This window comes from Lepisosteus platostomus, chromosome 10 (genome assembly GCF_059453375.1).
Source record: "Lepisosteus platostomus isolate fLepPlt1 chromosome 10, fLepPlt1.hap1, whole genome shotgun sequence".
Taxonomy (NCBI): domain Eukaryota; kingdom Metazoa; phylum Chordata; class Actinopteri; order Semionotiformes; family Lepisosteidae; genus Lepisosteus; species Lepisosteus platostomus.
In genome coordinates this window covers 33500535-33572623 of record NC_142620.1, presented here as the reverse complement: position 1 = coordinate 33572623, position 72089 = coordinate 33500535, and the positions used below count along the sequence as shown (strand labels likewise).

Genomic DNA, 72089 nt, shown 5'->3' with positions numbered 1-72089 from the left:
TTCTATTTCCTTCAGTTACATCAAAGGCAGGAGGCGGGGGGACGTGTATATATAAGTTCTGTAGGACCATATCCACTTTGAGCTACGATAGGTACTATAACTATTTCCTAGTAGTTATAGTTATAATTTGCAACTTAAGTGACTAGAAAATATAAAAGCATCTAAAATATAATACCAGCACAGTACAGGTGGACCTAAATGGGTTATCTAAACATGTTATTTGTATAAAATTAATTGAAACAAAGTTGAAACATATGGGGAGAGTACAGATGCAGGGTTGAGCATTTGTGCTTTATATTGTTTAGATTTAAGTTTAATTAAAGGGGTAATTCCTCATTGGTAATTAAGCAAATTTATTTAATGGCTTGAAACCAGATATTGTTAACATGCTGTAGATTCAGAAACATGTCTGGTGGATAACACCACTGTGAAATTTGCAGAACTGGTTAAACTCTGCCGACAGATGGAGAGATACAGTATGTATACACTAAGGTGGGAGCAGTTCAAATGGGGTATATTCCACAGAAGTTGGATGAATCTCAGAAACGAAATAAGACTGGGGGAGATCTCTGGTTCACAATTATTGTAAAAGAATACAGGTCATTTTAAGAGAAACTGCAGAAAGCACATGCAGGATGAAGAAAAGCAGGGACCTGTCCTGGGGTTCATCTGACAGGGAAGAACAGAACAAAAATATGTATCTCCCCGCTAAGAAGTTTGTCTAGGGAAGATAAACAGTCCTTTGAGAGATCTGTTTACCTAGAGTGTTCCCTTGTAGCCTCCCTAAGTCTGTCCTAGTCCATTGAGCAAAATGAGTTAAAACTAAAATGTACTACTAATGGGATGTCTGTTTCTCTGTCGTGGGATACAGGAGCACAACTGTCATGCTTGTCTTATTGTACTGCTCAACGTTGTGGTATGTGGGTAGATGGCAGGAGGCTACAGGAGCAGGGGGCAGTGAGTTGTAGTTGCTGAGTACAAGATCTGAGGGCTTCCCCTGATGAGGAAAGTCTGAGCTGCTTCAGGTTTTAGTGTTTCTAGTTAAAAAACTACATAAAGCTAGATATGATAAGGCCCAAGTGTGTCTAGAACTGTGTCATTTTAACATGGCCTGGATGGACTCTTTTTCAGAGTGAGCGCAAACATATCTACTTATGGGGGTACTGCAGCCCAAGGACAAGATTGCCTTGGTTCCGGAGCAGAAGCCACCTTTAATGAGTTGAAAAAAAAGCTCTTTTACAGGTGCTGAGACTGGGGTTTCCTCAGATGGATTTACCACTCTTTTGTATGTAAGTGTGGAAAGTGGGTTCTGGGCAGCTGTGCTGACGCAGGAGCATGGAGGTAGGTACCATCCATGGGATACTATTAGGGACCATGAGATGCTGTAGCCAAAGGTTGGGGGGCCTTGAAGATTTAATACTGTTTACTGATGGGTCCTCTCTGGTGCATGGGGGAGAATGGAGAACAGGCTGGGCTGTTACGACATAATTTGATGTGTTAACATCCGGAAAGACGCCCCCCCACTGCCTCAGCACAGCAAGCCAAGTTGAGAGCAATGACTGAAACTTGTAAATATGCTAAAGGAAAAATGGTAACAATTTAAACCTACTGTATACTGTATATGTATTTGGTGTATGCCACGATTTTGGATGGCTGTGGAGGAATAGAGATTTCTTCACCAAGGCAGGGACTCCAGTTAAGAATGCTGGATTGGTCCTCGAACTGTTAGAAACTTTGCAGTTGATGAATTAAGTAGCTGTGAAAAAGTGTAAATTATATGATGAAGAAATATCTCCAGTAACTCGAGGGAACGACTATGCAGATGCTGCTGCCAGGTAAGCAGCCCTGGTAATGCAGGTCTGAGACCACTGTTGGTGGAAAAAAGGACAGCTATAGAACATTAAGGCTGAGGCCTCTGAAACCGGACATGGACATGGTTAGAAAAGAATGTGGGGCTGCATGATGATGAGGTGTGGCGCTGCCAGCAGACCGAATCCCCTGCATGCCCTCACTGCCTAATGTCTTTTGTTGCCTGAAATTGGAGATCCAGGTTTGAGTCAAATGCCGGTTTTCCCAACGGGTGGGGACTGCCCTGCCGCTTCGATTTTAATCAAGGGACACACTTCACCAGAAAGGTGTCAGGCTGTGATCACCTCTCCGGGAGTGAGGTGGGATCTACACTGCCCGCATTATCCTCAGTCTTCAGGGAAAGTGGAGAAGGTTAATCGAACCCTCAAGAAGAGACTCCCAAGTATTCTGTGGGAGGGGTCTCCTTGATGGAGCTGTGTAGTTTGAGAGCTGGGACCAACCGGACCACAGGACTAAACCCTTTTGAAGTTGTCACAGGGAGGCCAATGCGTCTCACTGACACTTTTGTTGCCCACCATCATGATCTGAGACAATTAACTAATTCTCTGTTGCAGTATTGTCATTTGCTTTCACAGGCCAATGACCTCACCACCCAACAAGTGAAGGTGGCCTGGGGAAAGACCATTCCTGGAGGCCACAACCTACAGCCGGGAGAGTGGGTGTGGATCAAGAGAGACTCCATCCCAGATGCTTCAGGCCAAGTGGGAGGGGCCGTACCAAGTGCTGCTGATGACAGACTGTGAAAGTCCAGAGGAAGGACCAGTGGATTCATGCTCCCTTCTGTCGATGTGCCAAACCTCTGGTGGAAAAGGAAAAGTCTGCAACATGAAGACTATTCCAATTTTGTTTTCTGTTAGCAAATTTTGTATCTGTATCCAGAATGAACACGAACACCAGTCCTGTAAAGGTGAACATGGAGTTAACACCTTTTTGGACCTGTCTTATCTGACAGCTGAAAAGACAAACCAGAGTGCCTGTTGGGTATGCACTACATTACCAAAATATGTGCAAGGGGGGGTCCCCATGGGGGCTGTCCCATGGCGTCTTGAAGAAGTTATAGGCATGATCATATGGAGAGACCGTATAGGGGATTTTAACATGACCAAGTATGGCGGCTGTAACGATGCTACTGTAAACTGCACCACACTGTAGTATTGTAGGGAACGGGGGCTAGAACCCACCAGTTTTGCTGGGTCTTATGACCCACAATACAACCTAAGCCGGAATCCTGCATATATCACCCTAATCTATAAGCAGAGGGGGGGGGATTTTTTTTTAGAACCATGAAGGTCACCGTATAATGGGTTGGAGTAAATGCAATCTCATCTCCTATAGTGGTCTTTAAAATTTTACCCTTCAGATCCCTGGGTGGGATAAGAGCAGTCCTAAGTTTGGTGCAGCTTTTTTGTTTTCTGCTGGATTAGGAGTGCCTAATGGAACGTATTTTATTTGTGGGAAACATGCATATCCATGGTTACCGACTAATTGGGGTGGATCATGTTATTTAGGATATGTAGTTCCCCATGTCCGGGTTCAGCTTCACAGTCCTTTTGGACCCAAACATAGACCTCGAAGAAAAGTGTCAGACTGGGAATATTATCTAGGTATAGTGCTTCCCGGAGCTGGTATTAGTTTCTTAAACAGAGAACTAGTACAAATGGCTTCCACCCTGGAAGAATTGGCAAATTCTAACTCCTCCAGGCTAAAAGCAATAAATGATGAAATGGTAGCACTAAGGACAGTAGCAATGCAAAATAGGTTAGCATTGGACTACTTGTTAGCCTCTCAAGGCGGCACCTGTGGAGTAATTGGTGCAGAGTGCTGTACGTATATACCTGATAACTCTGAGCATATCTCAGACTTGGCCAAATATATATGATGAAGGCCAGAAATATCATAGCTATTATCAAGAAAGTGAACTTTGTGTGTTTGGGGCCTGGGGTGGAGCTATGGTTCAATATTTGCTTTTAGGAGTAGTGTTGTTTGTATGTATAATTGTTATAATCACATGTATTAAAAGTATAATCACTGCTATATGTCACCGCATCACCTCCAGTAGTAATGTTAGGATAGTACACAACTATGAAGTAAAGACAGCAGACTCCACCTTTGTGTAGAAAATGGAAGATGTATGTTTCTATTTTCTGAGGGGGGATTGATGGAGCCTGCAAACTGCTTTTACATGCTGAACTGTAACCATCACACCTGCTTGATCACAGAGGTTTTCTCCCCCTGTACTTACCCCCAAATGGTGAATGTTTATCCAAATGGTAAATGTTTACACTAAACTCCTGATGACAAAGGAAGGTTTCTATTTCCTTCGGTTACATCAACGGCAGGAGGGGGTGAAACGTGTATATACAGATGCAGCCATTCAAAATGCGCGGGCGATACCGCATTATTTTCCGGTGCACTTTACGCAGTCTACCGCGAGTTACCGGTAAATACCTCTAGTTACCGTTAATTCTCCTATAATACTGCAAGCAAAATAATAGTATCCGGAATTTCCGCAAGGTGGAGCTAATAAAGCTCAACCTCTCATGTTTGAGCTGTCGCCATCAAAGTCTTTAACGAAGATATTACTAATAGTATTAATAATGAATGACCTTGGACAAGCTGTAAACTCAAAGTATTGCCCTGGTCCAAATTCTTTTTTTCATTGACCGTCTTTGTAAAAGTAACACTACAGCATTTCGCAATCACGCATTTGTTTCCAATCATGCAAAGTACAGTGTAGGGCTGTTTCACCTCTCTCTTCATGTGACTCTATTCAAAAGCCATTTAGCAAAGAGGGGATGAGAAGAGTGACAAACTAGTATACTGTACTTTAGATCTTTTTTTCTGAACCGGGGAAAATCTGATCATGTTTCTCTATAACAATAATAAAAAACATTGCCACACCCGGACTGTTAAACCAACGCATTAGCACGTCAAACCCATTGAGGAGCCGGGCGCAATAATTGTTTTGTCCCTTGATTTACTGATCTGCATTAATTACAGAAATCAAGTTCCTGCTCTTTGCAGACGACCTGGAGCAGAACTGTCAGACCTGAGCGCTGACAGTCAATCTGGAGAAGACCAGAGTTATGGTTTTCCAGAAAAACAGCCAGACCTCCCTTAGTCTTCCTGAAATTGTCGGATTATGAGCGAATTAAAGCATCTTATTAAAAACACGTTTGCGTTTCTTTGGGAGCTATATTATGTATTTTTCATATGTAAGATATAATGATGTGTTCCCGCTTACACATCGCACGACTTTAAAAGCTAGAAAAACAGGTTTCGATTCACATTATCTGTGAGCCTTGTTTTGTCAAAAAAAACAGACAATACACGGGGGGGCAAGCGAGAGGGAGAGTTTTTACCCTCTGTCAAAAAAAAACAAATCACCCGGGGCAGAGACTCTGGGGGGATCATTGTGTGGTACAGAACGGAGCTCAATCAATTCAAACAAGTTCAGCGCTGATTCAGTTTCACGGACATAAAAACTCTCTTGCTTTTAACAGAGCGTTTCATAATTTCTAACTACAAAATTTATTTAACACCTTAAGGACAGCACATACAAGGGTTAATTGCATAATGGGCCGTGCAAAGAAATTTAAAATAGTCTTCTTTAGGTGTGAGGGCAGGAGTGGATCGCAGAAGGCATAATCAGCAAATTAGGAAAACACAGAACAAGACAGGTGAGACGTTTATCCAGAGAGAGAGTGATCAGAAAAAGGAACAGCTGTTACGCCCAAGTTTTACGCTCTCTCTCTGCTGAATGAATAAAAGCATTTTATTAAAAACGCGTTTGCGTTTGTCTGGGTATTTACTTTGTAATCTGTGGTTTACATCTACTGTATTGCTTTGAGATGCCACTTTTAAAGGTGATATTTTTATTATTGTTATAGAGAAACATGATCAGATTTTCCCTGGTTCAGAAAAAAGACGATTAAAATCTGTAATCTTTCCACTTGTATGTCATCGGAAAATACAAGAAGTTTCTGCTTTGTGTAAGGATGGTATCAAAAAGTAATCTAAGTGGTGAGAAAGCTGTGCTCCTCAAAGCACTTTACAGGACAAAAACAACAGCAATAGTGTTAAGCTGGGCAAACGATTTTTTTATAGAAATACAAAATGAGATTTAATGATGTGTTCCGGCTAAGACATTAACGAGTACAACCCCCCTCTCTGCGGGAGTGCTGGCTGTGACTAATTAAACCGGTTTCACAGGTTTTTTCAAAGTAGAAGGGGGAGAGATTTCCAGCGAAAGACACCTCCCCCCTCCAAAGCCAAGGAAGTTCAGTACTTATTGTTAAGAATGCTAGGCTCCTCAATGAAATCGCTTTCACATGCTAATGCATTGGTGTAACAGTCCGGGCGTGGCAAGCTTCTAATGTCAACTCGACTCGATTGGAAGACAATGAACATATTCTAGCCCTAAATGAATTAATAGCAAACATGGTTTACATAAAAGACATTTTTCCAAGGAAGTTTATAATAATACGATCTATAGTTGAAATCTGAGCCTAAATAAAAAGAAAAAGCATTTTCAGAGAGCAATTACGCTGTGTTTATGTAGAAAAAGTGATTAGGTTTATGAGCAATCTAATTACTTATTCGTTTAAAACGCTATATAAAATAAAGTTTATTATTAATTTGCTGGACAGAGCGGTGAACATTATTATGGATAAGACAAAGATAATGATCCTGATCAGTTTAGAAATCTGTGTACGCTGTAAGGTTTTTACTTCTTAAACTTTTAAAATACACTTTTCGAATAGAAAGAAATCATCTTCCTGGTACAGTATGTATAGCAAACCAGTACGTCTTTTTTCTCCAATCAGAGGGGTTAGACGCCCGGTTAAAAGCAAAGAAGATTGTCTATTATAGTGGACATAAAAAGAAGAGTTCGCTGGCATTATATCCTAGAAGACACAGATTGGCGCCAGACCAGGAGAATGCCCGCAGCGTAAAAGAAAATGCCTGATGAACTAGGGATTGGACAGTTTCCATGTGCTTGTACAATCGATGGAAATGTTCAAATAAATGTGCAAAAGAAATAAACAAAATAATCATTTATTTCTTTATCATACTGGCTAGCTAATGTCCTCTCTTTGCTAGTAAGTGGCTGTGCTTCTGCGTTGGGTAGCAACGGGTGACTGTTCTCAGGCGGAAGATGTAAACAGCTTAATTTTCGTGTTAAATATTTTTTTTTAAATTAAAAATTCATTCTATACAGCAATCGCATATTTGGGTACCGTTTCATAAAACTTTCATGCTTAAAATGTTTAGGGAGAAATGGAAGACTGATAATGGAATGGAATGGAATGAATGATAAGTGTCGCAGTTTAAATAATTTTCGTAGTTAGAAATTATGAAACGCTCTGTTAAAAGCAAGGGAGTTTTTATGTCCGTTGCAGTAAAAGAAAATGCCTGACAAAGTAGGGCTTGGACAGATTCCAGGTGCATTTTTGCAATTTACGTTGCATTGTCCATTGTGCTGCTGTAATACAGTTTAAAATAAGTCTAAACTGTATAAGCTTTATTTATGGGTTGCAATTTAGAAAAAGTCAAAAACCGCACTCAAAATGCAATTTAGAGCTTTCTGGCAAGAGGAGACACCCAAATTAATAATGTAACATGCCACTGTTTGTGCATGAACAAAGTTATACTGCTATTTCCTTAGATACGCGATTAAAAAAAAAAAATGTTTAATCCTCGGCAGAACACATTCCATAAGAATCAGCGCTTTTATATATCGCCTTTAAAGGTGGCTTCTCAAAACACTTTACAGGATAAAAACAACAATAACAGCAACAACAACAATATTGTATTTCATTGCACTTTGAAAACCAAGTAATAACTTAACAAACGTTTTATGATATGTCGCTGTTGTGAATGTCTGTGGAGTGTATCTTATTTGTCTGTCTGTCCTGGCTCTCTCGCTTGCCCTCCCCCCCTCTCTCCCTCAATTCAATTCAATTCAAGGTGCTTTATTAGCATGACAGATGGGTACAATCAGTGTTGGGTATTTACTTTGCTTTGAGATTCCACTTTTAAAGGTGATATATAAATATATACAAAGATATCAATTTATGTTGCATTTGTCTGATTGTGAATCAAAAAACACATATATTTATAATAATAATAATAATAATAATAATAAACTTTATTTTATATAGCGCCTTTAAAGGTGGCTTCTCAAAGCGCTTTACAGGATGACAATAACAATAAATAAGAAGACTACAACAATAAATAAGAAAATTTCACAAGACAGGACACAATTATAATTACAACAATACAACAATAACAATAGAGGAGACCGTGAAAGATGGTATTAAGAAGAGCAGAGGGGTGAAGAATGGAACCAGTTAAGTAAAGGCTTTTCTGAATAGGAGGGTTTTGAGTCTGGATTTGAAGGGGTTTAGAGAAGGTAACTCTCTAATATCCTTGGGCAAGGAGTTCCAGAGCTTGGGGGCATAGCAGGAGAAGGCCCTGTCGCCCATACAATGTAGACGGGCTTGGGGGACAGTAAGGAGGGCAGAATTTGAAGAGCGGAGGTTGCGAGGTGGGGAGTAGGGCAATAAAAGTTCAGACAGGTATTGAGGTGCCAAGCCATGTAAAGCCTTGTAGGTGAGCATGAGGATTTTAAAGTCTACGCGGAATTTGACCGGAAGCCAGTGCAAGGACTCCAGGATAGGAGTAATGTGAACACTTGCACTAGATCTGGTCAGGATTCTGGCTGCTGAATTTTGGACATACTGCAGCTTGTTCAGAGTAGATTTAGATACCCCAGGGAGCAGAGCATTGCAGTAGTCAATTCGAGAGAATACAAATATGTTGATCAGCTTTTCAGCCACAGTTAATGATAGCATAGTGTGTAGTCTTGCGATATTTCTAAGGTGAAAAAAAGATGTTTTGACAGCATGCTGCACATGTGGGTCGAATGTTAAGCCAGAATCGAATATAACCCCAAGGTTTTTCAATTTTGATTGGAGCTCAAGTACAGAGCCATCTACAGACAGGGTTACAGGACTGGCTTTACGAAGTTGATGGGGGGTTCCAATAAGCATGACTTCAGTCTTGTCACAGTTAAGATGAAGGAAGTTTTGAGTCATCCAAATTTTTATGTCAGAGATGCAATTAGATAGAATAGAGACAGCCACATCAGTGTCAGGTTTGGTATGGATGTATATTTGAGTATCGTCAGCGTAAAAATGAAAGCTGAGGCCATGTGATCTTAAAAGCTGACCAAGTGGGAACATGTAAATGCTGAAGAGCAAGGGGCCCAGTATTGAGCCCTGAGGGACACCAGACTTGACAAGACCAATTTCAGACCTGTACCCATTGAGAGAGACAAAGTGACAGCGATCAGTGAGGTAAGACTTAAACCATTTGAGGGCAGTGTCAGAGACTCCAAACACAGTCTCGAGACGAGAAAGCAAGATGTTATGGTCAACAGTGTCAAAGGCAGCACTGAGATCAAGAAGGATGAGTATGGAAAGAGAACCAGAATCAGAAGCTATTAGGAGATCGTTGGTGACTTTGACTAGGGCGGTTTCTGTGCTGTGAAGTTGACGGAAGCCAGATTGGAGGGGTTCGAAAAGGTTGTTTGTCATAAGGTGGTTATGTAACTGAAGTGTGACAGCACGTTCTAGAATTTTAGAGAGAAAGGGTAAGTTGGAGATGGGGCGAAAGTTGTTAAGATTGTCGAGAGCCATGTTAGGCTTCTTTGGCACTGGGGTAATAGCAGCAGTTTTGAGGACCATTGGTACAATGCCGGTGCTCAAGGATTCATGTATTATATTGAGGACAATGGGACAGAGAGAAGAGAAACAGGACTGGAATAAAGTGGTGGGAATGGGATCTAAAATAGATGTGGTGGGTTTCATGCGCGTAACTAGTTTGTTTAGGGATGCTGAGTCAAGAAGAGAGAAGCTGGAGAGACGGGAACCAGAGAAGTTGGATGAGGAGGGAGGAGGTGTGGAAATTATATCCGTAGTGGAGAGAATGTGATGCCGGATGTTGTCAATCTTAGAACTAAAGAAATCTAAGAATGTGTTGCAAAGTTGTGATGAGGCAGGTAATGTGGTGGGGCAGTTTGGCTTGAGCAGTCTGTTGATGGTGGAGAAAAGATGTCTGGGATTGTTTTGGTGATTTTCAATGATGTGAGAGAAGTAGGTGGATCTAGCAGACTCTATAGTAACCTTATAATCAGATAAGTAATCTCTCCAGGCCTGATAATGTACATTTAGGCCGGAAAGACGCCACCTACGCTCAAGTTTGCGAGAGGCTGCCTTCATGAAACGCAGATGGTCATTGTACCAGGGGGCAGGGCGAGAGAAGGAGATGGTTCGAGTTTTTAAAGGAGCAAAGGTGTCGAGGGTAGATAAAAGAGCATTGTCAAGTAACTGTATTTTGTCCTCTAGAGGGTCAGAGGAAGAGAAACAGGATAAGGAGGACAGAACAGAATTTGCAAACCTTGGGTGATCAATTGATCGCCAGTTGCGGAAATTTACAGAGCGTGAGGGGGAAGTGTTAGAAACAGGTAATTCCAGATTGAAGAGAATGGCTAAGTGGTCAGAGAGGCCTAGATCAAGGGGGGAGCAGTGGGAGACAAAGGAGTCATTTGCAATAATTAGATCTAAGGTGTGTCCTTTGTTATGTGTAGGGGTACAAACAAACTGAGCAAGGTCAAAGCATCCCAAAAGAGAAAAGAAGTCTTTAGCCAGACTGGAGGAAGTTGAATCAATGTGTATATTAAAGTCCCCTAGAATAAGGATCCTTTTAAATGTAAGGGATAAGAATGAGAGAAAATCAGCAAACTCACCTAAGAAGACTCCACTGGGTTTGGGTGGTCTGTAAACTGTGGCAATAATAGTAGATTGGGGGATAGAAACATTTAAAACAAGACACTCAAAAGAAGAGGGAGGAGGTATAGCTATAGGACTTAGACTGTAAAAAAGGTTGTAAATAACAATGATGCCCCCGCCTCTGCCTGAAAGACGCGGAAGGTCAAAGAAACCATATCCAGGAGGAACTAGTTGGTTGAACAGGAGTCCATCGTTTTGTTTGTGCCATGTTTCGGTTAAGCACAGAAGGTCCAGTTGTTTTTCTTTGATAATGTCACATAAAAGAAGAGCCTTGCTGTTAACGGAGCGGGTGTTGAGTAGCGCTGATCTGGCCAGTCTCGGGGATGCGGGGGCAAGCGGAGTGTTTGCGATTTACCTGCGTTTGCGATTTAAATCAAAACGCGATTTAAATCAATATAAATGTTTATATTGTAACGCCTAGGTGACTATTCATTGTTATTAAAATGACTTAAATTCGATCATGTTGTGATATTTAGAAATATAAATTTGTTTGGTGCGAGTGAGGTTTTATTTAATCTCTGTCCAAGGGAAATGTTTGATTTTTTCAAAGAAATGTTTGTTAAAAAAAAGTCATGGTTCCACAGTGGGATTCAGTCACAAACCATGTGATTCGGTCAGAAACCTAACCCACAGCGCCACCAGCAAGGTCACATGCAGAGGGCTGAAAAAGCACTACAGAAACATTATCAACAGACAATGTACAGCGTGTACTATTCTTGTGTTGCGGTACATGAATATAATTATATTGTTATTAATTTCTTTAGATACGCGATTCCATATTATATTCCCTTTTAATCAAATTCTAAAAGTATGCTTGTTGACTCCGGTATCTCGTTAGTCAAAGACTTCGATGCTTAAAATGTTTAGGGAGAAATGGAATACTGGATTGTATTTTTTCTTTAAAGTACCGAGACCAGCCATATACTGTATGTTTATGTTCCAAAATAAATATTGGTTATGGCCTTCACACGCGTTACAGTATGCTCCTATTCTTTTTATGCTCAGCTACTAAGATTTCCCTTCAGTGGTAAAATTCCATATAAATATTCAAGGTTCCTGACTTATACATCACACGTTGGGTGTTTGAATCCAGCTAAAACCACGACTTTTTTTAACAAACATTTCTTTGAAAAAATTAAATAGGGTTAGTGTTAGGGTTACTGTCAAACTTTAAATCAACAATTGATTTAAGGGCGATCTGTCAAAGTGCAATGAAATACAATATTCATATTGTTGTTATTGCTGTTTTTATCCTGTAAAGCGTTTTGAGAAGCCACCTTTAAAGGCGCTATATAAAAGCGCTGATTCTTATGGAATGTGCTTTTTTTCTTCTTTTTTTCAGCATGGAATAAACCTATTACTTGATTCTTATGGATGCCCGGTTCCGCCGGGGATTCAAAAAAAAAAACCATGGAATCGCGTATCTAAGGAAATAGCAGTATAACCTTATTCATGCACAAACAGTAGCATGTTATATTATTATTTTGGTTGTCTCCTCTTGCCAGAAAGCTCTGAATTGCATTTTGAGTGCGGTTTTTGACTTTTTTTTAATTACAACCCATAAATAAAGCTGATACTGTTTAGACCTTTAATTATTTTAAACTGTATTATAGCAAGCACAATGCACAATGCAACGTAAACTGCTATCTTTGTCTTCTGCATAATAATGTTCACCTCTCTGTCCAGCAAATTAACAATAGTAATAATAATGAACTTTATTGTATATAGCGCCTTTAAAGGTGGCTCCTCAAAGCGCTTTACAGGATAAAAACAATAACAACAATACTGTTAGGCTGGGTAAATGATTTTTATTTTTTTTTCACAAGAAATAAAAATGAGATATAATGATGTGTTCTGGCTTAGACATTAACGAAGAGCATAAGGTAGGTCATAAAGGTCATAAACGATATTAATTTTGGAACATCAACATATTATGTAAACTGTATGGTGCTGTTATTGGTATTTTAAAGAAACAATACTGTAAAATCCTGGATTCGGCAAAATGTTTCAGATTATCAAACTTTATTGATAAAACAAAAACTATCTGACCAAACCAGAAAGAGAAAAAAACAATCAAGAATAATGGACACAGTGAGCCTGCATTCCTTCCTTAGACGTTCACACCACACTTTTCCCTGGGTCAGAGATTAAATAAAACTTCACTCGCACCAAACAAATTACCACACACTGAACATGTTAACCTGAGCCCAAAAGCCAAACATATTGATGTGCATTCGCCTGGCGCAGCGCGGTTTTCATCATTCTCTGCGGGAGTGCTGGCTGTGACGAATTAAACCAGTTTCACAGGTATTTTCAAAGTAGAAGGGGGTGAGATTTCCAGCGAAAGACACCTCCCCACCCCCCTCCAAAACCAAGTAAGTACAGTACTTAAGGTAGTACTTCTCGCATTAAGAAAGCTAGGTGTTAGCATAAATTATTAGTAATCAATAATATTAAATTTAGCACTGTAATAAATTGTGCTAATAATAAATTCTATTCTACTCTGAGAATGTAGGGGGAGGAAGAATGCCCATGGTCTTTTCACTTACTGCAATATTATGAACACTCAATTGACTTTTTTTTTAACCTTTTTTTTGACAGCTGGTACAGCACCCCACCGCGCCCACGCGCCAACATTATATTCTCATGTATGGGTAGAATATGTTCATTGTCTTCCAATGAAAGACGGGTTCCTTTCGCCGTAGTCGGGAGATATTAGAAGCTTGCCACGCCTGGACTGTTACACCAAGGCATTAGCATGTTAAAGCGATTCCATTGAGGAGCCGGGCGTGATAATTGATAAAAGCCATTTGGCTGCAGCGAATGTGAATTCTGTCTGGTATTGCCAGATTGTGAAAAAATAAAAGTATTTAAATCAGGATGGGGGGTAAGGGAGTCGTCTCTATGACACTCTCCCTTATAAACAAAACAAAAACTAAGATACAATCTACAGACATTCACAACATAGACATATCTTAAAACATTTACATATATTGTTAAATTATTACTTTAAATATATACGTTAAGTTACTGAAACAGCCAGTTAATAAAATCATTGAAATTTTGTTCTCATTTGGAGGTGGGGATATTCTGACAACAATTGATTTAAAGACAATCTGTCAAAGTGCAATGCACTCTGCTCTCGGCTGCTGGCAAGGGTGCCAACCTGTAGAAGCAGCACCTGTATGGAGACTTTTTGGCAGCAGCAGGAGCAGTACAACGCATTACAGGAGAGGATTGGGAGGTTAGAGACACTCCTGAAGATGCAGAAGGCAGAGACAGTGTGTACAGGCAGTCAAACGCTTGAGCAGCTGTCTCCCGATGATTGCCTCCCCCCACAGAGCACACACCTCAGCACACACCTCAGGACACTCCATCCCGGCTTCTCTGCTCAACACCGCCAAGGACCTGGCTGACGCTGTCCCCGCCGTCTATCTCCCCTCAGGAAGCACCATTTACACAGCGGAATTCACAGACGCCAGTGGAACAAACAATTCTCCCAGATATCCAACTGTTGCCCATCACTCAAGAGAAGAAGGGGGGGTTGTACTTGCAGTGCATCAGTATAGATGGGACCGCTACGCCGCCCTCGTGTTTGAGGTGCTTATCATTCTCAGTGCATAACAAGGAAGATTAATAAACATAAACATAATCTCATGGTTAAATAGTCAAGTCTAGCCATGTGTGAGTCTAGTCTCACAGAGCTTCAACAACAGATGACAACTTGTTAGTTAGATTAAGAATGAATAAAAACATTTAATTAATAACGCGTTTGCATTTGTCTGGGTGCTGACAAAGTACAAAACAATTACTTTTTGACAATGAAGAACTGCGTGTGTGTCTCTCTCTCTGCTGGCGTTTGTAATCATTTTTATTTTTAAATACATTTTAGCAAAGTAATGTACCATAAAAGCATTGTGAGACATATGTGGGTTAACATGTTCAGTGTTCAGTGTGTGGTAATTTGTTTGGTGCGATTGAAGTTTTATTTAATCCATGACCCAGGGAAAAGTGTGGTGTGGACGGTTGAGGAGAGAATGCAGGCTCGCGCTGTGTCCGTTATTCTTGATTTTTTTTTCTTTTTATGATTTGGTTGGATAGTTTTTGTTTTTGTTTTATCAATAAAGTTTAATAATCGGCCAGTGAAAGCTCTGTTGTCCTTCACATGTGTGCCTGAAACCAATAACAGCAACATACAGTTTACATAATATGTTGATGTTCCAAAATTAATATAGTTTAAGACCTTTATGACCTTCCTTATGCTCTTCGTTAATGTCTAAGCCGGAACACATCATTATATCTAATTTTTATTTCTTGTGAAAAAAAAATAGTTTGCCCAGCCTAACAGTATTGTTGTTATTGTTTTTATCCTGTAAAGCGCTTTGAGGAGCCACCTTTAAAGGCGCCATATACAATAAAGTTCATTATTATTACTATTGTTAATTTGCTGGACAGAGAGGTGAACATTATTACGCAGAAGACAAAGATAGCGATTTACGTTGCATTGTGCATTGTGCTGCTGTAATACAGTTTTAAATAATTAAAAGTCTAAACAGTATCAGCTTTATTTATGGGTTTTAAATAAAGGCGATTTAAACGCGGGTTTAAATCAATATAAATGTTTATATTGTAACGCATAGGTGACTATTCATTGTTATTAAAATGACTTAAATTCGATCATGTTGAGATATTTAGAAATATAAATTTGTTTGGTGCGAGTGAAGTTTTATTTAATCTCTGAAGCAGGGAAACGTTTTATTTTTTCAAAGAAATGTTTGTTAAAAAAAAAGTCATGGCTCCGGCTGGATTCCGGCTTGTGTTGCGGTACATGGATATAATTATATTGTTATTAATTTCTTTAGATATGCGATTCCATATTATATTCCCTTTTAATCAAATTCTAAAAGTATGCTTGTTGACTCCGGTATCACGTTTGTTAAAGACTTCGATGCTTAAAATGTTTAGGGAGAAATGGAATGTTTCTTTATGTTTTCTTTAAAGTACCGAGACCAGCCATATACTGAATGTTTAAGTTCCAAAATTAATATCGTTTATGGCTTTCACACGCATTACAGTATGCTCCTATTCTTTTTATGCTCAGCTACTAAGATTTCCCTTCAGTGGTAAAATTCCATATAAATATTCAATACTTAAACGGGCACAGTTAAGACATTAAATATACATATACATACTGTATACAGTACAGTTTGCATACAGTAATATGTTTATGTTCCTAAATCAATCTCTTTTATGAGCATGTGAAAGGCATGGTGAATTGATTCTCAAAAATTACTGTGCTTTGCATGATTGGAAACAAATGTGTGATTGCGAAATGCTGTGGTGTTACTTTTACAAAGACGGTCAATGAAAAAAAGAATGTGGACCAGGGCAATACTTTGAGTTTCCAGCTTGTCCAAGGTCATTCATTATTAATACTATTAGTAATATCTTCAGTAAAGATTTTGATGGCGACAGCTCAAACATGAGAGGTTGAGCTTTATTAGCTCCACCTTGCGGAAATTCCAGATACTATTATTTTACTTGCAGTACTATAGGAGAATTTACGGTAACTCGCGGTAGACTGCATAAAGCGCACCACAAAAAAATGCGGTATCGCCGTCTTGTTTTGAATGGCTGCGTCTGTATTTATGTAATAAGAATCACATATATGTGAGTGAAATGCTGAAAACTGCACAAGGTATTCTCAGCTAAAGGAGATAACAAGCTAAGTAGGCTAATTACTTGCAACTGGAAAAAAGAGTGGTAGAACTCTTTGTAAATCAAAGATTTCAGAGTTCTGACAGACTGACTCAATCGTGACACCAGGTCTGGTGGAGCTTGTATGGTATCACACTTTCCTACCACTTGTGGAAATTCCAGAGCCAGATGTGGACATTTACGTGTAGTAGTCTCACTTTTCTTAATGACTAACACATCCCTGTGAGATTTCACAATTAAATAGATTAAAGATGGCATTCCACACAGATTTATATAAGGCAAGGATCCAACTTCCTTCCTCTCGACTAGTAAATTTTCTTTATAAGTTTGGTTTCACTGATTCAAAAACTAGTGAATTTTGTGTCAGTCTCACAGGACTGCAAACTCTAAGTCTGACCTACTCTAACTCCCACCTGTCCATATTTTCCCATGATTTGCAAGGGGTAATTTGCTACAATACACAACAGTTAAGTCCAGCTTTATTATAACTATCTCAGAATAATACAGAATTTCTAGTGAATGAATTTCCACAATTAAATCAAATAATCAAAAACCTGACCAATTGAAATAATTCATTCACATTTCATTTTTTAAATCATCAAGACACATTTTTCAGGAAAGTACCAGTACAAATTTGTTGTAAAACATTAACAGTATATAAGATCAAGCATTTTAAAATAATTCACTTTATTTTTTCACTTAATATTTAATGAAAACCTTATTATATGAAAAAGACAGCATATCAAATTACAAATGATTACTTATGTTGTGCATGCTGTTGTAACAGACAGAAAGGTTTTGGATCCCAAGATGAAGTTTAAACAGATGAGTTTTATTGCATACAAGGAACAATAAAACCAAAGTATTGTTCAAAGTACCGGTACAAAACTTCTAGTTTATATAGCCCATTTCAGCCGCTTCTGACATAGGGAAGAGATCACGGTGTTCGGACAGTCCCCCAGGCTTTGACCACTCTTAATGGTCAGTTTTAGGTTTCCTTCCTGGGGGGGGGGGGTTCTAGCTGGCACCTGGAGTCCTTATCAGTTATCCCCCTTTCCTGCCATAACTTAAAGCCTGGAATGTCTTGTGTCACAAGAAGTCCAGTCCTTGTGCAGAAAGGAATCAGTTAACACCTTCTTCACATCTTACAGATGCAGCCATTCAAAGTGCACGGCACAGACACATACCGGAGGTAATTGGCTACGGCCTCGCGCATCGTGAAGCGCGGTGACGCAAAATACTGCGGTACGTGATTGGTTGACTGACAGGGGCACTAGTGGTGCGTTGGTCTGTCGTAGAAAGATTTAAATGTCTTTACTGTGCCCGTTTTAGAATTGAATATTTATATGGAATTTTACCACTGAAGGGAAATCTTAGTAGCTGAGCATGAAAAGAATAGGAGCATACTGTAACGCATGTGAAGGCCATAAACGATTTTAATTTTGGAACATAAACATACAGTATATGGCTGGTCTCGGTACTTAAAAGAAAAAATACACACCAGTATTCCATTTCTCCCTAAACATTTTAAGCATCGCAGTCTTTAACTAATGTGAAATAACATGTGTATAAAAAGTGGTAGTTTTAAGCGAATACGCTCAATACCAGAGTCAACTAGCATACTTTTAGAATTTGATTAATAGGGAATATAATGTGGAATCGCGTATCTTAAGAAATTAATAACGATATAATTTGGTTTCCGTCAAAGCGCAATGAATTAGTGACAATGAATTAGTGTACGATCTATAGTTGAAATATGAGCCTAAATAAAAAGAAAAAGCATTTTCAGAGAGCAATTATGCTGTGTTTATGTAGAATAAGTGATTAGGTTTATGAGCAATCTAATTACTTATTCGTTTAAAACGCTATATAAAATAAAGTTTATTATTAATTTGCTGGACAGAGTGGTGAACATTATTATGCAGAAGACAAAAATAACGATTTACGTTAAAAGACATTTAATTAAACACGGGTTTGTGATTTAAATGGGAATGGGGGTGACGGGAACTCTTAATCTAAATAAAAATAAAATAAATAAAACAGGTTTCGATAGTTAATAACCACTTTTTATGCACGAAACACGGGTGATTTTTCTTCCTCCTGATCAGTTTAGAAATCTGTGTACGCTGTAAGGTTTTTACTTCTTAATTAAACTTTTAAAATACACGTTTCGAATAGAAAGAAATCCTCTTCCTGGTACAGTATGTATAGCAGACCAGCACGTCTTTTTTCTCCAATCAGAGGGGTGTCAGATAGTGTCAGCCAATCACCATTCTGAAGATATAAGATAAGTCATATACAATTTATTGCATTAGGAATTCACATACCCCAGCTTGCTTTCCATGAGACACAGACAGGGAGAGAAGCTTGGGGTCAGAGCGCAGGGTCAGCCGTTGTACCGCACCCCTAGAGCAGTTGGGGATTAGGGTCTTGCTCAGGGGCCCAACAGAGTAGGATTCCTCTGCCGGCCACAGGATTTGACCTGGCAACCTTCCAGCCAGAGACACAGATCCTTAGGCACAGTGCCACCTCTCTATAGATCCAGCCATTCAAAATGCACGGAGTACACTGGGTTTAAAAGTGATGGGTATGGCACATCATACCGCATTATACCACATGCAAATTAAATTATGATAATGGTATCCTGAAGCACCTTGTAAAATCTTGTAAAACCAGGTGGAGCTAATAAAGCTTAACATCTGTAATCTATTTAAAGCTTAAACTATTTGAGCTGTCACCAGAAAACGCATGGTTTCAAAACCTGATCACTGCAGAGGGACAATCATTTTCCAATTAAGAACTTAAGTTGTTTACTTTTTAGACTTAATAATTTTAAACTGTGTATTACAACATGTAAATTATTAAACATTACAAAGTCAGTATATTTTATAAAAGCAAGATTGCTCAGTTGGACAAAAGTACACAACCTTCTACCTTCATCATAAATATTCTAAATATGCATAAATATTTTATGCATCAAAGATTTTAACTTGGTAACTTACATGGGTTCTGGTTTTAACGTGCTTGTTTTAACATTATTAAGTTTATATTCTGTACTTCATAAAAAAGTTATAACATTTTATCCTTTTCTAAGAATAAGTAGTAAGAACACCACTTGCTGTTATTGTAAAAAGAGAAATGTAGTAGTGATTTAACATCACTTGATAGTCATATGAATATGAAATCGTGTAACTAAGCAGCTAAAGTATCACAAGTGGATGTTTTGGAAACATTTTGACATTCCTTTCGTTAAAAAAAAACCGTCTATTGTCCTTGTAGTGGTAATGAGCACTATATTGTAGCAATCTGCACTCAGGGTTTCAAAGCGCGATCAGAGTCAAATCACGTGGTACGTGATTGGTTGACCAACAGGGGCACTCGTGGTGCGTTGGTCGGTTGTGGAGAGATTTAAATGTCTTTACTGTGCACATTTTAGTCTTGAATATTTATATGGAATTTTACCACTGAAGGGAAATTTTAGTAGCTGAGCATGAAAAGAATAGGAGCATAACGCGTGTGAAGGCCTTAAACAATATTAATTTTGGAACATAAACATACAGTATTATGTAAACTGTATATGGCTGGTCTCGATAGTCTTTAACTAACATGTGAAATAACATGGGTATAAAAAGTGGTAGTTTTAAGCTGATTGTCTTAGAAGTGCCCCACTTCTAAGCGAGATTTCGGCTGTTCAAATCCAGCTAGCACCACAAATTTTCTTTTAACAAACATTTCTTTGAAAAAATAAAATAGCAATATTATGGACAATTAATTGACTTTTTATATTTCTAAATATCACAACATGTTTGAATCTAAGTCATTTTTTAATAACGAATACTTATCACCGTCTTTCCCCTGGAATCGCTCCAGAAGCAGGAACCGGTATTGTGTGGGGATCCCTTTAGATCTCCCTTCAGATTTAAAAGGTTATTAATAATATCTTCGGTGTCGCAACTTCCCAGTTTAGCTGATCTTTTAATGCCTACACATGCTTATACAGCTCCCTGGTTAAGCGATCATACTTGACTGAGAAAGCTTTAGAGAACTTAACATTTTTATTATAAAACAATTGTAAATACGATGTTTACATTGGCGTTATTAATTTTTCACTTGAGTGTATGGAGGAGTTTCAGCTGTCAATGAGAGCAGGTCCCCCTTCTTAGGCTGTACAAATGATTTTTTAATTTTTTATAAAGAAATGGAGGGTGTATGCATTACAATATAAACATTTACTGTCAAACTTTAAATCAACAATTGATTTAAAGAGGATCTGTCAAAGTGCAATGAAATACAATGTTGTTGTTGTTGTTGTTGTTGTTGTTGTTTTTATCCTGTAAAGCGCTTTGAGAAGCCATATTTAAAAGGCGCTTTATAAAGGCGCTGATTCTTAAGGAATGTGTTTTCTTTCTTCTTTTTTTCAGCATGGAATAAACCTATTACTTGATTCTTATGGAATCCCAGTTCCGCCAGGGATTTAAAAAAAAGCACCATGTCTCTTCCCATTAAACAGAAGAAACACTTTACACTTTAACTCTTCAGTTCACAGTGAAATTTCACCAGAGCCACTCACTAATAGTTTATAATAACACCTACAGATGCAGCCATTCAAAGTGCGCGGCACAGAAACGTACCGGAGGTAATTGGCTATGGTCATAATGCAAAATACCGCGGTACGTGATTGGTTGACTGACAGGGGCACTCGTGGTGCGTTGGTCGGTCGTAGAAAGATTTAAATGTCTTTACTGTGCCCGTTTTAGTATTGAATATTTATATGGAATTGTTCCACTGAAGGGAAATCTTAGTAGCTGAGCATGAAAAGAATAGGAGCATACTGTAACGCGTGTGAAGGCCATAAACGATATTAATTTTGGAACATAAACATACAGTATATGGCTGGTCTCTGTACTTAAAAGAAAAAATACACACCGGTATTCCATTTCTCCCTAAACACTTTAAGCATCGAAGTCTTTAACTAACGTGATACCAGAGTCAACAAGCATACTTTTAGAATTTGATTAAAAGGGAATATAATATGGAATTGCGTATCTAAAGAAATTAATAACGATATAATTATATCCATGTACCGCAACACAAGCCGGAATCCAGCCAGAGCCATTACTTTTTTTTTTAACAAACATTTCTTTGAAAAAATAAAACGTTTCCCTGCTTCACAGATTAAATAAAACTTCACTCGCACCAAACAAATTTATATTTCTAAATATCACAACATGATCGAATTTAAGTCATTTTAATAACAATGAATAGTCACCTATGCGTTACAATATAAACATTTATATTGATTTAAATCGCGTTTTGATTTAAATCGCAAAAGTTTAAATATATGTGTTTTTTGATTCACAATCAGACAAATGCAACATAAATTGTTATCTTTGTCTTCTAAGTATCTTAATAAACTTTCAGCATAGCTTTCTCCCTGTTTAGATTTATTTTTCTTGGGATCTTGAGATCATACGTGGAAAGATTAGATTGTAATCGTTTTTATTTTTTAAATACATTTTAGAAAAGTGTAATCTATACTAAAAAGCTGTACACCACCTGCTATAAAGATACATATTGTAATACTTTCGGGTTCAGATAGGACGGACACAAGAACTCAGACTTGCGGAGTCAAAGCAAGTTAAAGCCTTGATTTTATATATCACCTTTAAAAGTGGCATCTCAAAGCAATACAGTAGATGTAAAAACAATTAAAAGGACCACAGATTACAAAGTGAATACCCAACACTGATTGTACCCATCTGTCATGCTGATAAAGCACCTTGAACTGAATTGAATTGAATTGAATTGAGAGGGGGGGGGGGGAGGGCGAGCGAGAGAGCACATTCAGGACAGGCAAATAACATACACTCCACAGACATTCACAACAGCGAAATATCATAAAACTTTTCAACATATTGTTAAATAATTACTTGTTTTTCAGGAAGTTAAAAAAACACTTGATTTACTTATCCAGTCTCTCGAAATAAAATTATTATTCAATCAATGCAACTAATGTCGGGCAACGTGTTTTTTTTAATCCAACATTGACAGCCACATCTTAAATCTTGTCAATCAGCTCTTTTTTCTCTGTTTGAATTGTGGAGATTCAAACATCTTGGGATAACAAGTGGTCTCAAAGTCACCGAGCTCACAGAGCTTCAACGACAGATGACAATTCCCTTAGTCCTTCCTTAGTCTTCCTGAAATTGTCAGATTATGAGTGAATAAAAGCATTTTATTAGAACACGTTTGCGTTTGTTTGGGAGCTATATTATGTATTTTTCATATGTAAGATATAATGATGTTTTCCTGCTTACACATCGCACGACTTTAAAAGCTAGAAAAACAGGTTCCGATTCACATTATCTGGCGAGTCTTGTTTTGTCAAAGTACAGAACACTTTCTCTTGCTTGCCCTAAACAGACAATACACAGAGGGGAGGGCAAGCGAGAGAGAGAGAGAGAGATGGGGGAGGGGGGGTGATATGTGAATATGATAATGTGAATTCCATCAAGTCAGGCACCTGTGAATTTGCAGTATTCCCAGAAAGAGCCGCATCCCATCCACTGTTCCTCTATAAAGCTTATGCAGAAGTGAAGGAATTAAATATGGAATTTAATATGGAATTAAACTGGTTTCACAGGTATTTTCAAAGTAGAAGGGGGCGAGATTTCCAGCAAAAGACACCTCCCCCCTCCAAAACCCAGTAAGTACAGTACTTACTAGTTAAGAAAGCTAGGTGTTAGCATAAATTATTAGTAATCAATAATATTAAATTTAGCTCTGTAATAAATTGTGCTAATAATAAATTCTATTCTACTCTGAGAATGTAGGGGGGAGGAAGAATGCCTGTGGTCTTTTCACTTATTGCAATATTATGGACACTCAGTTGACTTAAAAAAATAAATATTTTTTTTTACATCTGGTACAGCACCCCACTGCGCCCACGCCCCAGCATTATATATCATGTACGGGTAGAATATGTTCATTGTCTTCCAATAAAAGACGGGTTCCTTTCGCCATAGTTGGGAGACATTAGAAACTTGCCACGCCCGGACTGTTACACCAACGCATTAGCATGTTAAAGCGATTTCATTGAGGAGCCTAACTTTCTTAACTAGTAAGTACTGTACTTACTGGGTATTGGATGGGGGGAGGTGTCTTTCGCTGGAAATCTCGCCCTCTTCTACTTTGAAAATACCTGTGAAACTGGTTTAATTTGTCACAGTCAGCACTCCCAAAGAGAGGGGGGTTGTACTTGCAGTGCATGGGTAAAGATGAGAAAGCCAGAGCCGACCGCTACGCCACCCCGTATCATTCTCAGTGCATAACAAGAAAGATTAATAAACATAAACATAATCTCATGGTTAAATAGTCAAGTCTAGCCATGTGTGAGTCTAGTCTCACAGAGCTTCAACAGGAGATGACAACTTGTGAGTTTGATTAAGAATGAATAAAAGCATTTAATTAATAACGCGTTTGCGTTTGTCTGGGTGCTGACAAAGTAAAACACAATTACTTTTTGACAATGAAGAACTGTGTGTATGTCTTTCTCTCTGCTGGCATTTGTAATCATTTTTATTTTTAAATACATTTTAGCAAAGTAATGTACCATAAAAGTAATGTGAGACATATTTGGGTTAACGTGTTCAGTGCGTGGTAATTTGTTTGGTGCGAGTGAAGTTTTATTTAATCTCTGACCCAGGGAAAAGTGTGGTGTGGACGGCTGAGAAGAGGTAGCAGGCTCGCACTGTGTCCGTTATTCTTTTTGTCTTCTGGCATGATCGGATAGTTTTTGTTTTTGTTTTATCAATAAAGTTTGATCATCGGCCAGTGAAAGCTCTGTTGTCCTTCACGTGAATGCCTGAAACATTGTACTGAACCCAGGATTTTACAGTATTTTTTCTTTAAAATACCAATTTTAAAGAAACAACATACAGCAACAAATACCAACAGCAACATACAGTTTACCTAATATGTAGATGGTCCAAAATTAATATAGTTTATGACCTTTATGACCTTTGTTATGCTCTTCATTAATGTCTAAGCCGGAACACATCATCATATCTAATTTTGTATATCTTTAAAAAAAATAATAATTTGCCCAGCCTAACAGTATTGTTGTTATTGTTTTTATCCTGTTAAGCGCTTTGAGGAGCCACTTTTAAAGGCACCATATACAATAAAGTTCATTATTATTACTATTGTTAATTTGCTGGACAGAGAGGTGAACATTATTATGCAGAAGACAAAGATAGCAATTTACGTTGCATTGTGCATTGTGCTGCTGTAATACAGTTTTAAATAATTAAAAGTCTAAACAGTATCAGCTTTATTTATGGGTTTTAAATAAAGGCGATTTAAACGTGATTTAAATCAATATAAATATTTATATTGTAACGCATAGGTGACTATTCATTGTTATTAAAATGACTTAAATTCGATCATGTTGTGATATTTAGAAATATAAATTTGTTTGGTGCGAGTGAAGTTTTATTTAATCTCTGACCCAGGGAAACGTTTTATTTTTTAAAGAAATGTTTGTTAAAAAAAAGTCATGACTCCGGCTGGATTCCGGCTTGTGTTGTGGTACATGGATATAATTATAACGTTATTAATTTCTTTAGATACGCGATTCCGTATTATATTCCCTTTTAATCAAATTCTTAAAGTATGCTTGTTGACTCCGGTATCACATTAGTTAAAGACTTCGATGCTTAAAATGTTTAGGGAGAAATGGAATACTGGTGTGTATTTTTTCTTTTAAGTACAGAGACCAGCCATATACTTTATGTTTATGTTCCAAAATTAATATTGTTTATGGCCTTCACACGCGTTACAGTATGCTCCTATTCTTTTTATGCTCAGGTACTAAGATTTCCCTTCAGTGGTAAAATTCCATATAAATATTCGATACTTAAATGGGCACAGTAAAGACATTAAATATACATATACATACTGTATACAGTACAGTTTGCATACAGTAATATGTTTATGTTCCTAAATCAATCTCTTTTGTGAGCATGTGAAAGGCATGGTGAATCGATTCTCAAAAATTACTGTACTTTGCATGATTGGAAACAAATGCGTGATTGTGAAATGCTGTGGTGTTACTTTTACAAAGACGGTCAATGAAAAAAAGAATGTGGACCAGGGCAATACTTTGAGTTTCCAGCTTGTCCAAGGTCATTCATTATTAATACTATTAGTAATATCTTCATTAAAGACTTTGATGGCGACAGCTCAAACATGAGAGGTTGAGCTTTATTAGCTCCACCTTGCGGAAATTCCAGATACTATTATTTTACTTGCGGTACTATACGAGAATTTACGGTAACTTGCGGTAGGCTGCGTCAAGCGCGCCGCAAAATAAAAAAATGCGGTGTCGCCCGCTTGCTTTGAATGGCTGCATCTGTAACTTTCTTAACACACGGCGCCCCCCCCGTGACACGGGGGGTTCTAGTAAGTGCATGATTATGCATCAGTGAAAAACCGGTGGTTTAAAATAAGAGAATGAGCTCATTGATCTGCGCCTCAGGTACTGTGATATGGTAAAACTTTACAAGCACATGCTGAAAAAAAAAACTCCCATCTTCTTTAAAACACAATGGGCCAGGAAATGTGGGAGCTTTTGATAGGGATTTTCAAAGTATGTTTGCAAGATTGTTCCATTTTGGATGACCAGTTCTTCTGGTTTTGATTTATTTAAATTCTTCTACTTCTCCCAGAAACAGTTCTGATTTCGTGACACCTCAATTTCTAAAAGTTGTTTGTTAATGTATGTGTTTCTTTTCTTTTTCAGCGTGTGTTTGTAAAGTTTTACCATATCACAGTACCTGAGGCGCAGATCTGTGTTGTGTGGTTGTCTGTTTTTCATTTGAGACTTTTCTTAGTGCATTTCTGATGTTTTTGCACAAAGCAAATTTTTCTTTTGCTTTTGTTTTTTGGTAGTTTTTTGATTAAGTTGTTTTTAGCTTGGTTTTTATGCTAGTTTGTGAAATAGGTGATTTAGTTTTTGTGTGGCCAAGTTTATGCCTAATTTGTTGGTTTGATTCGGAGTGTTAAGGAATATGTCCAACAGTGCCTGAATTTCGTCATCGCCCAGTGCAGTTTGGTATCTGTCTAGGCAGTCTGTGTCCCATCTGTATGCCTGGTTGAGGTCATACAGCAGGCTGGGATGTGTCACTGTGTCTCTGTGCTGGTGTGCTCTTTTCATGTAGAGTGTGATCTGGCTGTGGTCGGAGAGAGGACCTTTAAAGGAATTCCTAATGCAAGAAATTGTATAGGGCTAATAAAGAAACATTATAAACATTACAAACATTATAAAGGTGGCTTTAATTGTAATTTAGTACGTCCTCAGAAAACAAAAACTACTTTTAGCTGTACTTAAAATCAGCACTGTTCAGATTTGTTCACACAGGGAATCTTCACAAGAGGAAATGGCTCTGTCTTCTCATGAATGTGAGTGTTTTGCGTCAGGGAAGACGAATACGAACCTATTTCCCTTTGAAACTCATCAAAAAGACACACTCACCAGAGCTTGCACAACTAAACCTTAAACAACTAAAACCTCTTCACTGTGCGAAAATACAACCTTTATAAGTTTATGAAGGTAAATAATTGCTATAAGGAATTATTTTTTAATCTATCAATGTTAGATTAAAAAAAACACATTGCCTGACGTTAGAAAGCATCTTGCGTTACATTGCTTGAAAAATAATTTTATTTCGAGAGACTGGATAAGTAATTTAAGTGTTTTTTAACTTCCTGAAAAACAAGCCAAGTTATGAGTCATCTTTACAAGACACGTTAAGAGAAGAAATCATGTTTTTGGATGTTGATGTAATGTGATTGGAAGACAGCAAGTGAGGTAAAAATATGTCTTTTTCACATTCTCTGGCGAGCCTTGCTTTGTCAAAGAAGCAGAGATCAGCTCACTTTCAAAGGACAGCACAGATAGACTTTCAAAAGACCAAAAAGATACTAGCAAAGGTTAATTGCACTATGAACCACAAAAAGAAATGTAAAATAGTCTTCTTTAGGTGTGAGGGCAGGAGTGGATCGCAGCAGGAATACACAGCAAATAACAGGAAAACAAAGAGCAGGGCAGGTGAGAGGAGTATCCAAACAGTGGGTGATCAGAAAAAGGAAACAACTGTTACGCCTGGCTTTTCGATGCAATTTTTTTTAACTTGCTAATGCGTCGTCAGACACATTTCCTGGTGTATTCTGTGTTAAATATGATGGGAGTGTCTTTCCCAGGTATTAGCTCATCAGTATAGTGCACGTTTATATATACCATACTGCATACAGGTACAGACAACAAGCTGCACCACTGTATAGCTTTAGGAGATGGCCAAAATCACAAAGACTCTCTGACACCAAATAATGAAGATGAAAAGAAACGGGAAGTCAACACGAGACATTGTACAGCATTTGGCTTCCATGGACATCTTCGTTTGTGAAAGCACAGTGAGACGAAATTATAAAGGGGAGAGGAGGCAAAGAGAATCTAAACCTAGGACGATTCAAAGGTAAATAACTTTCTAAAAATACTTTTATGACATGTAAATACAGATACACACATTATTTTTATAACTAACTAACTGTTGATCTCTTTATTTCAAGTCCTATTGTGCGAGCCATCGACAGACTGACGGATGAAAATGATGAGCTATCAGCGATGCAAGTTCAAAGACGGCTATGGGCTGACCTCGGTGCGAGCATGAGTCCGACATTGATAAGAAGAGTGCACAGAAGGCTTGGATGGAGATATAAAAAACCAACACATGCCCCATGATAAGGGTAAAAAACAAAGAGGAAAGGCTCAAACAAGTGCTCCAATGGATTGAACAGGGGGAGGCATTTCATGATGTACTTTTCACCGACGAAACAACAGTGGCTCTGGAACAGTTTTCAACAATGTAATTTTGTAAAAAGGGGAGATATGTGGACAAGCCAAAGCCCAAACATCCACTGAAGGTTCACGTCTGGGGGGGTATATCTAGAAGAGCCCCGGGACCAGTTCTTATTTTCTAAGGAATTATGGATCGTGAATTGTCAGAGGAAGTCGTGGTCAAACAGCATGCCGCCCCATATATCAGGGAGCACTTTGGATCAAGGCACCGTCTCTTTCAATACAACGATTTGAAACACATAGCAGCAAGGGCGAGGCTTATAGAAAAAGGAGTGAACTGGGTGAAAACTCCAGCCGAATCCTCAGATTTAAATCCAATAGAGATGGTATGGCATTCGCTGAAAGACTATGTTCGGAAAACTGCTAAACCCAGCACAAAGCAAGAACTGATCTATGGGATCTACAAGTTTTGGGAAGAAGAACTGACAGAACAAAAATGCAACAATTTTATTAACAGGCTGTTTCCTGTTCTTCCTAGGATTGTTTAGCGGGGTGGGGGGCATTCGGGAATGTAAGCTATGTGAGTCAGATTAAGAATGAATAAACGCATTTTATTAAAAATGCAGTTGCGTTTGTCTGGGTGCTGACAAAGTAAAAAACAATTACTTTTTGGCAATGAAAAACTGTGTGTGTCTCTCTTTCTCTGCTGGTGTGCAAGCGCGGTGGGGTGCTGTACCAGCTGTACAGAAAATTAAAGTGCCCTTTTCCATTCAACGGGTGTCTGAGTCGCTGTGTCCTATCTTCTGTAGAGTTTATCTTATTTTTAGTATTATATTTTATATTATATTCCCTATTAATCAAATTCTAAAGTTATGCTTTTAAATGCGCAGTGACATGGTCAGAAGGAGCAAGGGGCACGTAAAACATTTCCGAAATAACCACATGTAAGACATGTAAGAAATGTTTAGGGAGAAATGGAATACTGGTGTGTATTTTTTCTTTAAAATACAGTACCAAGACCAGCCATACACGCCTTTATATAGTGCCTTTAAAGGTGGCTTCTCAAAGCGCTTTACGGGATAAAAACAACAGAGCTGCTTAACCAGTTTTTATCTATTTTTCGGCAGAGCCAGCCAGCTGTCGAGTGGTATTAAATGCAACTTTTTTGTATAGATGACTTTGCTAAAATGTATTCCAAAATAAAAACGAATACAATTGGCACACCTGTAGCTTTTTCATGAAACCTCCTAGAGTTACGAAAACATTTGCTTTGTGTGTCACATTGTGACTGTTTTCACAGCCTTCAAAATGCCATTTTTAATGCCATTTTTAAGCCATTTTTTTAACCACGCTCGAATATATCTTTGAAAGGGAAACACAGAAAGCCTTCAAAGCAAATGCACTTTGGAGACCATGACTCCAGAGAAAACTATCAGCGAGTTAATTCTCTTTTTTTAAACCTCCGGTTTTTCACTAATGCGTAATCACGCACTAACTGGAACCCCCGGGAGAGGGCGTCGTGTGTTAAGAAAGTTAGGTGTTAGCATAAACTATTAGTGAGTGGCTCTGGTGAAATTTCGCTGTGAACTGAAGAGTTAAAGTGTAAAGTGTTTCCTCTTTTTAACGGGAAGAGACGTGGTGCTTGAAACACGAGAGCGTGTGTTTTTTTTTAATCCCTGGCAGAACCGTTTTTCCATAAGAATCAAGTAATACATTTATTCCATGCTGAAAAAAAGAAGAATGAAAACACATTCCATAAGAATATATAGTGCCATTATATAGCGCCTTAAAAGGTGGCTTCTCAAAGCGCTTTACAGGATAAAAACCACAATAACAACAATTACAATATTGTATTTCATTGCACTTTGACAGATTGTCTTTAAATCAATTGTTGATTTAAGGTTTGACAGCAGATGCTTATATTGTAACGCATACAGCCTCCATTTCTTTATCAAAATTTAAAAAATCATTTGTGCAGCTTAAGAATAGGGGTCTGCTCTCATTGACAGCTGACACTCCTCCATACACGCAAGTGAAAAATTAATATAAATGTCGTATTTACAATTTGTTGATAATAAAAATGTTAAGTTCTCTTAAGCTTTCTCAGTCAAGTATGATTGCTTACCCAGGGAGCTGTGTAAGCATGCGTAGGCAGCAAAAGATCAGCTAAACTGGGAAGATGTGACACCAAAGATATTATTAATAACCTTTTAAATCTGAAGGGAGATCTAAAGGGATCCCCACACGATACCGGTTCCTGCTTCTGGAGCGATTCAGAGGGAAAGACAGTGATAAGTATTCGTTGTTATTAAAAAATGACATAGATTCAAAAACATGTTGTCATATTTAGAAATATAAAAAGTCAATTAATTGTCGATAATATTGCTATTTTATTTTTTCAAAGAAATGTTTGTTAAAAGAAAATTTGTGGCTCTAGCTGGATTTGAACAGCCAACCTCTCACTTAGAAGTGGGGCACGTAAACCATCACGCAACTTGCACAGTGGTATGATTAGTGGTGAAACAGCCTTACACGTACAGTATCAGGTTTGTGTTGCAGTACATTAATATAATTATATCGTTATTAATTTCTTTAGATACGCGATTCCATATTACATTCCTTTTTAATCAAATTCTAAAAGTATGCTTGTATACTCCGGTATCGAGCGTATTCGCAGAAAAGCTTAAAACTACCACTTTTTATACCCATGTTATTTCACATGTTAGTTAAACACTTTGATGCTTAAAATGTTTAGGGGGAAATGGAATACTGGTATGTATTTTTTCTTTAAAGTACCGAGACCAGCCATATACAGTTTACATAATACTGTATGTTTATGTTCCAAAATTAATGTTGTTTGAGGCCTTCACATGCATTATGCTCCTATTCTTTTTTATGCTCAGCTACTAAAATTTCCCTTCAGTGGTAAAATTCCATATAAATATTCAGTTCTAAAACATGCACAATAAGGCGCTATATAAAAAATAAAATATTTCCGTTTACAAAGACGGTTACAAAGAATGTGGACCAGGGCAATACTTTGAGTTTACAGCTTGTCCAAGGTCATTAATTATTAATACTATTAGTATTATCTTCGGTAAAGACTTTGATGGTGACAGCTAAAACATGAGAGGTTGAGCTTTATTAGCTCCACCTTGCGGAAATTTTGGATACTATTATTTTACGTGCGGTACCATGTTGTATTATGTGAGAATATATGGTATTAATACGGTATTATACGGTAACTTGAGTTACACCGTGACTAGCGCACCGCATAATAACGTGGTATCGCTCGCTTGTTTTGAATGGCTCTATCTGTAGCTTATTGTGAACCTCTTCTTATATTTGTAAAAACATTCCAATTTAAATGCAATACGGAATATATTATTAAGAACACTGAAACTAATTCAGAGTTAGAAAAGACACATTGAGTCTTGTTTTTTCAGATGTGAATTTAACCTTTACAGCGATCATTTTGGGTATATTTGTTACATAGCTGGATGAGTAAAAATAGAATAGATTAATAACTGGAGTAAGAAAATATATTTCACACATACTTTCAAACCATACACCTTTGGAACAGCGGGTGGTGATACCTGGCTGGGAGGGAGGGCGTTATTTTGATTTTCCGGCACAAATTGTATTCTCTACAATACTATAGTCCCTGAAGCATACCATTCAAACTTCGGAATTATAAAAAATAAACCTTTGTTGAGTTTGCACGAGAGACAAAAGGTACCTTTTGAGAAGTTGTGTACTGCTTGCAAAGTAGAAGATTTTGACAAACAGCTAATTTTGCTTGAAGAATTTAAAATCTGTCTGTATTGTAGCTTTATTTAATTGAGCAGAAAGTCACCTTGCTCTTCAAGTGGCTCTGTTAAGCAGAGTTAACACAACACACCCTCTGAATGAGTTTTAATCAACTTTGTCAGGATTATTTTCCTTCCCCCTTGGTGCGAGGTGACAATGCCGAAAACAATGTCAACATTGAGTGAGCACTGGGGCACTCAGTGAGACTAATACATTGAGATTTCTGAGATGGATAGTTTCAGTAAGTATGTTGACAAATATATGAATTTTTGCAAGATAAAATTGTATCCCGCTGTGAATCAGCTATGTGACCTTCCCCTCATGAAACTGTGGAAAAGAGGTTTAGCGGGCAGCATTACTCACAGTGTTGTGACCATTGAGTGTTTTAATACACAGTATAGCAGTATAAAGCAAGTATGTTTTTTAATGTTTGTAATCGTTTTTATTCACAGAACTGCTTGGGGTATAAAGTGAATGATCTGGAGAGTAACATATAGTGTCTTTAATATATTACATAACATTTAATAGAAATGTTCCCCAGTTAATTGCCAATGAAGCCCTAGTCTTTTCCATATCTGATTAAACTCATGGTGGATACTAATTAATGGGTGAAGTGGTGACACTGTGCCTGTGGCTGGAGGTTGCTACAGATGCAGCCATTCAAAATGGGTGAGGTATTTCGCGGCATACCGCGACACGCCCACCGGGGTATCACGCAGTTCACGTGTGTCACGTGACTAACTATCCGGCGTCGCCTTGTAAAACTGCCAGGGGGAGCTTAACCTCTCATGTACAGCATTTGAGCCTTTAATTTTGAACTGTGTATTACAGCATGTTAATCATCAGTCATTAAAATGTTGGTATATTTTATGAAAGCAAGATTGCTCAGTTGGACAAAAGTACACAACCTACCTTTATCAGAAATATTTATGCATCAAAGCCTTTACTGAAGATATTACTAATAGTATTAATAATGGATGACTTTGGACAAGCTGTATACTCAAAGTATAATTTCTTTAGCACATTTGTACAAGCACTTGGAATCTGTCCAAGCCATACTTTGTCAGGCATTTTGTTTTACTTCAACGGGCATAAAAACTTCCTTGCTTTTAACAGGGCGTTTCATAATTTCTAACTACGAAAATGATTTAAAATGCGACACCTATCATTCAACTAGAGCTTAAAATATCACAAGGATCCTCAAGAGCACAGCAAAGAGTGTATTAAAAGACACTTGTATTTATCAACGCTTTCTTTTCCGTATACCAGATTTTATGGAACCACTTCAGAGGGGTGTCAGCCAGTCAGATTCCAGGAATCGGCACTTTAAAGGAAAAATACACACCGGTATTCCATTTCTCCCTAACGATTTTAAGCATCGAAGTATTTAACTAGCATGTGAAATAGCGTGTGAAAAAGTGGTAGTTTTAAGCTTTTCTGCTAATATAATATGGAATCGCGTATCTAAAGAATTCGTGTGCTGCGACAGGGCTGTGTAGGGCTGTTTCGCCTGCCTGTTCATGCGAGCTGTCTTGTAGCCTACTGGTCTAGGTGCGTGACTATCAACTTGCAGGTTGTGTGTTCGAATCTAGCTGGTGCTGGACTTTTCATTTTTACCGTCACATAGCTGCAAGCGCACCTCACCGTGCCAGGCCACCACTGCATCATACAGCTGCCAGGGCACCTCACCGTGTCAGGCCACCACTGCGTCACACATATTTCAGCGCCATATATTTCATGGATATTATGGAATATAATGGATGGATATCTTAGTTATCTTTCTAGTTCACAGGTTTGCATGCATAATTTAATTTTGAAAGCCACTGAGACATCAGGTACTACTGTTGTATTTATGAAAAAGAAACAAAACAAAAAACATACTAACAACTGTGCCATCCTACTCCTTAGTTAATACATTTTATTATTCATAAACAGTTAACATTGTTAGCAAAATATTTTGAATTATATTTAACCCTATTTTTTCTTTAGTTTTGTATTTAACTTATTATATGATAGTCAGACTTAATGTATATTTGAACAATGAAAATATATTTTTACAAGATTTTACATTAAGCACTTAAAATTAATATGGTTAATAATAGTAAACTGTAACATGCTGTAACAAGATCGGTTAAACTGCGAAGAAAATGCTTTCAGAGAAAATGTTTCAGGTGTGAAGAACATAGATCTCCAATGCAATTTCAACCAAACCTGTTCCCACACACCCTGCCCGCACTACCATTAGAATATACACAAACATTTTAGCGTTTCATTCTGAGCAGAAGACCCTCACACCTGAAGAGTGCTGGCTGTGACGAATTAAACCGGTTTTACAGGTTTCAATCACAGACCATGTGACATGGGAGTCAGTAAACTAACACACAGCGCCACCGGATTTGATAACGCTATAAAAACGCTATAAAATAATGTGACTTGGCACAGAACAAGTTTACAGCACAGTACAAAAATAAATGCTGACCATGACTTTAGAAGCATAAATTGCCTTACACTCAATTTAAACACAAGCTGTCTTTAGCCCTCTAAGCTGGTTCATACAGAAATGTAGAGATCCAGGCTCAGAACACACAGCTTCATTAGCGAATACATATGCAGGACAACTAGAGAAGACGTTTTACAGAGGATGGATTTTTAGAAACATCCCATCAGTGACATCACTGAAGTCAACTCCTAGGTACTGTAACTGTCGTGTGGATAGTTTCACAAGAATCAGACAAAGGTTTAAGCATCGCTTGTTCTAGATAAAACTGCAAAAAAAACCAACAACCCATAATGTACTTCTTTGCGGCTCTCTTTGCCCAAATCATATATTCACAACGTGAAATCTAGAAAATAATATTACGTAACCAAAATCGGCAATATGGAAACAGAACCTGTGTAATTGTTGATAGATGATGTACTCGTAACATTTTTACAAGACGAACTACAACATTTAAAAAATGACTTGTATGTACTTGATATCTCTAATCAATCCACGGGTCCCAGCACAAAACGAAACTAAAACGCATACCGTTTTGCGCTTCTTATTAGTTGCTCAAAAGTAATTTGACCGTATGAAATGCATAATATAAACCTAGAAACATATACGTGAGCAGTACTTAAGCACTGTAGTATCGGTGTAAAGACATACCTCTCAAATACTGTAAATCAAGTTAAAAATATCTCAAGACCGATTCTGGTCATAATGAAACCATGTTTCGTGTATGTTTTCTTTTTCATCTTGAAATAACTCATTTCTAAATACCTTTTTCACTGTTAACATCTTGCAGCAACTCTGCAACAAAATATACACTCTGACAGTTCATCCTGCTACCAACATTAAATAAAACAAATCTTAAGATGTCTATATTTATGTCTTTATTTAGTGGTTTCCTTAGTGACAAAGGCTAAACTTTCTTGGAAAAATGTATTTTATGTGTTGCGGAAAAAACTGACTTGCTTTAACAAAATATGTTTACAAATCCTTTCACCTGGCATTTTCGTAGTTAGAAATTATGGAACGCTCTGTTAAAAGCAAGGGAGTTTTTATGTCTGTTGCAGTTCTTTTGCAACATGAATATAATTATATCGTTATTAATTTCTTGAGATACGCGATTCCATATTATATTCCCTTTTAATCAAATTCTAAAAGTATGCTTGTTGACTCCGGTATCACGTTAGTTAAAGACTTCGAAGCTTACAATGTTTAGGGAGAAATGGAATACTGGTGTGTATTTTTTTCTTTAAAGTACCAAGACCAGCTATATACTGTATGTTTATGTTCCAAAATTAATATTGTTTATGGCCTTCACACGCGTTACAGTATGCTCCTGTTCTTTTTATGCTCAGCTACTAAGATTTCCCTTCAGTGGTAAAATTCAATATCTACAACGGGCACAGTAAAGACGTTTACAGTAAGTCTTTCTACGACAGACCAACGGACCACGAGTGCCCCTGTCGGTCAACCAATCACGCACCGCGGTATTTTGCGTCATCGCGCGTCACGATGCACGACGACGTAGCCAATTACCTCCGGTACGTGTCTGTACCGCGCACTTTGAATGGCTGCATCTGTAGTTCAAATCCCGTGGCTGGCAGAGGAATCCTACACCATTGGGCCCCTGAGCAAGGTCCTTAACCCCAGCTGCTACAGGGATGCCATATAAATGGCTGACCCTGATCTTGGACCCCAAGCTTCTCTCTCCCCATCTATGTGCTTGTGTGTCTCATGGAGAGCAAGCTGGGGTATGTGAAAAGACAAATTCCTAAATCAAAAAATTGTATATGGCTAATAAAGTGATCTTATCTGCTCGTAATAACCTTATTTAATTTTGATTTTTGTCATGACTGCACTGTCAGAATCTCTTCAGCACTTCTTTGGACTCTTTGGGGATTCAGCAGATTGTAGTGCATTAAAAAACTTTAGAAACAGCTGGATCCAAATACCTCTGCATGTTGTTTTCTTGTGTTTATAGCTCTTTCATCCTGTAACCACTTTGACTAGTTTACATATATTAAAAAGTGCTATCGCATAATCTGTATTTTTAATGAGACAATAAACAGCAAACTGGCAGCAAACCAAATTATTTGTATAATTGCTTAGTCTAATCCTTTATATGCCTTGATTTACAAGCATTAAATTGGTTTAATATATGCCAACTGACCAATTTAATAAAGCATTTGAACCCAATCCAATTTTCCCTCCCTTACCCCCATACGTGTAAAACCGGTGTTGCATTCTTAAGGGGTTCTTCTTTAAAAACTGCAAACTCAGCAGGGCTGGGACTAAAATTAGCAATATCTCAAGATATTATACTTTTGACACATCTTCTGATGTGTTGGTGTAGTATGGTGTACCAAATCCACAGTAATATTCAGCATGCACAACAGCAAAATAAAATTAATAAACTGAAAAATTCGATTTCAAGTATATTACGTCCTAGTGTGTGGTCCATGTGTGTTTTGTTGCTGTTCCACACTTCCTGACCTTGATTGTTCTCCTTCTCCCATTGGCCTATCATTACATCATTGTTTCTGTGTGACATCATCATCAATCAGTTTCTTGGCTAATCAGAAAGCAGATTATTCAGTATATTAGTTGGAGGTTTTCAGAAGGAAGGGGCCTTTCGTTTGACTTTGGTCCCGCTCGGCTTAGCTTCGGTTTTGTGTCGCTTTTGGTTTTTGCTTCGGCTTCGTTTTGCTTTGTTCGTGTGTGTTTTCTAATAGCTTCAGCTTTGTTGTTTTGTTAGTTTGTGTTCGTCTCTTTGTACTTTCGTTTGTTTGTGTTTATCGTTTATTTTGCCATTACATCAACCTCGGTGTTCTTTTGTACCTTGTTCCTGTTGTCTACTTTCATTTTCTCTTATTTGTATTCCTAGTTCACTTGTGTATTTGTGTGAACTTGTGTATAGAGTTGGTTTAGGTTGTTGGGTACATTTTCCACACGTAGTTGGTTTTTGTATTAGTCACACTAGACAGCACGGGTGAGTGCCGTTTGTCTTGTATGGTTTTGGGTAGTCAGTGAAGGTTAGCTAGGGCGTTTGAAGATGCCGAAGACCGTGTGTTTGGGGTTTTCTTTTGTAGTTAGGTCAGCTTCCCTCACTTTCTTAGCCAGTTCCATTTTGTTTGTTGTTTTCTTTTCTTTGGCACTACTCTAGTTCCCTACCCCTGTGTCATTGCATCTTATTATGTACCAGTTGGTTATTCACCTTAAAATAATCACTTTTGGCACCATCACGCTTCCTAAGTCTCTCAACAGAACCCACCTGCATCCAAAAACTATCCTAAATGTTATACCCCTTTACCCCTAGACACTTAGGGTCATAACAAGGTATATTAGGTGTTTCTATTTTGACAATGAGTTTATTAGGCCAATTTAATTTAATTCAATTCAATTCAATACCTTCCTAATACTACACACTGTAACTTTCAATCATTTCTATGGTCTGTTTGCTTTTACGATGTTATTTCCTTAAAAAGCAAGGTCAACTTTACATACTGATCATAACTAACGTAAATAAGGTTAAATATTAATAAATACAAAGTAAAAGAAGTGGCATAACTGGAACATAATTATGCTTTGTTTGTTTTTGCTTTGTCCTTTCCCTCTATATTTTTTCAGAGTCATTCTAGCTGGTATTACTGTCCCTGGTAGAGTGGTACAAGAATATTTGTTAAAAACAGAAGCATCTAAGTAAGGGTATCAATTTATTTTTTGAGGAAACAAATGAACAAATGCATTGTATTTCATACTAAATCCTTGAAACTATATCCACATATATATATATATCTTTAATTTTTACTGATAGCATTTTTAAACTATGCACATTATTTCAGTTATGTAGAAGGAGCTTTTTCAAAATGAATTAAATAAGGAGTTATAATCACCTATAGCTAACAGTTTAGTTGTATTTACATATTAATATTCCACTAACATTACTGTCTTAACACTTCATTAAGAGCTTGGCCAGTGGCTTTTGGCAGTAATAGAGACATTACTATCATTTGTTATGTTATTATTATCTTGTTGGAGAGCATTACATGACACATTACTTAGCAAAACTTTCATATTATAGTATATTTTTCAAAATGATTTAAGGTAAATATAGCAACCCAGAACAAATACTGTAATACAGTCACTGCTTTATGAAATCCCATTAATAAGTCATTGTTACAGGCTGAAGAGAAAAGGGGTTGGGGATTTGAGAGGTGCCTTAGTCAGAGCACTGCAGCACACTTTATTTAGTAAACAGAAAACAGCTAAGAAGTTAAGAGAGAAAAATTGGGTTTATGGTATGAAATAAAATGAGCAATATCCTAGTGGTCCTTGTGGCCCATTGTGTGGCCACTTGTACAGGTGGTCCTCTGATTTTAGATTTTGGCTATCTTTATCAGCAGCTTGGACTGTGCTCTCTGGAACCTTTCCTGGAGCTCCATATTGTGCTGTGTTCATCCACTTTCTACCTCACTTACCTGCTAATGTCACATAATGCATTCTATAAGTATCTGAGAGCATTGAAGCATGACTTATCTTAGGCAGATACTCATGCTTTCTGGCACAATCACTATCTTGTTTTTTTCATTTTTTTGTTTCTTAATATACAATCTGAATCTGTAATACAGCATACATCTGAAGGTATTATACATTCTCCAGTTTGTTGCACAAAATTCATATTCATAATGTCCATTTTTAAAACATGTACAGATGCAGCCTGTAACGCAGAGCGTTGCATTACATTATTCACTGGCCAAAGACAGTCGATAGGTGGAGATTGTGATGTGTAAGATGTTAGTGAAACAGTTAATTTAATCTGTTTCCCTACTGTTTAGTTTCTTACACATAATTTGGAATATAAAATAAAATTTTGTAACTAAAGGGAAATTTTGGTCATTGACAATAAAAACTACAGAAGTCCTAAATGATAATGAAATAAAATAATTTGTTATCGATAATATTATTGTTAAGTTATCATTAATTTATAGCTCTAAATATAATACTACCTGGTAGTAGTACAGATCCAGCCATTCAGAATGCATACCAGATAATGCAGTTCATTGTGTTGCACGCTACAGCATACTGCATGTTTATAAAAATAATCAGTTGTGGGACTACACTACTTTGTAAAACTGCCAAGTGGAGCAGTTAAATGCTTAACGTGGCATGTGGGTTTCCGCCAGAAAAAGCCTAGTTTTGAATCCTGGTCATTGCTGAGGAAAAATCTTTTTCCATTTATATAATTTAAGTTGTATACTGATTAGTCTTTTATTAATTTTTAACTGTGTACTGAAGTATTTTAAATATTAAATTAATTTAAAAAGAGAACAGGGCTATTTTACAAAAACAACATTACTCAGTTCAATATATGAAAAATAGTTGTGATTTGTTGTGTTGTGAACTGATGTGCTTCTTTCAGGCTTACATCCACATTGAGATAATCTATATTGTGCCTTAATGCAAATTTCAGCAAGAAGTAAAAATAAGTAATTTAACTTTAATTTCAATTGTGAAAAGCTTTCATATAATTGAGCAGAAAGTCACCTTGCTTGGCTCAGTTTGCAGAGTTTGTGTTAACACACTGCATTATTTAAAATTAAGTTTTATCATCTTTATCATCTTTGTCTTTTCAGGGGGAGGGGATTGGGTAGAATGATGGAGTGAAATGAAAGACCATACTTAGTTTCCCTTTCCCCAACTACAATGTGATAATGCTCTAGCTGGCTGGCATGAAACAATCCCTCCAATGCTATTTCCGAGCATCCTGGAGATGGTCTGGAGGTTCATTCATGTTATTACATTATTAATATTAATATTAATGTTTGAGTAATATTTGATATACTGTAATATGTGTCATTATCAGAAATATGAATATGCATAGTATTTTATTGTGAGAGAATCACAATTATATTCATTGTATTAACAGTTACAACAGATACTTCACACCTGAAAACACGTGTTTTGAATATACTGGAAGGGCGGAGATTCAGTGAGCACTGGGGTGCTATTTAACACAGTGAGATTACTCAGTTGGACGATTTTAGTAAATATGTTGACAAAAGTCTGGATTTTCCGTTTCACAAGGCAAATTGAATAAAGCTGTGAATTAGCTACATGCCACTAGCCAGTGAAAGGGAAAGGAGGTTAGTGGCAGCATCCCCTACCGTGTAGTGCCTATAAAGTATAAGTTTTAATATAACAGTGTATTATTGTGATCTTTAACTTGCAAGTACATTTTAAACATTTGTAATACCTATTCTTTCAAATACACTTTGTATTGTTATTCAGTTAAAACAGTACGTACAGTTAAAAATCAAACTGAACTAAAAATGACATATCCCTGTTAACACGGCAATGCTAGTGATCATTGAGTTTAATCAACAAAACAGGGCGAAAAATCAGTTACGTGATTTTAGTGCTGAGTTTTGAAAACAGCCATTTTAAGCGACATTTAAACAATAGGCTATGTCAAACTGTCAACTACTCACCTCTGCATGTCACTTAAGCCATTGCTATTTGGCTTTTTAAGTTATAGATGCGAAAAGATGCCCCCCCCCCAAGCCTGACTGAGCAAGGAGAGACAGACAGAAAAAACTGAATCCTAACTACAATACAAGCAAAACATCAGGTTTACTTCTAGTAATTAGTGTAAGATTTATACTGACCCTAAATACAGTGTTAAAATTTCAACAGAGCAATCTTGTGATCTGTGTGATTTTCTGGAGCAGAAATACAGTATACAGTAATACAAAATAAATTATTTTTGACATCTCAAATCAATTTTGATCAATATGAAGAAGAAAAATAACATTTTCAGAGCGCTATTAATTTGTGTTTACATAGAATAAGTAATTACAAATTTGAGCAATCTAATTTCATATTATTTTAAACTGACATTTCAGCTACAGAAGTTTGCATTAGAGACAGCATTTAGCTCTGCTTGTCATAGAAGTTCTGGAAAGGTTGAATTAAGCCATGCCAAGTGCAAATACATAGTTGATCAGTAATAACAGTTTAAAATGTGCATAGATTAATGCAAAGGTTCTGGAAACTTCTTAATTTAAGTGATCTGTAGGACAAGTAAAAAAGTTAAAAAAGAGGAAACTTAATATTTTTGAGGCTGAACCTAAATTTCAGTCTAAATAATTACAAATGAAAATTAGAACATTAGTGTCAGAGATGTACAGATGCAGCCATTCAAAATGCACAGTACAACCCCATATAACACGAAATGACCCATAGTTCACGGCATTGTACCGCACGTGATTTGGCTGGCCAAAATGACCAACAGGGGCACTCGTATTGCATTGGTTGTTATTGAAACAATTTAATCATTTAATCTCTTTACTGTGCATGTTTTAATCTGCTTAGTATTGAATATTTATATGAAAATTTACAAATAAAGGGAAATTTTAGTAGCTCATCATAAAAAGAAGAGGGGCATAATGTGTCTGAAGGTCATAAAGTATATCAATTAAGGAACATAAACATTATTTAAACTGTATATGGCTGATATTGGTAGTCTAAATAGAAAATACACACTACCATTTTACTTTCTTCCTAAACATTTTAAGCATCAAAGTTTTTCATTTGGTTACATAAGGTGGATATTTTGGAAACGTTTTTACATGCTCATTCTGACTATATTAAGTTTATATACTTTGTAACAAGGTATAATGTTTTAACCTTTTCTGCAAATGTGCTCATTATCGGAGTAAACAAAAGCATGCTTTTCAGAATTTGATTAATAGAGAATGTAATATGGAATCGCGTATTTAAACAAATTGATAACAATATAATTATTTTCATATACTGTACTTCAAATTATCACAGTAGTACACTTTCTTTGGAAATGTCTGCTTCAGTTTCACACCTACTCACGTGATTACATCTGTGGCGTAATGGGTTAGGCGTGTGCTTTCCTTGCTGTAAGTCGGTTGTTCAAAGCGAAAACTAAAATAGCAAATATTATGGACACTATATTGACATTTTTAGAATTCGATTTATACAGAATATAATATGGAATCGCGTATCCAAAGAAATTAATAACAATATAATTATATTCATATACTTTATCTCAAATAAGAAGAGTATTATTGGACAAAGTTGTGAGGCTCTGTCAGAATTTCCCTGTAAACTGAAGAGTTATAGAGGAGACATGTTGTGTATCACCTGCTTTTACACTTATAGATTAGAATATTCCAATGTTAATGTGACACGGAAGATATTATTAACAAAGTAGCACTTTTGGCTCACGTGGGTATGTGCCCTACCAGCTTTGGGATTGAAACCAGGCCTCCAGCGTCACTCAACAGGGAAGCAGCCAGTCAAGCTACAGTGAGATCCACTCTCACCCCTCTCAGATCAGGTCCCCGCTATTCACATGAAAGGCAGTGACATCACCACGCTGGCAAGCCGGCTCGCACAATACCTGTAATGTTGGCCATACAGCGTGCGCATTACTGAAGCTGAAAGATTAGCTTTTGTCACTAATGAAATCACTAAATAAAGACATAAATATAGAAATCCCTACATTACAAGTTTCATTTTGTCTATTGCTACATTATCGACAGCAGTGTAGTTACAAGGAACACGTCAAAATGTTTCAAAATAACAACAATTGAACGAGTTTTGATAATAACAGAGAAAAAACAAATGAGTCCCCATTGCCCCCATTTTGATTAAAATCGCAAACGCGTGTTTAATTAAATGCCTTTATTGCTTCACAATCTGACAATGCAACGTAAATTATCTTTGTCTTCAAAGTATCTTAATTAACTTTAAGCATAGCTTTCTCACCATTTAGATTTATTTTTCATACCATTGTTAAAGCAGGAGTGTATTGTACTTCCTCATGGATCACACATGGAAAGATTAGATTGTAATTGTTTTTATTTTTTTATAAATTTTAGAAAAGTAATCTATACAAAAATGTTTGTATGTATTTAATACCACTTGATAGTTATATTATTATGGATAAGAATTCAAGTTGCATACTGTTAAGATTCTTAATAATTTTAAACTGTATTTCAGCATGTTAAACATTAAACATGAAAAAGTTGATATATTTTATAAAAGCAATATTGCTCAGTTTGACAAAAGCACACAACCATCCACCTTCATCATAAATATTTAAATTGTGCATAAATACTGAGGTGGATAGTTTTAATAAATATGTTCACAAATATCTGGATTTTTGCAAGAAAAAATTGTATCCAGCTGTGAATCAGGTACGTGACCTTGCCCTTCGTGAAATTGTGGAAAAGAGGTTTAGTGGGCCACGTTACTCACAGTGTAGTGAACATAGAGTGTTTTAATACACTGTACAGCATAGTATAAAGCAAGTCTGTATTTAATGTTTGTAATCGCTATTCTTGCAAGTACATTTTGTATTCAGTTTGCTTCTGTGTGTTAGCTGGTGGGCAAATGTCCGAGGTGTATTTATATAGCTGGTAGTATTACTGTATTAAAAAAAAATGTTTCACAATCCAAAGCGAGGCTTTGTGGGTGTTGTGGTTTAAATGCTATTGGCTCATGAACAGCATCCCCCTATCCCAATGCATAGTGCCACATTAAATAAAACCATGAGAAAAAGAGATTCACAGTGCAAAGCTTGTGATATTTTAGCTGCTTACTTACATGACTCCATATTATTATTACGATCAAAAGGTATTAAATCAGTACAGCTTTTATGAAGTATTATAAATAGTATTATCAAGTATTATAAATGTTTAATTAAAAGATAAAAATCTTACACAAAGATTCTAAGCTGATCATGAGGAAGAAAAAGCACCCATTTGTCATCCATAAAAAGTGCTTTTAACTATCCAAACCAGTTATTTACAGCTTTTGAAGTCATGCAATGTTAGAGTTAAGCAGGAATACGTCATTGTATCTAATTTTTGATTTAGTTTTTGTTTGATTCTTAGAAAAGGATAAAATGTTATAATTTTTTATGAAGTACAGAATATAAGTTTAATAATGTTATAACAATCATGTTTAAACCAGAACCCATGTAAGTTTCCAAGTTAAAGACTTTGATGCATAACATATTTATGCATAATTACATTTTTTATGATTAAGGTGGAAGGTTGTGTACTTTTGTCCAGCTGAGCATATCTTCCTTTTATAAAATATACCGACTTGCTGCAATACACAGTTTAAAATTATTAAAAGTCTAAAAAGTATACAACTTAAATTCTTTATTGGAAAAAGATTGCCCCTCATGCAGTGGATTAGAAACTGTGCGATTTCTGGCAACAGGTCAAAGGCTGTACATGAGACGTTAAGCTTTATTAGCTCCACCTGGCGGTTTTACAAGGTGCTTCCGGATACTATTATCATATTTCAATTTAGATGCGTTATGATGCGGAATTTTGTGCCACGCCCACCTAAGCAGGCCTTAGGTTTAGATCGTATATCAGAGAAGGTGTTGGAACTGTTGATTATTTAAAAATTCCCTGAGAGGAGGGCCGTACAGATTAAACACGGATTAAAATTCTTCAGGCATAATTTAAGTTAAAATCAGCTACTTTGTAAGCAGTACACGACTTCTCAAAAGGTACCCCTTTCTGTTATGCAAACACAACATGGGTTTAAGACATTATAAAGAAGACTTAGAAATTTACATCCTAGGAGTGCCACAACTTGAAAAAAATACTTTTTGAAGAAAGACAATAAAACCTTGACTTCTAATTGGGGGGCGGTGGTGTATACATTAATGGAAAATACATTTACCTTTAAATATTTCATATTTGCCTAATGCTTTCATGCCAAGGTACAAATGTATTATCTCATGAGAACCCCTCCGGGGATGGTGAACTTTTATATTGGGCCTTGGAGACTATAGCCATATTTGTTATGTAAATCGTAAATAAAGAATTTTGAATAACATTCCTGAATAAGTAGGGGATACTTTAATACAGAGATAATACAGAGATAATTATCCACAGCAAATATGTTGTGACATATATACAAATCTCACAAGGTACAAGTGTATAATGAATGGGAATCTCCCTATTCTAAAAATGTACCTAATAACCACGAGGGGCTGTTTTTAATGAAGGGATTTTCACTCAAAAAATCAGAGTTCCCTAAAAACTATAGAATAGCAAGAGCTCTTAACAAGGCTCAGATACTTAGCTTCAATCTGGTCTTCCTGGGTGATCTCTAACAAGAAACTCTCACCTTGGTCTCTCTCTTGTGGTCTTGTCTGTCCCTTCCTTTGTGTCGTCCTTCATCTTCTTATATGGTTTCTTTCCAAACCATTAATTGACACTTAATCATTTACCCAGAACTTATTTATCTAAGGTAAACCAAGGTAACCTTTACGATTGCTTTGATCACAGATACAGATTCTTAGAAACACTTGCATAGTCATCTACAGCTGTAACAATAGCATTCCTTTAGTGGGGAAATCATTGCAGTGCGGGTAGAGGGGGCACCATATAACAAAAAAGCCCTGCAGTAACATGCTGCAGCTTAACTAGTTTTCACCCTGATTTTGCAATAAAAAACAATACATTTTAATAAGGCAGGTTTAAAAAAAATGTATGGTTATGTCATGAAATAACATATGCTGATCTTTCCAAACATAATGGTTTCTAAAGATTGTTTAGTATTCTTTGCTTCAGGTGAAATTTTTCTGTGTGTGAATGGGCACTTTCAATTTATGAAATGAGCATACCAATTTATCACAACTTCTGAATTGCATGTCATCTTGTGAAAGCTTCTGAACTGCTGACGTCTTGTTACCACACTGCTGATTCCATCACTACACTAATTGTAGAATCCTACTGAAAAAAGAATTTCAAGAGAAATAAAGAAATGCCACACTGAAACAGAACAATTAATCTAGTGAGACAAGGAACCACAAGGCACTTACAAACAATATATATAAATTACCTTATCTTTGCTTACTGCCTTGTCTTTCTCACACCTGAAGAAGGCTCCACAGCTTTTCTTTCTTTTTTTTCAGCATGGAATAAACCTATTACTTGTTCCTTTTATCCCTCGGACCATATTGGAAACTGAACAACAAAAGGAGAACCTCTTAAAGAACATGATTTTTCTGAGCCACAGTTTCAGTGAATAAAGGAAGGAATAGAGAAAGCAGGAATAAATTTAATTGAGCAATAAAGGTGAGTGATATAATCACAAACTTAGGTTCTAATGACAGAACAACAATTTAGTGGTCTGAACAAATTTAAATAATGGAACTAATTAATGTGATTGGAAACAAGATCGTTTTATGTGCAAGCTGTGAGCATTTTCACAAGTCGTGGTCTTTAAAATGCATTTGGTTTAAAGGCTTTCTGTGTTTCCCTTCCGAAGATATGAACAAAAGAATTTTCAAGCTTGGTAAAAAAATGGCCAGGACATTCTCAGACTCATCTCAGACAATCACGTAATGGCCAGTGTGTCCGAGTGCCAGGACTTTACTTTGTTCTAAGAGTCGAGAACAGAGGTTGCTGTGCGTAACCAAAGGATCTGCCCGAGGTTAACCCAGCAGCAAGCCCCATGAACCCACCGCGAATGCTCTCCTGATCAACGAGTGAACTACGGTCAGAACTGTGGACAGCTGAATCTCAGGATTCAGGACTAGCACTACATCAGGAATGAACGGGTCTTCTTCCTGTCTAAACAGTATGACCTGCTTGGACCCACAGTCACTTTTCTCATGTGCACAAACTCTCGCTAGTAAAGCCAGAACTAACTAGCTGGTCTTCAGAGAGTCACTGTCAGCGAGCCGCAGAAGAAATCTCTCTCCTTCTCTCACATCGAACCAGCACTGCCTGACACCGGGCCAGAGAATGCCTGCCACTGTTCATTTGTGTCTGCGGGAGATCTGATTCCACACAGATTGGATGAGTATTCAACATTCTGCATTACAGCTCGAGAATTCAATTGTTACCTCAATTCCAGTTAATATCAATTTAATTCCTATGAGTGATGTACTTGCCTTTGAGTATCTAGTGTAGAAGTTGTAATCTAAGTTCATTTATGAAACGGCATAAATGAATTGCATACTGAAAGTACATCCCTCTTGGTATTTGTAACTCTTCGTGATTGAATATATACCTTTTGTATTCTGCTAACCCTCACTCCTAAGATCTGTTATGTTTATATGCACATTTTATGTATTAATACATATATTGTCATGTATTAGTATCCGTGTGTGTGCGTTGCTGAGTCATTCCGCAAGGTCGGTTTTCTAATAGCCATCAAAGAATCATTTTGATGATTCATACCGCGTGAGAGGATGCCTACAGGTGTATGCATAGATGAAACTTGTATAAAATGGATAACAAAATTAAAGACGATTAAAATCTGTAATCTTTCCACGTGTAATGTCATTAGAAAGTACAATAAGTTCCTGCTTTGTCTAACGATGGTATCAAAAAAGAAACCTGTGCTTAATGATAATTAAGGGACATGTCAAAGAAAATGATTTACGTTGTTTAATTATAAACACTTAGTTATGAACGCAGAAGCAATTGGTGCTTTACAGCCATTGTGCAATACTGAACTCCGCGGTTCCTCCTTCACGGTGCTACCTCCCCTTCTGACATAGCGCAGTGGGCGGCACGCTGTTTTCAGAGCCTGTGAGTGGGGAAAAAAGACCTGCTGATCTGTTCTACATACCAGGAAGACAACAGAATATGATTTTTTCTATTTGAAACGTGTGTTGTTTTTATGAAATTCGTGTATTTTAAACGTTTTATTAAGAAGTAAAAACCTTACAGCATAGACAGAGATTCTAAGCTGATCACCAGGAAGAAAAAACACCCGTTTTTAACGCATAAAAAGTGCTTATTAACTATCGAAACCTGTTTTAATAGCTTTTAAAGTCGTGCAATGTCTAAGCAGGAACACATCATTATATCTCATTTTTTATTTATTTTTTAAGAATTAAAAAAATCATTTGCCCAGTCTAATTTTAAAGAGCTCTACTTGTGAAACTTTTCACAGCCTGTACATAAAACTATATACACAATACTGCTGACAACAGGAAAATTACTATAGTTTATTCAGCAGCGTCTTAAAAACAGCACCCATGGTGTTTAAAGCAATTTTTTTTTACACAGAAGACTGACACCGCTTAGCATTGTGAATCTGTTTTTCTAAGAAAACATGTGTCCCTGGGGGGAAGGTGGAGTGTCTTTCATTGGATGACTTGCCCTGTTCTACTTTGAAAATACCTGTGAAACCAGTTTGTTTACAAACAATGTAGACACAGAGACTCAGACAGTGGAGTGAATTTCGGCACAGCCAGCACTCCCAGAGAGAAAAAGAGAGAGATATGCAAAAGCGATGCGAAAACTGCGCAGCGCCAGACGAATACACAACATTAATTAAGGCTTTCAGGCTCACATGGATTTGCGCCCTACACCCTGTTGTACCACTGTGTACATACAGTCTGAACATGCTGTGATATTTAGAAATATAATAAATGTCAATATAATGCCAATAATATTTGCTATTTTAGTTTTTCAAAGAAATGTTTATTTGTTAAAAGAAAACTCATGACAACAGCTGGGTTTAAACAACCAACCTCAGGGTTATAAATCAGCCACTTAAGCTATCATGCCGCCAAGGCACGTCATGTGACAACCACTGATATAGCCATACACATATCAATGGAAAGTCTTATACTAATGTTTGTGCAACTGTACATGAATATAGTTATACTTTGATGCTTAAAATGTTTAGGGAGAAATGGAATACTGGTGTGTATTTTTTCTTTAAACTACCAAGACCAGCCATATAAAGTACAGTTTACATACAGTAATATGTTTATGTTCCTAAATTAATATCTTTTATAGGTATACTTTGTATGATTGGAAACGAATGCGTGATCGAATTAACGAAATGCCGTGGTGTTACTTTTTGTCAATGAAAAAATAAAGTATTTTCGTTTACAAAGACGGTTACAAAGAATGTGGACCATGGTAATACTTTGAGTTTACAGCTTGTCCAAGGTCATTCATTATTAATACTATTATTATAGATATTACTATTAATATAATATATATATATATCATATCATATCTTCGGTAAAGAGTTTGATGCATAAAATATTTCTGCATAATTAAAATATTTATGATAAAGGTAGTAGGTTGAGTACCTTTGTCCAACTGAGCAATCTTGCTTTCATAAAATATACCAACTTTTTAATGTATAATGATTAAAATGCTGTAATACACAGTTTAAATTTAAAAGTCTAAAATTACACAACTTAAATACTTTATTGAATAATGATTGTCTCTCAGCAGTAATCGGGATTTGAAACCGAGTGTTTTCTGATGACCGCTCAAATGCTGTATATAAGAGGTAGGTTAAACTTTATTAGCTCTACCTGGCGGTTTTACAAGGTGATTCTGGATACTATTAACATAATCTAATTTGCATACGGTACAGCACGGTATGATGTGAAATGATGCATTATGACACGTTTTGATGCGACACGCCAACCGCGTTGTACCGCAGCATACCCTGCTCATTTTGAATGGCTGCATCTGTATATAGTCTAAAAATGTTACTTAACAAAACTTACAGACACACACGGCCCCTAGTGGGCAAGCTGGATTTTCATCTGCACACGGTCAATGGGGTACTTGGTATTAGTCATCAGCAGTGCTGCAACATGTCCCATTCTGATCCCAATGGTGACAATAACTCTTTTAAGAAATAAAGCCACCGAGAGTATGTTCAGTTTGTGGTAACCAGTATTGTTAATTTAGTAGAAACTATCCATGTTGTGCATGAGTTTTATTTTCAGTTCAGCAGGAGTTTGTCCTGAAAAAACAGGTTAGATGAATATTCTTTATTGCCACACAACAAGAGTTGGTGGAATTCGCTATCTGTACAGCAAGAACACAGAAGAGGCTCTCTTTTTGAAGGCCTGATTGAGTCCGTTGAACACCGTGGATTTGTGCTGTACTGCTGTCATTATAAAACACCCAAGTTGAAATTAGACCTTTTGAGGCTCTTTGATGTACAGTACCAGTCAAAATTTGAAGTACACCTCATTGAAACCAGGTTTAACTTTAAACTGTATAAACTTGCCTATAAACACTTGATATTTAATTACATGATATGTGTACTTCTAATCTTAAGTGAACTGCATTGAAAATGTTAATTTTTCATTTTCAATAAAATGAACACCCAAAAAAAGTGGATTTCAGTCTGAAGCCCAGGTTAGTTAAAAGTCAGAAATGTGTATAACATGGTGTTAGAACACAGAGCTAACTCTCACCTGGAAAAGACGGGGAGCATTGTGAGAGTTATGTTCTTTGACTTCTCCAGTGCCTTTAACACCATCTATCCACCATTACTGAGAGCTAAGCTAAGGGCGGCACAGGTGGACACTCCCCTGGTGTCCTGGATTATAGACTATCTGACCTGCAGGCCACAGTATGTACGGCTACAGAGCTGTGTGTCCGAACAGGTTGTTAGCAGTACTGGGGCTTCACGGGGGACTGTCCTTGCTCCATTCCTGTTCACCTTTTACACCTCTGACTTCAGGTACAACTCTGAGGCATGTCATCTGCAGAAGTTTTTGGATGACTTTGCAATTGTAGGGTGTATTAGAGAGGGAAGAGAGGAGGAATATAGGAGTTTGATTACCAACTTGGAGTGGTGTCAACTTAACCATCTTCAGCTAAACACCAGCAAGACTAAAGAAATGTTCATAGACTTTCGAAGGAATAAGTCTCCGCTGAACCCTGTTTCCCTCCAGGGTGAGGTCATAGAGGGAGTGCAGTCCTACAAGTACTTAGGGGTACACCTGGATGATAAGCTGCAGTTGTCTGGTAACACTGACACCCTGTACAAGAAAGGTCAGAGCTGACTCTATTTTCTTAGGAGGCTCAGGTCCTTTGATGTGTGTGGAAAACTACAGATGCAGCCATTCAAAATGCGCGGTAAAAACCCGCGGTACGGTAACCTACCCACAAGCCACCGCGGGGCACCGGAGCATACCGCAGGGCAAGTGATTGGCTGGCCAAAATGACCGACAGGGGCACTCGTGGTGCATTGGTTGGTAGTGCAAAGATTTAATCATTTAATGTCTTTACTGTGCACATTTTAATCCGCTTAGTTTTGAATATTTATATGGATTTTACCACTAAAGGGAAATTTTAGTAGCTGAGCATAAAAAGAAGAGGAGCATAACGCATCTGAAGGTCATAAACGATATTAATTTAAAACATTACTGTATGTATGTAAACTGTACTGTGTATGGCTGGTCTTGGTAGTTTAAAGAAAAAATACACACCAGTCTTCCATTTCTCCCTAAACATTTTAAGCATGAAAGTTTTATGAAACGGTACCCAAATATGCGATTGCTGTATAGAATGAATTTTAATTAAAAAAAAATATTTAACACGAACATTAAGCTGTTTACATCTTCCGCCTGAGAACAGTCACCCGTTGCTACCCAACGCAGAATGGTGATTGGCTGACACCATCTGACACCCCTCTGATTGGAGAAAAAAGACGTGCTGGTTTGCTATACCAGGAAGAGGATTTCTTTCAATTCTAAACGTGTATTTTTAAAGTTTAAGAAATAAAAACCTTACAGCGTACACAGATTTCTAAACTGATCAGGATCGTTATCTTTGTCTTATGCATAATAATGTTCACCGCTCTGTCCAGCAAATTAATAATAAACTTTATTTTATATAGCTTTTTAAACGAATAAGTAATTAGATTGCTCATAAACCTAATCACTTGCTTTTTCTTTTTATTTAGGCTCAGATTTCAACTATAGATCGTATTATTAATAACCATAATAACAACCAACCAACAAAAACAACCATATAAACATAATACCAACCAAAAACATAGATAACAACCACAATACAAAATCAAATAATCAAACCATTTTACACTCGCAAGTCCTCCAATTATCATAATCCCGCCCCTTATGCAAAACCAAACCTTCCTCCCATCCCAGTTTATCCTGTTTATCATAAACAAAATCCACCTCAATTTTCAACATAAAGCATTACACAAAATCAATACCTCAACACTCCATACTCAACAACGATAATTCACAAACAGCCAGAACATGTAACTACACATTCCCAAACATACCTACTTTCCATAGCCCCGCCCCTTATGCAAAACCAACATCCCTCCCCTGTTCTCTCTCTCCCCTGGCGGTTGTAATTGTTTTTATTTTCAAATAAATTTTAGCAAAGTCATGTATTTTAAAAATCTTAAGATTTTTCCATATATGTCTTTATTTAGTGGTTTCATTAGTGACAAAGGCTAAACTTTCTTGGAAAAATGTCTTTTATGTAAACTATGTTTGCTATTAATTCATTCAGGGCTAAAATATGTTCATTGTCTTCTAATGAAAGAAGGGTTCCTTTCGCCGTAGGCGGGAGCCTAGCCTTTAACTAGTAAGTACTGTATTTACTGGGTTTTTGAGGGGGGGGGGGGTGTCTTTCGCTGGAAATCTCGCCTCCTACTTTGAAAATACCCGTGAAACCGGTTCAATTCGTCACAGCCAGCACTCCTGCAGAGAGTTGGGTTGTACTTGCAGTGTATACAGTACACGCGTTATGCTCTTCGTTAATGTCTGTGAAGTTTTATTTAATCTCTGAGCCATACTGATTTTTCTGGAAGCCAGTTTCCGCCAGGGAGTAAAAAAAAAAAAAACACACTATGGTATTCTCTTCAATGCAGTGCAGTTAAAAACATACCTCTGATGCTGCTCCTAAATGAATATCGTTTATGACCATCAGAAGCTTTATGCTCCTTTTCTTTTTCCAGTGGATTGAACAGGGAGAGGCATTTCATGATGTACTTTTCACTGATGAAACAACAGTGGCTCGGGAACAGTTTTCAACCAAGTCGTTTTATAAAAAGGGGAGATATGTACACGTTACTGAAGCTAAAAGTTTAGCCTTTGTCGCTAATGTAAACACTAAATAAAGACATATAGAAATCCCTACGTTACAGACTGTATATGGCTGGTATTGGTAGTTTAAAGAAAAAATACACACCAGTATTCCACTTTCTCCCTAAACATTTTTAGGATCAGAGTCTTACATGTGGTTATTTCGAAAACGTTTGTACGTGCTCCTTCTTACCATGTTACTGTTTACCGTTACTGACCATATTAAGTTTAAGTACGCTGGGCAAACGTTCCGAGGTCAAATTCTTCCAGCACGGGGGTACCTTTAAAGCGGAGACGACGGCACCGAAATTTTTTGGCGCGCCTTCTCTTTAAAGCCCTGGCCAATTTTGAAGACAGTACGTACAGTTATAATTCAAACGGAATTAAAAACTACACATCCCAGTAACCATGGTGGTGCTTGTGATCATTGCGTTTAACCAACGAAACAGGGCGAAAAATCAGTCACATGACTTTGGGGCAGAGTTTCGAAAGCTTAACCTATCAGCAACAAAGCGAAATTTACACGATAGGCTACGTCAAACTGTCAGTTACACGACTGTGTATGTCCTTAAGCCACTCCTATTTGGCATTTTAGTTATGGAGGCGAGAAGACGCCCCCCCCCCCCCCTCTGGGTGCCTGATTTGCCGCCATCTTTAACCGCTTCGTGTCCAAATCGCAGTAGCTACGCGTACGAAATAAAGTTCATCCCAGCTACAAAACATATATATTTTTGTGGTAAGAGGGAGCAAAACATCAGTATTTACTGCTATTAATTAGTGTATGATTTATAGTTGAAATCTGAGCCTAAAAATAAAGTTAAAATCTCGACAAAGCAATGTAGGAAATACAGAGAAAATAAATCCTTTCTGACATCTAAAATCAGTTTCGATCAAGGTCTCTAAAATGAACAAGAAAAAGAGGATTTTCGGAGGGCAATTACGCTGTATTTATATAGAATAAGTGATTTATGAGCAATCTAATTTCTTGTTCGTTTAAAACAGTGAAATGTCAGCTGCAAAAGATCGCACCAGAAACAGCACTCTCTCTGCCTGTCATAGACGTTCAGGAAAGGCTGAATGAAGTCATGGTGATCAATAATAACAGTTGTAGGACAAGAAACAAAAGATAGTGAAAACTTAAGATTTTTAAGGCTAAAACTCAAATTCATTCTACAAATTAAGGCAAATGAAAATTCAGGACGTTAAAGTGCTAGAGGTGTAAAAAAATACAAAAATGCACATGAGCAAAACGTTTTAGAAATGGAGCAAACAGAATAAAAGCCATGCCTATAGTGCAGAAGAGGGATGCAGGAACACTTGCTTAGATATACAAAAAAATCACAAAAAGGTCTATGTTACAAAAGAACATGTAAACATGTACATCAATTTCCCTTCGCGATCAATAGTCTTATCTATAAACATGAAACAGAGTGAGGAATCAGAAATTAGCATGCATAAAAAACAGCAATTCTGTCAGTGAGCCCTAAATGAATTAATAGCAACTATGGTTTCATGGAGGGCTTCTCAGATAGTTGGGCATTTAGGTAAACTGCCAGGTGAAAGGACTTGTAAACATATTTTGTTAAAGCAAGTCAGTTTTTTCCGCAACACATAAAAGACATTTTTCCAAGAAAGTTTAGCATTTGTCACTAATGAAACCACTAAATAAAGACATAAATATAGAAATCTTAAGATTTGTTTTATTTAATGTTGGTAGCAGGATGAACTGTCAGGTTGAGCTAAGTGTATATTTTGTCACAGGGTTGCTGCAAGATGTTAACAGTGAAAAGGGTATTTAGAAATGAGTTATTTCAAGATGAAAATTTTCAGAATAATTGCAAATCTAGCAGGATAGAGAAAGCACAGAAAACTGGCAGTTAGATTGATCAGATTAGTATGAAAAGTCATTTAGCAAAGGGAATGAGAAGAGTGACAAACTAGTATACTTTAGATCTTTTTTTCTGAACCAGGGAAAATCTGATCATGTTTCCCTATAACAATAATAAAAAACTTTATTTTATATATTACCATTAAAGGTGGCATCTTAAAGCAATATGGTAGATGTAAAAACAGATAAAAGGACCACAGATTACAAAGTAAATACATATAAGAAAGACAAGCAGTTAGAGGTGCGACCAAAATTAGAAAATGAAGCAGATACAGACACTAAGTCTTCTGAAAAGAAAGGTTCTGAGGTTAGATTTAAATGCACTCAGGGTACATGACTGATATCACTGGGAATACAAATTGAGAGCTCTGGGGTGCAGCTGGAGAAGACCCTGTCACCCACAGAATGTAGATGTTCTTGAGGACAGCTAGAAGACCAGAGTCAGACAGACAAAGGTGGGGGAGTAGACGGATAATAAGCCATATACTGTAGGTACAGAATGAGGATGAGGAATTTGAAGTTGACTCGAAACCTGATAGGTAACCAGTGCAAGGACTTGAAAACAGGTGTAATGCATCCCTGATAGGATTCTCGCTGTCATATTCTGAACATATTGAAGATTGCTCAGTGTGGATTTAATTTCCCCAGTGAACAGGATGTGCATTTATTAATTCTAGGAAAAAAAAGCCTTTCTTAATTTCTCTAGTTCTTAGTTTCTCTAGTTCCCTTTAAAATAAACTATTATCCCACAATGCAGAGTATTAAATGGCCAGTATTTACACATGATATTTGTGATTTAAAGAAATGAACACAAGCAGCTTTTGGGGATTTAAGTGTTGGCTGAGTTATTGCAGGATAAAAGACTAGAGATGTTGGTAAGAAAAAGATAATTTTGGGAAAGCTAAGGAATACACTGATAACAAGAACACTTCCTAATGGGGTTAGGCATACTTTTGATGAAGATGATGAAGTTAACAGACTATATGTTTACATAGATACTGAAATGAGGATTGTATTTTAGATTTTGTGCAGTTACTAGTATTGAACTTTGTGTTGGATGCACATGAATTGAAGGAATGGGCAAACATAGCTGATGCGGATCCACAGAGCCAGCATATTAAGATGTTTATAATTAGAGGTAATTTGTTTAAATAACTAGGTATGGATACTGATGTGCAAGAGAGGTGGAAAGGCCAGCACTATAAAATATTTTATTCTCAGTGAGATGCTGCCATTTCATAGTGTATACACAGTGAATACACAGTTTCTAACACTGTGTATAGTCCATCTATTTCTAATCTCTTTATCCAGTACTGAGGATTTGGAGCCTATCCCAGTAAGCAACGGACACAAGGCAGAATACACCCTGGACATAGCGCCAGTCCATCACAGGACAGACAGACACAAACACACACACACCAGGGCCAGTTTTCCCATAAACCAATTAACTTACCAGTATGTTTTGGAGTGCGAGAGGGAGTCATATCACACATACGGAGAAAAACCATGTAACCCAGAGAGAACATGCAAACCCCACACACACAGGATGGCAGGAATTGAATCTAGGACCCCAGTGCTCCAAGATAGCAATGCTAACCACTTTGCCACCATTATAAATGGATGGATATCTTAGTTATCTTTCTAGTTCACAGGTTTGCATGCATAATTTAATTTTGAAAGGCGCTGAGACATCAGGTACTACTGTTGTATTTATGAAAAAGAAACAAAACAAAAAACATGCTAACAACTGTGCCATCCTACTCCTTAGTTAATACATTTTATTATTCATAAACAGTTAACATTGTTAGCAAAATATTTTGAATTATATTTAACCCTATTTTTTCTTTAGTTTTGTATTTAACTTATTATATGATAGTCAGACTTAATGTATATTTGAACAATGAAAATATATTTTTACAAGATTTTACATTAAGCACTTAAAATTAATATGGTTAATAATAGTAAACTGTAACATGCTGTAACAAGATCGGTTAAACTGCTAAGAAAATCCTTTCAGAGAAAATGTTTCAGGTGTGAAGAACAAACCTGTTCCCACACACCCTGCCCCCACTACCATTAGAATATACACAAACATTTTAGCGTTTCATTCTGAGCAGAAGACCCTCACACCTGAAGAGTGCTGGCTGTGACGAATTAAACCGGTTTTACAGGTTTCAATCACAGATTGGGAATCAGTAAAGTAACACACAGCGCCACTGGATTTGATAATACTGTACCTAACCAAAATCCGCAATATGGAAACAGAACCTGTGTAATTGTTGATAGATGATGTACTCGTAACATTTTTTCAAGACGAACTACAACATTTAAAAAATGACTTGTATGTACTTGATATCTCTAATCAATCCACGGGTTCCAGCACAAAACGAAACTAAAACGCATACCGTTTCGCGCTTCTTATTAGTTGCTCAAAAGTAATTTGACCGTATGAAATGCATAATATAAACCTAGAAACATATACGTGAGCAGTACTTAAGCACTGTAGTATCGGTGTTAAGACATACCTCTCAAATACTGTAAATCAAGTTAAAAATATCTCAAGACCGATTCTGGTCGTAATGAAACCATGTTTCGTGTATGTTTTCTTTTTCATCTTGAAATAACTCATTTCTAAATACCTTTTTCACTGTTAATATTGTAGCGTTTTGCAGGTTCTTTTTCAGAACTAAAGAACAGTGGAGACACGATTAACCAAGCACTGGCTTTATTTTACAACCACACCAAAACCAAACACAGGATCTACACACACATGAGGAGACTGACGAACACGTACACACATTTAGGGTGGTAATTACCTAACAACACACTCTACTTTTACAGGACTACACAGGGCACTAGAATTACTAGGACATTATTTACACAGGTAGGGTCAGCCGCTGGTCATCGTGCTGACCCTCAGACTCTTCCCGGCTACCACTCCCAGCATGCCCAGCGGTACTACGAGCGCCTAGGGGCGCTTCCTCCTCACCACCAGGCGAGGGCGTTACACTGCCCCCACCTGAAGCGTCTGGCGTCTCGCCGACGTCAAACACCCCCCTCAGGCTGTACTCGTATTCGGCCAACTGCTGCGGAACCCTGCGTGAGCGGCCGCTGCGCCGCGGTGACGGCTGGCGATCCACGGACGCCCCACTATCGGCCGGCTCCGGCCCCGGCTGCTCCTCTGGAGCCTCCCCACACGGCTCCTCCTCCCGGGCCCGGTAGGGGGCCAGGCGGTCTTGGTGCAGGACCACCACTCTCCCCCGTGTTCGCAACCGGACACGGTAGCAGACCTCGCCCACCACCCCGAGTACCTCAGCGGGCCCCTCCCACGACGGCGCCAGCTTAGGACTGAGGCCTTTGCGGCGCCGCGGGTTGTACACCCAAACCGAGTCCCCGGGCTGGAAGGCAGGCCCCCTGCAGCGCAGGTCGTAGTACCGCTTCTGCCGGACCCCCGCCTGTGTCAGGTGGGTCCGCGCAAAGCTGTGCACCCGCTGCATCCGCTGCTGCAGGTCCCACTCGTAGTCCGGTCCAGCCGGCGGTGCCGACCCGTCTCCGGGCGGCGGGCCGAAGACCAGGTCCACCGGTGTTCGCATTTCCCGGCCCAGCATGAGCGAGGCCGGGGTGCACCCGGTGGATTCCTGGACCGCGGTCCGATACGCCCAGAGCGCTAGGGGGAGGTGGCGGTCCCAGTCCCGTTGGTGCCGGGACACCAGGGTGGCCAGCTGGGTGGCGAGCGTCCGATTAAACCGCTCTACCAACCCGTCGCTCTGGGGATGCAGCGGGGTGGTCCGCGTCTTAGTAATCCCCAGGCGCTGGCACACTCTGGCGAAGACCTGGGACTCGAAGTTACGCCCCTGGTCACTGTGTAACTCCTCCGGCACCCCCAGCCTGGCAAACATCCCCTCCAGCAGTGCATCGGCCACCGTGGGGGCACTCTGGTCCGGGAGGGCGTAGGCCTCCGGCCACTTCGTAAAGTAATCCATAGCCACCAAGACGTAGCGGTTCCCGGCCTCGGTGCGCGGAAACGGGCCCAAAACGTCCACTCCCACCCGCTCCATAGGAGCCCCCACCTGGTGTTGTTGGAGGGGGGCCCGAGAGCGCTCGGGGGGACCCTTCTGCGCCACGCACACCGCACACGTTCGGCAGTACCGATCCACGTCCCGGTGGCAAAGACCCCAATAAAAATGGCCTCGGAGACGCTGCAGGGTTTTTTTACCGCCGAAGTGCCCCACACCCGGTTGGCCGTGCACCGCTCGGAGCACCGCCCCGCGGAGCGACCGAGGCACCACTAGCTGCCACCGTACCTCGCCACTGGAGGGTACCCGCCACCCCCGGCGCAGCACCCCGTCCTTTACCTCCAAGGCCTCCCACAGGGCGCAGAGGGCCTTGACGGACTTCGGGTGCGGGGCGAGCTCCTCTCGTGTAGGCCGCACTCCTGCTGCCCTCCAGCGGAGCACCGGGCCCACGTCAGGATCAGCTGCCTGACGCTGCGCCAGGTCTGGCAGGCCCACCCCCAGCGGCCCCTCCCGGGCCGTGGCCGCGGCGCTCACCCCCGCCACGGTGCGGACAGCCTCCTCACGCTGCTCCCGCCGGGTGCAGTGATGGCAGTCCGCGGCCTCGCAGGGGCGCCGCGAGAGAGCGTCGGCATTGAGATGGCGAGACCCCGCACGGTGCACGACAGTGAAGTCGTACTCCTGCAGGATCTCTATCCATCGCGCCATCTGTCCCTCTGGCTCCTTAAAGTGGAGCAGCCAGGTGAGGGACGCATGGTCGGTCCTCAACCGGAACCGGGTCCCGAACAGGTACGGCCTGAAATGGTGGACCGCCGCCATCACCGCCAGCAGCTCGCGACGGGTCACGCAGTAGTTCCGCTCAGGCCTAGTCAGAGCCCGACTGTAGTAAGCCACTACGCGCTCCCCATCCGGCCCCTCCTGCGCCAACACCGCCCCCACCCCCGAGTCACTCGCGTCGGTGTCGAGAATATACGGCAACCGCGGGTCGGGGTAGGCCAGCACGGGGGCCCCCACCAGAGCTTCGCGCAACCGGCCAAAGGCAGTCTCACAGCCCGAGTCCCAGTCAAAACGGCGGCCCTTGTCGGTGAGGCGGTGCAGCGGGGCGGCGATGCTGGCAAAGTCCCGGACGAACCTCCGATAGTACGAGGCCAACCCCAGAAAGCTGCGGAGCTCCGCGACGGTGCGTGGAGTCGGCCAGCCCCTCACTGCGGCGACCTTACCTGGGTCCGTAGCCACCCCTCGCGGTCCAACAACATGTCCCAGGAAGGTCACCTCCCGCCGCAGGAGCTCGCACTTGCGGGGGTTGAGCCTCAGGCCAGCACGGCGGATGCAGGCCAGCACCGCCTGGAGGTTCGTCAAGGCCTGGTCGAAACTCCGTGCATGAACCAGCAGATCGTCCAGATATAACACGCACTGGTTCCGCGGGACCGATGCCAGCACCCTCTCCATCAGCCTCTCGAACGTCGCCGGGGCATTGCACAGGCCAAAAGGCATGACAGTAAACTGCCAGAGGCCCTGGCCGATGGAAAAGGCCGTCTTCGGGTGAGCATCGGGAGCAAGCGGTACCTGCCAGTAGCCGCAGCGGAGGTCCAGGGAGCTGAACCAGGTCGACCCGGTGATGTAGTCCAGGGCGTCATCTATCCTCGGCAGGGGGTAGGAATCTTTCCGGGTGACCTCATTCAGCTTGCGGTAGTTGACGCAGAACCTCCACGAGCCGTCTTTTTTTTTAACCAGTACGGCTGGCGCCGACCACGGGCTCGCGGAGGGCTCAATCACCCCCGCTGCGGCCATCTCCCGGATCTTTTCCTCGGCGGCGGTCCGCTTGGCGTGGACCATGCGTCCTGGTGGGATGCGGATGGGCCGAGCGTCGCCGGTGTCGATCTCGTGTTGGACCAGGGCAGTGCGGGTGCAGTCCTCATCCCTCGCCGCAAAGAGGTCTTCGTTCTGGGCGAGTAGCTCCTGGAGCCGCTGCCGCTGGTCCTGATCGAGGCCCTCGCAGCTCCGCTGGAAGAGGTCCTCAACGGCACGCTTCGCTTCCACGCAACGCTCGGCCCCCGCCGCCGCCTTGTCTGGCCCCCCGGCTGACTCAGGGGCAGGATCCGGCACGCTCGCTCCCCGGCTCGCAGGCCTGGTCTGCCCCGGCGACTGACGCCGCCGCCGCCGCCGCTGCCTCTTGTTCCCCCGGCTCCGGCAAGCCCGCATCCCTCGGCCTTCGCCGGACCTGCCCTCCACCAGGTGCAGTCGCTCCCCCTGCCACACCAACTCCTGCCGGTCCAAGTCCAACCTGGCCCCCACTCGCTGCAGTAGGTCCAGCCCCAGAATGCAGTCCTCCTGGATGGGTGCAAGGTAGCAGGGGTGGCGCACCGTTGCTGCACCCAGACGGAAGGCAAGCACCCGTTTCCCCCGGACTGCAGCGAGCTGTCCCGTCACGGTCCTCAGCCGCAGGCTGGAGGCCTCCCATCCTGGGGGGTTGGTGCCCTCGGTGTCGGGGAGGACGCCCGGCCGAAGTAAGGTCACTGATGAACCGGTGTCGAGTAGGGCCAGGCAGGGTTGGTCCTCAATCCGGCAGTGGAGGTACAGGCCCCGGCTACAGCCGACTCGCCCCACGGTGGCGTGAGGGGCGCCGGTTCTTACAGCGCTCTCCGGAGCGGGGGTTGAGGTGTTCAAGGGCGGCCTTCCCCGCGCTGAGCCGCCCCGTTCCCGTTTCCCGACGCCGATCGGGGAGAGCGAGGTTCGGGTGCCCGGCAGACCCGGGCTCGGTGTCCTCTTTTCCCGCAGCGGTCGCAAATCAGCGTGCGGGGCTGTTCCGCGGCGGTCGCTGCACGGGCTGGCTCCTCTTCCCCCTCGCTGGATTCCTCCGTCGCCGCCTCGGTCAGCCGGCAGGGCGCACTGCGTCTGCTGGCGCTGCCAGTCACCCCGAACACTACCTCAGCCCGTGTAGCAAGGGCCAAGGCCTTCTCCAGCGATGTTGGCGCGGCCAGCTGCACGTGGCGCCGCAGCTCCTCGGGCGAGAGGGCCTTGAGAAAGGCCTGGAGAGCCATCTCCCGCTGCGCCTCCCGGGGGAAAGTTGGGTATCCTCGGCGGGCGAGGAACATGACATCCGCGGCGACCGGGCCCAGTCGCTCTCCTGGTCGGCGCCGCCGCAGGGCCAGCCTCTCCCGCATCAAGTCCGGCGCCTCCTCTACACCGAAGCGCAGCTGGAGGGCTGCTGCCAGCGCCGTGTAGTCACCTCTGTCCTCCTCCGGGACGTCCAGGAGCACCTGGCAGGCCGCTCCTTCCAGCGCCGCCGCCAGGTGGCCGGCCATCTCCGCCCGGCTCCAGCCATTCGTCCGGGCCGCGAGCTGGAACTGCGCCTCATAGGTCTCCCAAGGCGCCTCACCATCGTAGCGACCTGGTCGCACCCGCGCCGATGGGTGTGGGAATCGCTGATCGGCTCCGGTAGGGAGGGCATCCTCTCTCCGGGGCGGCCGCCCCAATTCTACTGGCGGGACCACTACTGGGTAGCCCTGGTAAGGGCTGTGGCCACCTGTCGCACCCAGGAGTTGCTCAGGCTCCCTATGTGCGCCGCCGATGGGTTCTGCGTCTTCCAGCGTCAGCCGGCGCTTTATGGAATCGGGTAGTGTCTGCCACGAGTTGTTCATTCTGCCCGCTTCTGACACCAATGTAGCGTTTTGCAGGTTCTTTTTCAGAACTAAAGAACAGTGGAGACGCGATTAACCAAGCACTGGCTTTATTTTACAACCACACCAGAACCAAACACAGGATCTACACACACATGAGGAGACTGACGAACACGTACACACATTTAGGGTGGTAATTACCTAACAACACACTCTACTTTTACAGGACTACACAGGGCACTAGAATTACTAGGACATTATTTACACAGGTAGGGTCAGCCGCTGGTCATCGTGCTGACCCTCAGACTCTTCCCGGCTACCACTCCCAGCATGCCCAGCGGTACTACGAGCGCCTAGGGGCGCTTCCTCCTCACCACCAGGCGAGGGCGTTACAATATCTTGTTAACGATTCCATATTATATTCCCTTTAAATCAAATTCTAAAAGTATGCTTGTTGACTCCGGTATCACGTTAGTTAAAGACTTCGAAGCTTACAATGTTTAGGGAGAAATGGAATACTGGTGTGTATTTTTTTCTTTTCATGATAGGTGTCGCATTTTAAATCATTTTCGTAGTTAGAAATTATGAAACGCCCTGTTAAAAGCAAGGAAGTTTTTATGCCCGTTGAAGTAAAACGAAATGCCTGACAAAGTATGGCTTGGACAGATTCCAAGTGCTTGTACAAATGTGCTAAAGAAATTATACTTTGAGTATACAGCTTGTCCAAAGTCATCCATTATTAATACAATTAGTAATATCTTCAGTAAAGGCTTTGATGCATAAATATTTCTGATAAAGTTAGGTTGTGTACTTTTGTCCAACTGAGCAATCTTGCTTTCATAAAATATACCAACATTTTAATGACTGATGATTAACATGCTGTAATACACAGTTCAAAATTAAAGGCTCAAATGCTGTACATGAGAGGTTAAGCTCCCCCTGGCGGTTTTACAAGGCGACGCCGGATAGTTAGTCACGTGACACACGTGAACCGCGTGATACCCCGGTGGGCGTGTCGCGGTATGCCGCGAAATACCTCACCCATTTTGAATGGCTGCATCTGTACTACACATTTTTTTAAGAATTAATGGTGGCTGCGGCCATCTTCTACGCTGTTGTGTGCTGGGGCAGCAGCATCATGACAAGAGATGCAAATAGACTCAATAAATTTATCAAGGAGGCTGGCTCTGTGTTGGGGCTGAGAATTGACCCCCTGGAGGTGGTGGCTGAGAGGAGAATGTTGACCAACCTCACAGCCATCATGAACAACGCCTCTCATCTGCTTCATGGGACTGTTATTGGGCAGTGGACCACTTTTAGCAACAGACTGCTCAAGCTACAGTGTTCAAGGGAACGTTTCCGCAGGTCTTTACTCCCGGTGGCTGTCAGGGTGTATAAAGCAGCCCTAGGCTAGGACTGTTAGTGTCATGAACCGCACTCCCGCGTGCACCTCTCGGCGTCAATACCTGCACCCTAATTAGCAATAAGCACTTGTGCTCACCCTTTTTCCCATTTAAACCTGCTAACTCCTCTCAATCCTCGCTCACTGTTGAGATCGTCTTAGCCTTTCTCTTGTGCTTGTACTTTCTGAACTGACTTCTGGATAACGACCCTGTTTAGGCAACGTCTTCTTCTCTGTCTCGCGGATTTCGGATTTGGATACCTTACTGACCTGACTACTGGATTACCGATCCTGCTCCGTTCCCGGCTTCGCCTTCATTTCTCTCTCTAGCGGATTTTGGATTTGGATACCGTACCGACCTGACTAATGGAATCCGACCTGCCCTGCCTACCCAACCTCGCATTCCGTCTTTTGCCCTTTGGATTTCTGTATATCTATTTTGCTCGGCACCACATAAGGTCTGATCAGCTCTTCCACAAGTCCCTAATGACTATTGTGACAGTTAGCCCTTCATTTGCTTGTCTTTGGACAGTATGTACCATTGTACTTTTTTTTTGGACACTCAATCTGTATATACCTATGCACATTTTGCACATATTTTATTTTTCTTACAGTGACTATGAGTATACTTTGCACACACCTATGTATTTATTTTTATTTATTTATTTTGTATTACTGTACATATTCTAATTTTTCATCTATTCTGATGTCTGTTTTTATTTTGCTTGTCTTGGGCTGGACTGCTATAACACATCAGTTTACTTTTGGGATCAATATCTATCTATCTGAAATAAGTTTAAAATTGTCTTTGTTAAATGTTCTCACAGTTAACTAGCATGTTACCTCATTTACCTTTTGCCATCAATTATTGTAAACAGGTGAGGGTCCATGGTTACTATAAATATAGGGAGCATGGACAAAAGTTTGTAATTCCTGAATGAGCATGGCAAAATTTGCTCATTTAAGCAAGGAAAAAAGACAGTCTATAATTACTTTAAGAAATGAAGGTCAATCCTTAAGACAAATTGCAAGAACTTTGCAAGTGTCAGTTACTGCTGTGGCCAAAACTATCAAACAATATGAAGAAACTGGCACTCATAAGGACCGAAAAAGTTCAGGCAGGCCAAAGGTGACCTCAGAATCAGAGAATACAGTCATTAGAGTCACAGGTTTGCGAAACAGTGACTAACTACCCCTGAAATACAAGCTGAGCTCAATGCAACTAGAAGTACAGATGTTTCAACAGCAGCTGTTCAGAGGAGGTAGCGTGAAGCTGGCCTCAAAGGTCCAGTTTCTATGTTTTTTGGACCAGGCGAGTCTCTTCCTCTTATTCTACACTCTTAACAATGCTTTCCATGCAGCAATTCTTCCTGGTATTCCAGTACATCTTTACTTCAATTTGGAAAGCATATTCAAAAAAATAAGTGTAACTCTGCGCAACTCTGTCTGCAACTGGCTGTTGGAATTCCTAATCGAGAGACCACAGGTAGTGTGAATAGGTTATAAAACATCAACACCACTCACCCTGAGCACTGGCACTCCACAAGGCTGCTGTCTGAGTCCAAGGTTGTACACCCTGTTCACTCAGTACTGCACAGCAAGACACAGCAACAACCACATCATTAAATTTGCAGATGACACCACTATAATAGTCCTGATCAGTGATGATAATGAGTCCACTTACAGGGATGAAGTCATACAGCTGCTGAGGTGGTGTCATAGCAATAACCTGGACTTGAACGTGAATAAAACAAACAAGCTAATAGTGGACTTTTGGAGACACAGGCCGCATACTCACAGCCCACTCAGTATTGATGGAATGGAAGTGGAAACAGTCACCAGCTTTAGGTCTTTGGAAATTCACTTTTCTAATGACCTAACCTGAACTGTGAAGACGGACTCTAATTTTGAAGAAGGCTCAGCAGCGCCTCTATTTCGTGGGGTGCCTCAAGCGATGGGGAATGCCAGTACCAAGCGATGGGGAATGCCAGTACCTGTGTTGGTGAACGTCTACCACTGCACCATTGAGTATGTTCTCACCAATGGGATCACCATGTGGTACCGCAACACCTCTTCTTGAGAGAGAAAGGCACTGCAGAGAATGGTGAATGTGGCCCAGAAGATCATCAGCTTTGGTCTCACAGAGATTAAACAGCTCTATGAGGATCGCTGCTTGGTACAATTCTGTCCATCACAGAGGACAGTCACCACCCCAGGCATGAGCTCTTCACCCCACTGCCCTCAGACATTCAAGAGCATATGGACACTTACCACTAGATTCTTCATTAGCATCTACCCACAAGCAGTGCGATTGGCGATGCCCCTAGGACCACACCTACACCATGTACCTCATTATAATTTCATATTTATTGCACATCTGCAGTCATTGCTTACATGTCTGCATTGTTTACATTCAAACTGTTTACTTGTTTACTTGTATTTTGTCTACTGTTTGTTTTTATATTTTCTTGATGCACTCTCTTCACTTTGTGTTTTTACACTTTTTAACAATCGAGAGACTTTCAATAAGAATTGCATTGTACCAGTACATGTACCAGTTACATATGGCAATAAAGTTCAAGTTCAAGGAAAGCCCTGGTCAATCCTTCAGTGGACTTGGATTTTAAAGGTGTTGTTCAAGCATATTTAAGCAACTTATATACACTTACAATAGAATGTATTTTAACTCATCATTGAACTCCGAATACTGGCGCATATCCACTAAATTGGTCTGCCATTGCCATTCAATGTCTGGGACCAGTGCTGTATTTCTCTTCCATTTCACCTGGGCTAGTTTGTGCACAGTGTAAGCTTAGTGCTCAGACTGCTACTTGGACACCTTTTTGTTTCTTTGGCTTGCACCTAAGCATGCACACTGCTGTAGCTCCCCAACTCATAAGGACTATAAGAGTTCCACTTTAACTCATGCATGAAGATGTCCAGGTACATCTCCAAACCTTCACACTTCTGCCTCACCATAAGATTCAAATGTGCATGTGCATTAATATGACATCTGATGTGGGGAGGAGAGTGACCAGGGAAAATGGCCTACAAAGGGGAACATGTTCACCTGTCAAAATGTTTGATGAAGAGTGTACCTATCCACTATCAGTGGTGTAGATTGAATTATATTTTACTCGACCATTATGTTTTTAACTTAATCAGTCTTTAACCAAGATTGCAAAAAGAAAGAACAAACACTCTTTTTATATTTATTTTAGGTTTCTTCTGTAGGTCTACTTAGATTGTATAATTAGCATTAAGACAAAATATACATTTTAATGCATAAGTAAGCCTGAAAAAAAAACACTTTGTGTTCACAACAGACTATACAATAAACTATTTATATACATCCAGCTAACAATGCAACGTCACAAGGGTTGTGGCTACCACTTGGGTATGAAACAGGCCTGTTCACCTCTTCGGACATACCCCTCTCCATTGGGGAACTTTTGTCTACTTTCCACGCCCTCTCCTCCAAGAGTGGTGATGCACACAGACCTCTCATCGAGGTAACTGGGACACAAGGTGTACATATTTTAAGTTCTCTGAACCCTCGACTCGTGGACTCTCAGGCTTAGAGTCGCCTACCAACAAAGGCCCCTGTATTTTCTTATCAAATAGCCCTTGGACGTCTAAGTCAGCTTCCAGCTGCTAACATTATCACATGATGCCCTCTTGCTCTGTCCAAACACACACAACACTCACCTAGATTCCAGTGCCTCCTTCATGCTCAAACTCAATACTAACACTCATCTAAGTTTCCAACACCTCACTCTCATATTCAAACTCAATACTCTCATCAAAACTATGCAACCTCTGATGCCTCACTCCCGCAGTCCAGGCTGTGCAACTCATCCAGCCATCACTGTCTTTATTCTGCCTCTCACACACTTCTCACATCTTCCAGCAAATCTCTCTTACCCTTCTTCACTGTCTCACTCACTTCCATCTGTGGTGTCCTCACACTATCAGATGAATGGTCAGCAGACATATGAGCTCTTTCCATCATTCCATGCTTCATCATGTCTTGAGTGAGGGCTCCTATACCACACCCTACACTCTAGTACACACAAACTCTCACTAATTCAAACTAACTCATATACTGATAACTAAATATTTTACTCAGCGGACCTTCTCTAGACAGCTCTATTCTTTTAATCCAGAAAGTTTACCCCTTTAATTTTGCAGATCTATTTATATTTCTTTCCAGAAATATCGCTCTCACACAGTCCCTTCTGGGATTCCGACAACCATTCAAATACTTATTCTCAACCTCCTCCTCTTTTCTTCTCCTCTTATAAGGGTAATTAAAGCTGTATCCTGCTTGTCTGCTCTCTATCACAATGCAGATACTCTTTATTTAAATACTAAGATCAGCAGCATATCACATTTACAGCTGACACATGGATAGACTGTGATCTGTTCTCTTTCAGTGCTTCAACTCCACATGAGTCAAGCTGACAAGATCTTCTATTAACCTCAGCCCTACACACAACTGTACCAGGGTTACTGCTTCCTTTCATACAGTATATGTGTGATGGGAGAGCTGATCTTACATCTACCCAGGTCGGCAGCTAGCCCAGAACTGACATCCTGACCTGGTCTCCATTATTGCATGCTCTTAAAGTCCTCCCAGATCTGAACCTCATTAGCTCACATACATTGTTCAACTGTGGACACTTACTAACATGTACTTCTCAAAGAGGGCTCTGTCCATCAGGGACTCCACACCCTGGACGGCATTACACTGAGTAATCTTGCCTTGTTAAACAGTGCCAGGGTGTTATACAGATGCAGCCATTCAAAGCATATGGTACAAACCCGTACAGTGGGCAAATCATTACATCATAATGCGTCCTACCGCGGTACGTGATTGGCTGGCCAAAATGACTGACAAGGGCACTCGTGGTGCGTTGGTTGGTCCTGGAAAACTTTTATCATTTAATTTCTTTACTGTGCACATTTAAATCCACTTGGTATTGAATATTTATATGGAATATTACCACTAAACAGAAATTTTAGTAATTTTAAATTTGAGCAAATCAAAGTTTTTCATTGATGCATAATTACACACTAACTGGAACCTGGCTGGACCGCTGTGTACACACATTCACAACGTGAGAAATACTGCTCAATACGGCTTTGTGCGAAAAACCCATATATCACCATAGGAAGCATAACAGTGTAGCTTCCAATTACCCAGACCACAAAACAAAGGAATAAAGCTTTGTTTGATTTCTGAAACCCTTTCTTTATGTCCTGTTTTCATTCAGGTAAGGGTCAATCAAACACACAATACTGCTGACAGCAGGAAAATTCCTATTCTTTTTTCAGCAGTGTCTTAAAAACAGCACCTATGGTGTTCAAACCGATTTTTTTTTACACAGAAGACTGACACAGCTTCGCGTTGTGAACCTGTTTTTCTAAGAAAACATGTGAGTGGGGGAGGTAGACTTGACCTTATTCTACTTTGAAAATACCTGTGAAACCAGTTTGTTTACAAACAATGTAGACACAGAAAGAGAGAGATGTGATAACAACAGCTTCAGGCGAATGCACATTAATGTAGGGCTTTCGGGCTCACGTGGATTTGCGCCCTACAGTACACCGCTGTGTACATACAGTATGAATATGTTGTGATATTTAGAAATATAAAAAATGTCAATATAATGCCAATAATATTTGCTATTTTAGTTTGTCAAAGAAATGTTTATTTGTTAAAAGAAAACTGTGGCGACAGCTGGGTTTGAACACTCAAACTCAGGGTTATAAATCAGTCACTTAAGCTTAATTTCTTTAGATACACGATTCCATATTATATTCCCTATTAGTATGCTTCTGTTTACTCCGATATCGAGCGTATTTGCAGAAAAGCTTAAAACTATCACTTTTCTCACAAAGTACTTTATACTGTATAAACGTACAGTAACATGGTCAGAAGGAGCAAGGAGCACGTAAAAACATTTAGAAAATAACCACATGTAAGACTTTGATGCTTAAAATCAAAGTTTAGGGAGAAATGGAATACTGGTGTGTATTTTTTCTTTAAAATACCAAGACCAGCCATATACAGTACAGTTTACATACAGTAATATGTTTATGTTCCTAAATTAATATATTTTATGAGCATGTGAAAGGCATGGTGAATCGGAGATTCTCAAGACTTACTTTGTATGATTGGAAACAAATGCGTGATCAGATCAACGAGATGCTGTGGTGTTACTTTTTGTCAATTAAAAAATAAAGTTTTTTCGTTTACAAAGATGGTTACAAAGAATGTGGACCAGAGTAATACTTTGAGTTTACAGCTTGTCCAAGGTAATTCATTATTAATACTATTAGTAATATCTTCGGTAAAGACTTTGATGGCGACAGCTCAAACGCTGTACATGAGAGGTTGAGCTTTATTAGCTCCACCTGGCGGTAATTCCGGATACTATTATCTTACTTGCAGTATTATGAGGTATTATACGGTAACCTGTGTAATACTGCGACACGCCCACCGCATTTTACCGCGGTATAACACACTCGTTTTGAATGGCTGCATCTGTACTTGATGTACTGTATATAAAAGACATTACACATGCTCTTTAATACTAAATAATTTGTACAAAGGGGAGTGTAATGATATTTGTTTTGTTAATAAAAATGTAACTTTCCAGGGGGGAATATTGTTGCATATATATTGAAATACATTAATATATTGGGGCAATATTAATTACAAAATAATTAATAATAATGTTATCACACTTAAACCCAATATTAATGCCTGGTCAATAACTGGATGAGACCTCCTGAGAAAGCTAAGGTTGCAGCTAGAAGAGGTGTTAGTGGGACCAGTAGGGAGCACTCACCCTACTGCACTCTATGTGGATCCAAATGCTCTAGTATTGGAGTGATGAGGAGACTATACTGTAAAAGAAAATGTGGCTGTCCTTTGGATGGGACATAAACCTGAAGTCTTGACACTCTGTGGTCAAGACTGGCAAATCCCAAAGCATTTCTCAAAAAGAGTAGGGGTGTTACCCTGGTGTCCTGGGCAAATTTCCCCCTGGCCAGGCCTCAACTGATTATGGCCTCTTAATAATTCCCATCTATGAATTGGCTTCATTGCTTTGTTGTTCCCCCCATTGATACCCGATGTGTGATAAATATACTTTTGCACTTTGGCTGTTGTGCATCATTCAGGTGGGTGCTACACATTGGTCATGGTGGGGAGTCCCCATTACCCTTAAGGCACTTTGAGTGGGGTTTCCAGAATGTATTATTATAAGTAGTTATTTTACAGCAATTTTTAAGCAGAAATGTAAAAGTTGCCTTCTAATCAAATGTCTGCCGATATTCAAAGTTTTAGTCAATTACTTGAATTTGCTACTAACCAGCAAATTCTTTGAAACAAAATTTTAGTTAACAAAATCTCACAGTATGTTCCAATATGTTCCAATCAGTTATTTAATAATAAAAATAGCAAATTCTACTTTGCATGAAGACTGCATTTACTCTGGTCGCAATTTTCTTGTATTTCAGCAAATGTGGCTCTTTGCCACGAAATCTTAATCCATGCTCTTAGCTACACAGAAGCAAAGTTCATACAGGCACTGAATCTCACAATAACAACAAATAATATACACTCTAGCAGAAATTTTTGAACTA

At 39.6% G+C, this 72089-nt stretch overlaps 1 protein-coding gene across 1 annotated transcript; it reads right to left on the bottom strand.

Annotated features, from left to right (window-relative positions):
* Positions 1–14087: 14087 nt before the first annotated feature.
* Positions 14088–63430, bottom strand: LOC148653654 (uncharacterized). The gene is made up of 3 exons (XM_088647353.1): positions 63297–63430; positions 62339–63102; positions 14088–14159 (listed from the first exon to the last, which is right to left on the bottom strand). The coding sequence occupies exons 2-3, from the start codon at positions 63050–63052 to the stop codon at positions 14088–14090; spliced, it is 786 nt and encodes a 261-aa protein (XP_088503479.1). The 5' UTR covers positions 63053–63102; positions 63297–63430.
* Positions 63431–72089: the final 8659 nt, after the last annotated feature.

Coding starts and splice junctions, on each gene's coding strand:
- LOC148653654 (XM_088647353.1), bottom strand. CDS start 63,052: ATGAACAACTCGTGGCAGACACTACCCGATTCCATAAAGCGCCGGCTG. Junction 14,160..62,338: donor CCCTTGCTACACGGGCTGAG/GTAGTGTTCGGG, acceptor TCCTGAGGGGAG/ATAGACGGCGGGGACAGCGT.